The following is a 72,089-nucleotide window of genomic DNA, read 5'->3' on the forward strand; positions in this document are numbered from 1 at the left end:
TGACAGTCTGACAGGCTCTGGATGTATAATGCATTGCTCTGTAGCAAGGGCTAGCAATCTCAATCCTGGAGGGCTGCAGTGTGCAGGGTTTTGATTCAGCACAGCACTAACATGTAAGTTAGAGCTTGGCTGGAACAAAAACCTTCACACAAGGCGGCCTTCAAGGCACAGGGTTTGCCCGCCGCCACTCATCTCTAGGCTGATCTCACTGATCTCCCTAACACTCTTGTGCAGGAGAAGGAAGGGAGAGAGAGGAGAGGCCAGAGGCCAGAGTCCTGTATGTGCATATGGAACCTACCATATGAATGCCCTTGGTAACAAGTTCCAGTGCAAGCTACTGGTTCATTATTAATACCAACACTGTATTACTGCTAGATTATTACACTACAGTACTGTTCTCCAATACTGTATTACTGCTAGATTATTACACTACAGTACTGTTCTCCAATACTGTGCTACTGATAGATCATTACTCTACAGCACTGTTCTCCAATACTCTGCGACTGCTAGATTATTACACTACAGCACTGTTCTCAATACTGTGTTACTGATAGATTATTACACTACAGCACTGTTCTCCAATACTGTGTTACTGTTAGATTATTACACTACAGCACTGTTCTCCAATACTGTGTTACTGTTAGATTATTACACTACAGCACTGTTCTCCAATACTGTGCTACTGATAGATCATTACTCTACAGCACTGTTCTCCAATACTCTGCGACTGCTAGATTATTACACTACAGCACTGTTCTCAATACTGTGTTACTGATAGATTATTACACTACAGCACTGTTCTCCAATACTGTGTTACTGTTAGATTATTACACTACAGCACTGTTCTCCAATACTGTATTACTGTTAGATTATTACACTACAGCACTGTTCTCCAATACTGTATTACTGTTAGATTATTACACTACAGCACTGTTCTCCAATACTGTATTACTGTTAGATTATTACACTACAGCACTGTTCTTTTGATGTGTGTTCTGTACTGCAATCCACCTTAACTTTTCTGGTGATTCACCAAATGTACAAAGTACAGAATCAATTTTGTTCAAATCTTGACCATGTATTTACCCATAAGGCACGAGCCCATGATGGGTCCTGACCCTCCGTTTCAGAGACATGCTGTACTGCAGTTTCTCTGATGTTAGGCCACTGTGAGGTACAGTAACTGAGGTCATACGTGGTCATTAATTTAATGGGACTCTACCATAAAACCGACTAATTCATTCAAAAGAGTCTCTCCCTTTGTTGACGCCGCTGGGCTGTTGCAACGCTTTTGAATGAACCAGACAGTTTATAAAGTCTGATGATGATGGAGATGCTGATGATGCATTTTTTGCTGGGTAGGTGTGTGAATGCCTCAGTACAGCTGTGTGGAGGTGCGTGTGTGCGTGTGTGTGCGTCTGGTTCCTATAGAGTTGGTGGAATCGTCCTTTAAATTCATGGCCACTTGCTCAGCTGGGCCAGGGGCGCTTTAATTAGGTCAGGTGGAAATGTCCGACAGATCTCATCTCATTAGAAGGAGGAAATCACCACCATCAGACCTCACTGCTTTCTTTTCCTCAACTCCGTCTAATCCAGACATTCTGTGTCCATGAATCAACGTAAATCCACCGAATCTGTTACCTTTCATCTGAACTATCTGTTGCGATCGGGAGAGCGGGCAATCAGTTATTGTTTATAGTTAACACCGCGGAGCGCGGCTTGGAGCGCACGCTTCACACCTATTGTGTAATGTAAATAGACAATGATCATAGCCCTACAGATCATCACAAGCCAATTATGCCATTGATATATGGTTAATATGTAATGAAATGTACATATGAAGACAAACCTGAAAGGATGAGATATGAAAAGTAATTATTGTTTGCTGAACTGATAAATTCTGATATCAAACTGATGGAGACTATAGATTGAATATCTGATCGATATATATGTATTATCCTTCTCATGATTATGATGAATGGTTATGATACTAAATGACTCCATTCTGCTTCATATTGAATTCCTATGGAACCTTGTTGCTGAATTACCTCATCCTACCTGTCCAGTTACCCACACAGATTCCAATAAACTTTCAATGACAGAGTTGAATTTTAAAGCTATTTATGTTACCACTCACAAACTCAAACAACAGAACATTTAAAAGATTTAGCAACAGTACATACACTGTTACCAGAAGGGGCTGGTGGGAGGAGCTATAGGAGGACGGCTCATTTTAATGGCTAGAATAGAATGGTACCAAACACATCACATACATGGTAAAAAAGTGTTTGACTCCGTCCCATTTATTCCATTCCAGCCATTACAATGAGCCTGTTCTACTATAGCTCCTCCCACCAGCCTCCTCTGACTGTTACTTCATCTTGTTCCACATTAAATATGTGAATAGAAGGATCAGGCTCTATGGATAGAACTCACAGGATAGACTGTTGTCTGTTACCTTGTATTAAAGTCCACTAACACCCACGTGGTTGAGGTTAGAATGGCCAAGGTTTAGCTGAGTCTCTTCTATGCAGTGCCTGCAGAATTTGTCTGGGTTGCCATGGTGATAGTATGTCGGTAATAATACCTGTCATTACAGACTGTGGCCACTTGTGGGCACACTTATTCTGATAATGCACTGTGAAGTACCCACATTATACATTACTCTGCTAAGGCCAGCGAGGGCTTCAGGACAGGATTCCTTTACATCTGCAGACTGTGTGTATATGTGTGTGTGTGTGTGTGTATATGTGTGTGTGTGTGTGTGTGTGTGTGTGTGTGTGTGTGTGTGTGTGTGTGTGTGTGTGTGTGTGTGTGTGTGTGTGTGTGTGTGTGTGTGTGTGTGTGTGTGTGTGTGTGTGAGAGAGAGAGAGAGAGAGAGGGAAATGAGAAAGAGATGTGAAGGCCTTTCTGTATGCAGAAGCATGACAAGTTTACCACAGTGCACAATTAGGTCTGCAATGTGTGTGTGCACATGCATGTATTTGTGTATGTGTCTGATTGTGTGTGTGTCTGTGTGTTGTCAGAGTGTGTCAGAGTGTGTCAGTGTGTGTCTGTGTGTGTGTCTGTGTGTTGTCTGTGTGTCTCTGTGTGTGTGTGTCTGTGTGGTGTATGTGTGGTGTCTGTGTGGTGTCAGTGTGTGTGTCTTTGTGTGTCAGTGTGTGTGAGAGAAGCCGTTCACGTCACCAGTAACAGAGAAAGGTTACGTCCCTGCACCAAGGCTGCACCAGGCACAGTATAGGATTAACACTCAGTGAGAGAGAGAGAGAGAGAGAGAGAGAGAGAGAGAGAGAGAGAGAGAGAGAGAGAGAGAGAGAGAGAGAGCGAGAGAGGGAGCGAGAGAAAGGAGGAGGGTAACAGGTGCTAATCAGAAAGAGAGTCCCGGACAGGGGGAGGGGGCAACCAGAGGAAACAACGATTACATCATCTTTCTTCCAATGCCATCAGTGTGTGTTTCACTCGCTGTAGTAGCTGACGTGTATCGTGTTGAATCATCCGCATACATAGACACACTGGCTTTACTCAGAGCCAGTGGCAGGTCATTAATAAAGATTGAAAAAAGTAAGGGACCTAGATGGCTGCCCTGGGGAATGCCTGACTCTACCTGGATTATGTTGGAGAGTCTTCCATTAAAGAACACCCTGTGTTCTGTTAGACAGGTAACTCTAATCCAAAGTATAGCAGGGGGTGTAAAGCCATAACACAGATGTTTTTCCAGCAGAACATTATGATCAATAATGTTAAAAGTGCACTGAAGACTAACAAAACAGCTCCCACAGTCTTTTTAGTATCAATTTCTCTCAGCCAATCATCAGTCATTTGTGTAAGTGCATGTTGAATGCCCTTCCCTATAAGCATGCTGAAAACCTGTTGTTTATTTGTTTACTGTGAAATAGCATTGTATCTAGTCCAAAGGTTTACTAAGGGTTTGTAACAGGCTGATTTGTCAGCTGTTTGAGCCTTTAAAAGGTGCTTTACTATTCCTGGGTTGCAGAATGACTTTTTTTCCCCTCCAGGCCCGAGGGCACACACTTTCGAGTAGGCTTAGATCGAAGAGATGGCAAATAGGAGTGGCAATATCATCTGCTATCATCCTCAGTAATTTTCTATCCAAGTTGTCAGACCCAGGTGGCTTGTCATTGTTGATAGACAACAATACAAATTTTACCTCTTCAACACTCATTTTACGGAATTCAAAATGACAATGCTTGTCTTTAATCATTTGGTCAGTTATGCGTGTATGTGTAGGTTCAGAATTTGTTGCTGGCACATCATTCCTAAGTTTGCTAATCTTGCCAATGAAAAAATAATTAAAGGGACTGAGGCATATAGCTTATGGACTCCTCTCACATTAGACCACTGTAGAACGTCTGCCAAGTTTGGATTTAGGAGTAAACCTCATCATTGTGGAAATCTACTGTCATCTAAATCTATACAACCACAATTCACCCGTACAGTGGCTCTGACTGTGGTTGTGACTGGTGGTTATCTGGGTGGTGTCTGTACCAATGTCTTGTCTGCTGCAGTCAGTCTCTCCTAGCTGTGCTCAGTGTAGTCAGGCTGTGGATCAATATGTGCTTCTCTCCAGATAACATAATTCATTAGCTGTAACTTCCTCTCCTGTCTTCCCTTCCTTTCCTCTCTTCCCTTCCTCTCCTCTCTTCCATTCCTCTCTTCCTGTAGTCCTTACTCCTTACCTCTCTCTCTACCTCTTTCTCCCATTACTTCCCTGTCTCCCCACCACTCCATCGTTCTATTTCGCTCCCTCTCACTATCTCCCCCCCCTCACTGACCTGCTGAACCAGCACACACCAACCTGTCTGTCAAACTAACAGAACAGGTGCTCCTGCAAAGACCACCCTTCCCGTCCCCCATGTCCCCCTCTCCCCCTGCTAAGTCTACTGACACACACACACACACACACACACACACACACACACACACACGCACACACGCACACACGCACACACGCACACACGCACACACACACACACACACACACACACACACACACACACACACACACACACACACACACACACACTGTTTTCAGTTGATAAAATACATTGGATACAGTCAGGTACAGTATCACCTCATAGTCAGATATATACACTGACGTAAACTGACGCACACGCAAACGCACACGGACACACACAGAATGCATCATGTGTAAGAGGATGACGTAGGTATTTAGACAGGGACGCTGACTTACTAAAGTTGCATTCCTTGATTTACATAGAACATTATCAAATGGAAGTCTACACATCAAATCATACTGTAGTACTTACTGCAAAGTCTTACAGTAATACCTACCTACCACACCATATCACACCTCAGCAATATACAATATCCCTAATCATTATTTGCTTTTAAATACATAAGGGAGGAAAAAGTATAGGCCTCAGACTAGTGTAGTGTATCTGTCCAAAGTTTGTAACAATGCCAAGTGCATGTTTACATGAGTCATCCATTTTGTGGATACTTTTGACAAAGACACAAACACACAACCACTTATTGTCACTCGATCTCTCCATCAATCAGCCAATCAGTCAACAGATGTATGTTGCTGGGACGGGTGAAGGAGGGGGAGAGGGGTGTGGGAGGGGAAGAGAGAGAGACAGGGGAGAGGGGGAGTGACAACTTTGACAGTCCTCCACAGTTGGCACCAAGGATCCAGGACGCTTTAGGGTGGACAGGAGAGGTCCAGAGAGAAAGAGTGAGAGAAGGATAAGGTTAGTTCTATGATAAGGAAGGAAGGAACATCAGATTCTTTCCTCCCCAAGTTCACCTTTAGAACCCTTTTCCAGGGGATTAACGAGTCTGGAGAGAGAGAGAGAAACAATATGACAAGAAAAGGAACATGAAAGAAATCGTCATTAAACGCACTTGAAGTTATCTCTTCCTTCTTGCACCTCTCTCTAATTTAATCTTAAACCCACTCCAAGTTCCCCCAAGGGACTTCTCTCTCTGTTTCAGTAAGTATTGTCTTTCATTCTAACTCATTTACTCTCCCTCCCTCTCTCTCTCTGTCTTCCTCTCTATTTCCCTTCCTCGCTCTCTTTCTCTCTCTCTTTTTGCATCTCAGTGCCCTACTGTGTGATATGAGGACTCATCAGTATCCTACTGTATGGGTAGCGCTCTAATCTAGTTTGTATATAACTGTGTGTGTATGATTGTGTGTTAATGAACACCAGCTCAGTGATTTTGTGTAAATAATCTCAGTCACCCGGTGGGTGTCCACTTTCATGCTGTTCAGGCTTTCCCAATTTGTCTTATGGGTGGCCAGCGGCATAGTCAATATAGTCAATAAATGGTGTGTGAATTAGTGGTAATAACCTCTGTCTCTCTCCCATGGTTCTCTGTGTGTAGATAAAAGCATCTATTTCTCTGTGGCAGTTTTCGCTTTATTTCACTTTTAAATCTGTGCATCCAGCCATCAGAGCACGGTCCTCTGCATAGCTGTGTCCTCTGTGATAGGTGTTGTGGCTTTTTATGTGTCCATTATAATAAGTGTCCCCTGTGCACTCACTGTTTAGCATCTGGGTATCTGTCACTGCCTCTGTCTCTGTCACTCATATGGCCTAACTCACCCTGTCTCTCTCTTCTCCTCGCCTCTCCCCCTTTTCCTCTGTCGTTCTAAATGCTTCCTACTGTCTCTTCCTCTTTCTTTCTCGTTATATCCACAGTGTGTGTGTCCCTCCTCTCTTTCTGTGATTGTGGCAGTCTGCCGTGAGAGGCTTGGTCTAGTCAATGTCGATGTTGTCTCTCTACTACTGTCCACTCTATCCTGTGGGTGTCAGATAGTGTCTCTCTACTACTGTCCACTCTATCCTGTGTGTGTCAGATAGTGTCTCTCTACTACTGTCCACTCTATCCTGTGTGTGTCAGATAGTGTCTCTCTACTACTGTCCACTCTATCCTGTGTGTGTCAGATAGTGTCTCTCTACTACTGTCCACTCTATCCTGTGGGTGTCAGATAGTGTCTCTACTACTGTCCACTCTATCCTGTGTGTGTCAGATAGTGTCTCTCTACTACTGTCCACTCTATCCTGTGTGTGTCAGATAGTGTCTCTCTACTACTGTCCACTCTATTCTGTGTGTGTCAGATAGTGTCTCTACTACTGTCCACTCTATCCTGTGTGTCAGATAGTGTCTCTACTACTGTCCACTCTATCCTGTGTGTCAGATAGTGTCTCTACTACTGTCCACTCTATCCTGTGTGTCAGATAGTGTCTCTCTACTACTGTCCACTCTATCCTGTGTGTCAGATAGTGTCTCTCTACTACTGTCCACTCTATCCTGTGTGTCAGATAGTGTCTCTCTACTACTGTCCACTCTATCCTGTGTGTCAGATAGTGTCTCTACTACTGTCCACTCTATCCTGTGTGTGTCAGTGTGTCTCTCTACTACTGTCCACTCTATCCTGTGTGTGTCAGATAGTGTCTCTCTACTACTGTCCACTCTATCCTGTGTGTGTCAGTGTCTCTCTACTACTGTCCACTCTATCCTGTGTGTGTCAGTGTGTCTCTCTACTACTGTCCACTCTATCCTGTGTGTCAGATAGTGTCTCTACTACTGTCCACTCTATCCTGTGTGTGTCAGATAGTGTCTCTCTACTACTGTCCACTCTATCCTGTGTGTGTCAGATAGTGTCTCTCTACTACTGTCCACTCTATCCTGTGTGTCAGATAGTGTCTCTACTACTGTCCACTCTATCCTGTGTGTGTCAGATAGTGTCTCTACTACTGTCCACTCTATCCTGTGTGTGTCAGATAGTGTCTCTCTACTACTGTCCACTCTATCCTGTGTGTGTCAGTGTCTCTCTACTACTGTCCACTCTATCCTGTGGGTGTCAGATAGTGTCTCTACTACTGTCCACTCTATCCTGTGTGTGTCAGATAGTTTGTGTCTCTCTACTACTGTCCACTCTATCCTGTGGGTGTCAGATAGTGTCTCTACTACTGTCCACTCTATCCTGTGTGTGTCAGATAGTTTGTGTCTCTCTACTACTGTCCACTCTATAACTCTCTCTTCTGTCTACTGCTCTGGTCTGTGTGTCTTGTACTCAGTGTCAGTATATTTTTCTCAAGGGATAAACCAAAGCATTGACCTCCCCTGTTCCATCTCTCCCCTATCTGTTGTTCTCTGCTTTCCACACAGAGAGAGACAGAATCAGAAGAGTCCATTCCTCCTGATTCCCACCCAAGTGGGAATAAAAACAGGATTCCACTCTTTCTTTCTGTTCCTCCTCTCATCCCTCGTTCCCCTCCTCCTCTCCGTCATGACGTTGCTGGCCTCTGAGAGGTCGCTTCTCATCCGGAACAAATTCCGCTCAGGTGAGGATCTGGCTGGGCCGGTTGGGGTGGGGCTGCATCAGGCCGGTTGGGGTGGGGCTGCATCAGGCCGGTTGGGGTGGGGCTGGATCAGGCCGGTTGGGGTGGGGCTGGATCAGGCCAGGCCGGTTGGGGTGGGGCTGGATCAGGCCGGTTGGTGTGGGGCTGGATCAGGCCAGGCCGGTTGGGGTGGGGCTGGATCAGGCCAGGCCGGTTGGTGTGGGGCTGGATCAGGCCAGGCCGGTTGGGGTGGGGCTGGATCAGGCCAGGCCGGTTGGGGTGGGGCTGGATCAGGCCAGGCCGGTTGGGGTGGGGCTGGATCAGGCCAGGCCGGTTGGGGTGGGGCTGGATCAGGCCAGGCCGGTTGGTGTGGGGCTGGATCAGGCCAGGCCGGTTGGTGTGGGGCTGGATCAGGCCAGGCCGGTTGGGGTGGGGCTGGATCAGGCCAGGCCGGTTGGGGTGGGGCTGGATCAGGCCAGGCCGGTTGGGGTGGGGCTGGATCAGGCCAGGCCGGTTGGTGTGGGGCTGGATCAGGCCAGGCCGGTTGGGGTGGGGCTGCATCAGGCCGGTTGGTGTGGGACTGGATCAGGCCAGGCCGGTTGGGGTGGGGCTGGCAGGGAGGAATTAGGTCTGGGGTGTGGGACTAAGTTGCCCTTAGGCTGATCTTGGGTCATAGTGCTGTCTGTATTATGTCATAAAGTGTCACTCAGCCTCTTCTCTCGCTGTCAGCCAAGCCCATGGCTATGGTAACTAGTAATGATTGATTGCTATATCATTAGCATAGAAGTTGTTCCGGTATGATTGTGGAGGATATTGGCAGATAAGTCTAGTCTTGGTTATATTAATCATGAGGGTGATTAATCAGGTAAACATATTGATCGTTGTACATCTATTTATTGATTGAAACCACAGAGCTCTCCTGAATAGCAGTGTTGACCACAAATCTTTTCAGCTAGCTATTTTTTAATCTGTCATGAGAGACAAGAGGCATATAGCTACTGCCACATTGTTCCTGTCTCCATTTCAAACTATAACGATGTGAAGTTCTGTTTGTTTACACCGAGGGCTCAGTACACAGTGAACTAAAAACTCTTAGGCAAATTCAAACACATAACTAATTAAATAAGACAGCATTAGAGTTACAGTTATAAGATTGGAAAATGTTTGGATGACATTATACAGATGCCGTATCTTAATTTGATTATCCTGTAGTTGCAGGTTTAAAAAGTCTTCTAAAGTTTGCAATTTCCACATAAAAATGTCTGACATGATTTGCCTCACAAAAAATGTATCAACCTCTACAAATTATAATCCACAACAACAGTTCAATTTTCTGTTGCTGCAGGATTATTTTCCTGCTGTTGCAAACTGGTACAAATTAAGATCCTACATCTGTAGCAAGAAATGTGTACAGCTACTGAATCCTTTTGCAAGTTGGATTTCTTTGTTTTGTGTTAGGTCCATCAGCCATAGGTTACTGTCCTTTAACTAGCAGCAGTTGTGTTCTAGAAATGGAATGTGCCCCTTAAAAATGGCCGCCGCTGTTGTTATCAGTCTACTGCTGTCATAAAGAGGCTTGGTAGGGACAGGAAATTAGGTCATAGAGACATTCCTGCTGTTGTTTTTTCCACCAGCTGTTCATTACCAGGCCTGTCTTGGGCAGCTGGAGGTTCAGATTAGATTTGATGAGGTTATTTATTTATTTAAATACCAGGAAGTGTCTTGAGGTTTCCAGATTGGATTCATTAGAAGAGACATTTAAATGAGTTAGACTGGCTAACTAAGTATCAGCTGTCCTGCTGCTTTGAACCCACTATCTCTTCAGCTATGGAGAAAATGGTTGTTGGCTACCAATCAATACTTTTGTCAATATGTAAATGTTGTCTGATTGGTTGATGTTGAATGAATTGCCTATGGATGGAAGAATGGCAATATGGGTTGTGTAACTTGTGTTGAGGAAGATATACTACTATACCTTGAGTATGTTACCATGACTGTGGTCAAAACAGAAAAGCGGTAGGGTGTGCTGTGCCTGTGGACAGTGGTGGTGATATCCAACAATTTTATTTGATCAGTTTCTCATGGCAGGAAAATAATCCTGCAGTAACAGGAAATGTATGTTATTGTGTGGATGGTAAAAATGTGACATTTTTGTAGGGGTTGATACATTTTAAAGGCAAATTACAAACTTTAGAAGCCTTTTTAAACCTTTAATAAACTACAAATGTGCATTTCCTGTTGTGCAGAACATTTCCTGCAACAACAGGTCGATCAAATTAAGATCTTACATCTGTACTTACATCAGCGGTGAAATCATGGTAATGATAATACTGCATTTGGTAGCTGCTAAATGATCAATGATCATTGATAACCAAAAGGTTCACTCTGAGATTACTTCACATTATAGACGGTTGAGGAGACAATTATAACCTCAATCCAATCTCTGTTATCTCTCTCTGTCCATGAACGCTTGCCCAAAGCAGGAAGATAATCTCACTGAGCTAAATCCATGCACAACTTCAGTCATTTACACTGTCACCTTCCTGCTCTTATCTGTCATCAAGATTCTGGCTTCATTTGTTTCTACTCAGTTACAGATTGTTAATTGTTAACGGTAAACTAAATTGACCTACCATCTGTCCAGGGCTTATAAATGGTTTATAAGTAGTCAATCAACTCTTCTGGGTACCTTTTAAATGATGATTTCATGTGTTAGTTCCCTGGAGCGGGCCAGGGTCTATGTCTGTAACTTTAGTTGGGTCCTGTATACAAATCTGGTCAAATTTCACCTCTGAGTCCAATCAATTAGTCCACCTCACAACCGATTACACATACAGTACCATGACCGAGTCAGCATGGAGGCCTATGTGAGTCAATCAGAGTACCCAGTCCAATACAGTACCATGACCGAGTCAGCATGGAGGCCTATGTGAGTCAATCAGAGTACCCAGTCCAATACAGTACCATGACCGAGTCAGCATGGAGGCCTATGTGAGTCAATCAGAGTACCCAGTCCAATACAGTACCATGACCGAGTCAGCAAGGAGGCCTATGTGAGTCAATCAGAGTACCCAGTCCAATACAGTACCATGACCGAGTCAGCATGGAGGCCTATGTGAGTCAATCAGAGTACCCAGTCCAATACAGTACCATGACCGAGTCAGCATGGAGGCCTATGTGAGTCAATCAGAGTACCCAGTCCAATACGGTACCAAGAGGTAGCTGTTACCAGGCTAAGAGGTAGGTGTTACCAGGCTAAGAGGTAGCAGTTACCAGGCTACGAGGTAGGTGTTACCAGGCTAAGAGGTAGCAGTTACCAGGCTAAGAGGTAGCAGTTACCAGGCTACGAGGTAGGTGTTACCAGGCTAAGAGGTAGGTGTTACCAGGCTAAGAGGTAGCAGTTACCAGGCTACGAGGTAGATAGTACCAGGCTAAGAGGTAGCAGTTACCAGGCTACGAGGTAGGGGTTACCAGGCTACGAGGTAGGTAGTACCAGGCTAAGAGGTAGCAGTTACCAGGCTACGAGGTAGGTAGTACCAGGCTAAGAGGTAGCAGTTACCAGGCTACGAGGTAGAAGTTACCCGGCTACGAGGTAGGTAGTACCAGGCTAAGAGGTAGCAATACCAGGCTAAGAGGTAGGTGGTACCAGGCTAAGAGGTAGCAGTTACCAGGCTACGAGGTAGAAGTTACCAGGCTACGAGGTAGGTAGTATCAGGCTAAGAGGTAGAAGTTACCAGGCTACGAGGTAGGTAGTACCAGGCTAAGAGGTATCAGTTACCAGGCTACGAGGTAGAATTTACCAGGCTACGAGTTAGTTAGTACCAGGCTAAGAGGTAGAAGTTACCAGGCTACGAGGTAGAAGTTACCAGGCTACGAGGTAGGTAGTACCAGGCTACGAGGTAGGTAGTACCAGGCTAAGAGGTAGCAGTTACCAGGCTAAGAGGTAGCAGTTACCAGGCTACGAGGTAGGTGTTTCCAGGCTAAGAGGTAGGTATTGCTGTAGAACCAGGCTAAGTGGTGTTTTTACTGAAGTAATGTAATGGGGTCTCTTTTCGAGTGGCGGTCGGGTGACAGAAAATAGGGGAGGAAGAATTTACTTAGCGTGCATGACAGTGATGAAGGGAGGGAGGCAGAGAGTTCTGGAGAGAGAGGGACAGCTGAAGGGGGGATGGGGTGACAGAAATAGACATACTGACGGATAAATAGTTACAGCCCCCCCAAACCCTTCTCATCCTGCTGTCCCCTCCCTCCATCCCTCCCTCCATTTCTCTCAGATCTCAAAACTCAGCACTGGAATGCATTGTGGGAAACATCCCCAAACCTATCAGCCCCTCCCCCAATGAACCTCTTAGTGTGAAGATGTGTGTTCAGTGTATGTGTGTGTGTGGATGGAGTGGGTGTCTGTGTGCAGAGATTGCTCAGTCACATGTTACTATACTATTACAGAGGGATATTGTACTACAGAACATAGGACAGTACCTTTTACCCATAGTTACCTTGCAGGTTATTCCAGGTATTCTCATACATCTAATTCACCACCTCTCTACTGCTTGTCTTTCAGTCTTGCAGTTGAGGATTCAGAACCGAAGGCAAAATGAAATCGACTCTGGTGAGTGGAGTCACTGTTAATGTTTACTGACAGGGTTGGGTGTTCTCTCTACTTTATACTACCTTCTAATGACTTCTCTCTCTCTCTCTCTCTCTCTCTCTCTCTCTCTCTCTCTCTCTCTCTCTCTCTCTAGGGTTGAAAACTACCTGTTCCTCTCGCAAAGGAGAGAAAGACCAGAGTAAAGCTCTGGTGAGTAGCTCACTGTTTCTCTCAACCTAAAGAAGAGACTTGATGTCTCACTGTAAAGAAGAGACTGGTTGTCATTTAAATGAATTGAATCGAAATGGAACTGACCCCAAAACGGGTTTGCTGGTTTGACCTGCTATCTCCCAATGCAGCGTCTAACTGACGATGGCGCCACTCAGAAGTCGCCCCTTTGTGGTCTGAACATTAAAACTGCACAAGGTGATGATGCCCCGTCTGTCTGTCCACTGTATTCCTGCTGTCTGTTGTCTGACTCATTTAGTATGCTCCCAACGAAGCATAACACTCCTCATCACCTACCTCTGTTTCTGTCATCTGTCTTTCTCTTCCCCTCTAACTACCTCTCTCTCTCTCTCTCTCTCTCTCTCTCTCTCTCTCTCTCTCTCTCACTACCTCTCTCTCTCAGTGTTTCTCTCTCTCTGTCTCAATCCATTTTCTCTTATCTACTCTAATTCCTCCACTCCTCTTTACCTGTAAAGTGATGAGGAAATGAAGGTTCAGAGCCCTATGATGGAATTGGTATTCCATTAGCTGTCAATCACACCTAGATGTGAACCATGTTGCTCTCCATTACAGGCAGGTTTCATTGGATTAAACCTGTCAGCCAAGCAATGATGGACAGAACACAAAACCCCACCCATCCAGGGGTGGAGAACTGTCGTTTTCTCAACCACTCACATCTCTCTCACCCTCCTCTCCTCCTCTGTACCCTCTCATCTCTCTTCTACTATCCTCCTCTCTCTTTTCTTGTCCTCCTCTCTCTTCTTCTCTCTATCCTGTCCTCCTCTCTCTTCTACTCTCTATCCTCTCCTCCTCTCTTCTCATCTTTATCCTCTCCTCCTCTCTCTTCTCTTTTCTATCCTCTCATCCCCTCTTCTCTTCTCTTCTCTTCTATTCTCTTCTCTTCTCTTCTCTCCTCTTCTCTTCTCCTCTTCTCCTCTCTTTTCTTATCTCTATCTTCTCCTCCTCTCTCTTCTCCTCTCTATCCTCTCTCTTATTCTATCCTGTCCTCCTCTCTCCTCTACTCTCTATCCTGTCCTCCTCTCTCTTCTCCTCTCTACCTTCTTCTCCTCTCTATCCTCTCCTCCTCTCTCTTATTCTATCCTGTCCTCCTCTCTCCTCTACTCTCTATCCTGTCCTCCTCTCTCTTCTACTCTCTATCCTCTCCTCCTCTCTCTTCTACTCTCTATCTTATCCTCACCTCACTTTTCCTCTGTACACTCTCCCTCTCTTTTCTCCTGTCAGCTTCTCCCTTCTCCTCTATATCCTGTCCTCTTCTCTCTTCTACTCTCTATCCTCTCTCCCTCTTCTTCTCTGTAACCTTTCCTCTTGTATTTATCTCATTGTCCATTGTGATTAAAATACCACTATTATTGTTGCATTTCTGGTTGTGTTGTTGTTGTTATTTATGTGTCTCCAGGGGTATGTGGTTCCTTTAAGGCAGACGTTTTGTGTACCCTTGCTGTGTTGAACTGGGATTGAGTGCCCACAGCAACACAGTTATGCATACACAAACACAAATCTGCTCTCAACTCCTGTTACTTCTCTCTCTAACAGACAGGAGTGTGTTGCTTCTCTCTCTAATAGACAGGAGTGTGTTACTTCTCTCTCTAACAGACAGGAGTGTGTTGCTTCTCTCTCTAACAGACAGGAGTGTGTTGCTTCTCTCTCTAATAGACAGGAGTGTGTTACTTCTCTCTCTAACAGACAGGAGTGTGTTGCTTCTCTCTCTAACAGGCAGGAGTGTGTTGCTTCTCTCTCTAATAGACAGGAGTGTGTTGCTTCTCTCTCTAATAGACAGGAGTGTGTTGCTTCTCTCTCTAATAGACAGGAGTGTGTTACTTCTCTCTCTAACAGACAGGAGTGTGTTGCTTCTCTCTCTAACAGGCAGGAGTGTGTTGCTTCTCTCTCTAATAGACAGGAGTGTGTTGCTTCTCTCTCTAATAGACAGGAGTGTGTTACTTCTCTCTCTAACAGACAGGAGTGTGTTGCTTCTCTCTCTAACAGGCAGGAGTGTGTTGCTTCTCTCTCTAATAGACAGGAGTGTGTTGCTTCTCTCTCTAATAGACAGGAGTGTGTTGCTTCTCTCTCTAACAGACAGGAGTGTGTTGCTTCTCTCTCTAATAGACAGGAGTGTGTTGCTTCTCTCTCTAATAGACAGGAGTGTGTTGCTTCTCTCTCTAACAGACAGGAGTGTGTTGCTTCTCTCTCTAATAGACAGGAGTGTGTTGCTTCTCTCTCTAATAGACAGGAGTGTGTTGCTTCTCTCTTTAATAGACAGGAGTGTGTGTGGGGCCGGAAGGCAGAAGAAGGCTCGGCTGGCTAACAACCTTGGAGAGAAGGTCCAGCATCGGCCCGGACCTCTGGACCTCCTGCACAAACACATACTGCCTCCGGAGAACCGTGAGTTAACGCACACGCACACGCACACGCACACATGCACGAAAGAAATATAGACATTTTCAAACAGTCCAGATGTCATTACTAATTAACCTATTCTTCCTCCCCCTCTTCCCTTAGGCCCTGTCTCCTTCCCTCCCTCCTCAGATGTCTTCCAAGATGACATCTCTTCCTGCTCTTCCTCCTTGTCCCCCGAGCAACTCGGGGTCCTTCAATCACCAGCCCTCTCCTCGTCGCCGGGGTTCTCAGACGACCAATCACTGAGTGACCTGTCGCCTGGGGTCTTGCCCCTTACCCACAGTCCCGCCCATGTTCAGGTGAGATTACCTTCCCCTAAATCCTAACCTCAACCATTAAATGAGATTACCTTCCCCTAAATTCTAACCTCAACCATCAGGTGAGATTACCTTCCCCTAAATCCTAACCTCAACCATCAGGTGAGATTACCTTCCCCTAAATCCTAACCTCAACCATTAAATGAGATTACCTTCCCCTAAATCCTAACCTCAACCATCAGGTGAGATTACCTTCCCCTAAATCCTAACCTCAACCATCAAATGAGATTACCTTCCCCTAAATCCTAACCTCAACCATCAGGTGAGATTACCTTCCCCTAAATCCTAACCTCAACCATCAGGTGAGATTACCTTCCCCTAAATCCTAACCTCAACCATCAGGTGAGATTACCTTCCCCTAAATCCTAACCTCAACCATCAAGTGAGATTACCTTTCCCTAAATCCTAACCTCAACCATCAGGTGAGATTACCTTTCCCTAAATCCTAACCTCAACCATCAACACGGGAAACACAAAACTGACTTTAGAACTGCAAGTAATGTTTGGACTACAGCATTTGCTATTACCTGTTTATATTTCTGTCCTGCTTTCCTGCAGTCTATCTTGGCGTTGCTCCCAGCAACCGAGGGCATCAGCCAGCCAATGAGCATGACCGTGGGCGACTCCAACTCCATGGCAACGACCGGGAGACCAAAGGGGATGTATCTGACCTCCCATGCCACGCCCCTGCTGCCAAAGGTACTGGAACAGGGCTACTCAGAAATAGACCAAACACACATCCAGAACAATGTGTAAATGCATCTGTAAAAATCATGAAAGAAATTAAGAATGAATTGATTGAAGCATTAACAATGGATTGATTGATTTATTGATTGATTGGTGGTGAAGTCAATCAAAAATAATCCCATGCATATACAGTATTACAGTATTACAGTATTACGGTATTACAGTATTACAGTATTACAGATGTTAATGCATTGTCTGCATAGAGAGACAGACATGTTTTGACTGTGAGGGTCAGATACAGTATATCAGTAGGCACTCTTCTTCTCCCGGTGTCTACTGATAGGTATTCAACCACATAGCATAATGTACACACACTCTGGTGTTACGCATTCATTAGTGTCGACAGTCACTCCCAACAGAACTATGCCCTATGGATTAAGACACCCTTCCCATGCACACACACACAAACACACACCTGCTAGATGTCACAGCTGACTGGACACACTGTCAGTTGTCACGGTTTCACACATGCGTTTAATGCCAGGATTCAGCTAGGATACTGACTGTTCAACCATTACAACCTGAAAGGATCACATATGTCACATGACATATTGTATACATCCTGCTGTTAACTCTGCCTTAAGAACTCATAACGTGGTAGTACTTTCAGAACTGATCTGACCTCTCTCAGGTTACACTGTTTATGGATTTTGACAATGCTTGAATAATATATTTCTAATAAAAATATGGGACATGAGAAATATTACTTTGATTCATTCTCTGTCTCCCCCTCCCCATCCCCTCCCTCCTCTCCCTCTTCCTTTCTCAGACAGCCCAGCCTCTCACACCTCCCTCCCTGACTTCCTCTCGCCCCCCCCGCCCGCGGAAACCCCGGGATTCACAGCCCAAGATGAGGAAACTGAAATACCACCAGTACATTCCCCCCGACCAGAGATGCACGGCCGGGACTGCCGGTAATAGTCTTTATACTTTCAAAAACAGGATTATCTTTTATGTATATTTTACCTTTCATACAATACTTGCAGCCCAATGTACTTTACATGACAAATGTTGTCAAAATGAGTCCACTAAATAGCAGGGAAGTTGATCATTATTAACATTGTGCTCAGGGGGAGGGGCCAGTCAGAGGAACCCCACCCCGGCCCAGCTCTTAGACCCCGCCTACTCCAGCCTCCTGCAGCAACAGCAGGTGTTCCTCCAGCTGCAGATCCTCCAGAACCAACAACAACAGCAGAACCAGCAGCAACAGGACCAGCAGCAACAGCAGCAGCTCACCGTCACACCCAGGTAGGTACCACTACATACACCACACCAAACCTCCCTCCCCCTGGGCCTTCTCACAAGAACTGTGGTTTCATTCAGATGTTATACGGTTCATCAGACCATTTAACGTTGGTTAGTCATTACATGTGCGCTGGCAACTAGCATGAATGTTTTGTTTTTATCAAAGCGGAGACACCAACCAAATGGTGAGGTTCTCTGGAGCCATGCACCAGGACCCTCAGCCTGTATCCAAGGCAACAAACCACACCTCTGTGGACACAAGTCCCTCCAACAAGTCTGAGCTCCTCTCATCTAACCTGGTCGACCTCACGGTAATATGGGCAGGACAATAACTTGAACATTTGAATGTTTATAGCACTTCTCACTTCCTATTTATCTGTACCTCCTCTTCATTCTTTTGTCCTTGCTTGCTTCTCTTCATTCTCTGACCTCTTTCTCTCATCCCTCTCTATTTGCTGTCCCTGACCCTCTCCTCTGTCACACTCCGTCCTCCTTCTCTCCCAGGTGTCTGAGTTGCGACAGCAGCTGCGTAAGCGAGGTCTTCCTGTCTCCGGCACCAAGCCCGCCCTCCTCCAGAGGCTCCGCCCTTTCCAGCTGCCCCAACTGTGCTTGACCCCTGTGCCCCTCTGCCAGCTGGGTACCAGCCTGGAACCCCTTACCCCCACCTCCTTGCTCACCCCCAGCCACTACCCCAGCTCCAGCACAAGCTCTGGAACTGATTCCCCCACCAACAGCCCTAACCATCAGGTCTACATCCAGTCCACTGGAATTCTGAGCGGGGTTCCAAACGGAATTGTTAATGACATTCCAAATGGTCATACCAATGGAATTCCCAATGGAATAGGGGTCAGTGTGGTGGGGGAGCAGTGTGGCTTCCTGGCCCCTCTGTTAACCCCATCGTCGACGCCCCACCCCGGTCTCCCCCCATGCTCCTCTTCGCCACTGTCGACTGGCGCCTCCTGGCGGTCGGAAGAGGAGCAGCAGGAGCTGAGCCTGGAGCTGGAGATGAGGGAGAGGATGAGGAGCAGGCCCAGGGAGAGGCTATCTCCTCCTCTGTCTCTATCCTGTGGGGGTTCCCTCCATCCCTTCCTGCAACAGGATCCAGGATGGCCCAGAGGGACACCAGAGAGGGAAGGACAGACAGAGATCCTGTTCACACAGGTAAACTAACACGCCTGACTCAGACAGATACACCATAGTCTCTCCTATACCTGACTCAGACAGACAGACAGACAGACCAGTCTCTCCTATACCTGACTCAGACAGACAGATACACCATAGTCTCTCCTATACCTGACTCAGACAGACAGATACACCATAGTCTCTCCTATACCTGACTCAGACAGACAGATACACCATAGTCTCTCCTATACCTGACTCAGACAGACAGACAGACCAGTCTCTCCTATACCTGACTCAGACAGACAGATACATCATAGTCTCTCCTATACCTGACTCAGACAGACAGATACACTATAGTCTCTCCTATACCTGACTCAGACAGACAGATACACCATAGTCTCTCCTATACCTGACTCAGACAGACAGATACACCATAGTCTCTCCTATACCTGACTCAGACAGACAGATACACCATAGTCTCTCCTATACCTGACTCAGACAGACAGATACACCATAGTCTCTCCTATACCTGACTCAGACAGACAGATACACCATAGTCGCTCCTATACCTGACTCAGACAGACAGATACACCATAGTCTCTCCTATACCTGACTCAGACAGACAGATACACCATAGTCTCTCCTATACCTGACTCAGACAGACAGATACACCATAGTCTCTCCTATACCTGACTCAGACAGACAGATACACCATAGTCTCTCCTATACCTGACTCAGACAGACAGATACATCATAGTCTCTCCTATACCTGACTCAGACAGACAGATACACCATAGTCTCTCCTATACTTGACTCAGACAGACAGATACATCATAGTCTCTCCTATACCTGACTCAGACAGACAGATACACCATAGTCTCTCCTATACCTGACTCAGACAGACAGATACATCATAGTCTCTCCTATACCTGACTCAGACAGACAGATACATCATAGTCTCTCCTATACTTGACTCATCTCTCCCCAACAAACTTCACACAGGTACACAACTATATCATCCACAAGATTTAGCTGAGACAGTGCAACACATCACTGTGATTTTATCTTACCATTTACAATATTCACAATTAAATACTGTATAGCTTCGTACAGTATGTACAATTTAACTTCCACTGTCCAATCAGGTGTTCTGCTGCCAGCCGTGGGACGTGATTGGCCAGGACTTTGAGCTGCCTATGCAGATCACAGCCAGTCCCATTCAAGCCCCACCCAGCGTCTGCAGTCTGGAGGAGGAGCTGCAGGAGGCCATTAACAGAGTACTGGTCAGTGTGTGTGTGTGTGTGTGTGTGTGTGTGTGTGTGTGTGTGTGTGTGTGTGTGTGTGTGTGTGTGTGTGTGTGTGTGTGTGTGTATGTGTGTGTGTGTGTGTGTGTGTGTGTGTGTGTGTGTGTGTGTGTGTGTGTGTGTGTGTGTGTGTGTGTGTGTATGTGTGTGTGTGTTTAAATCAAAGTCACTGCTGACATTCATTGTATTTTGTAAAAGGTGACCCTGTCAAGTAAACCCTTGGGTGATTTCCCTGTCTCTGTCCTGCCCTCCTTAGATGGACCCCAGTCAGTCAATAGAGGACATTCTGGAGGAACCTACCATCTGTGTGGGTGAGTGGATAGCTCTCTGGCCTCTTAACAATGGCACTTTATAGTTCCGTAGTCACCAAGACTGGTCATGGATAATTACAGGCTTTTGTTTGTTTGTATTGCCTTCCCCCTCTCTTCTAGACTCCCACTCCTCCTCTGTCTCAGACCTCCAATCCCCTGTCACTATCCTCCCTGGCCCCTCCCCTCCTCCCCAAACAGACCAATCCCAGCCGTTCCGTTGTCATTCAAAGGATGACAACTGTCTGTCCTCTCCTCTTTGCTCCTCCCTCCTGCTGGAGCTCCCGCCGTCGCCTTCGACGATGGTTCCCCGCCAAGCCGCCCCACCCCCTCTCCCTCCCTCCATCTGTACTTCTCCCCTGCCTCCCACTGTGACCTCACGGAAGAGGCGGGCTCAGGCAACCTTTGACCCTGCTGATTGGTTGGAGTCGCTAGCCTCTGGACTCCGCCCTCTCAGTCCTCCATCTGCCCCATTCGTTGAGACTGACTTTGGCCTCAATTCGGATCTGAACGTCAACCGAGCGTTGGATCTCATGGTGGAGCAGTGGTGAAGGTCTTAGGTGGACCGAGTGTCTGGGTGTGTGTGTGTCTGTGTGTGTGTGTGTGTGTGTGTGTGTGTGTGTGTGTGTGTGTGTGTGTGTGTGTGTGTGTGTGTGTGTGTGTGTGTGTGTGTGTGTGTGTGTGTGTGTGTGTGTGTGTGTTTGTTAGTCGGACTTCAACATACACCTCCCAACAATGGGAACAGATTTGTGAATGTCCATCCATCCATCCATCTGTCTATCCATCCATCCCCTCTGTCCACTTTGTGAGTGAGTAGTCTGTTTGAGAGAGGTGACTGCAGGTCTGTACCCCACGCAATGTCGAGAGACAGATGCTACTGCATTGGAAGAGATGAAAAAAGACTGAGTTGCATTGGTGGAACAAAAACTGGTAGAGGGAATCACACACACACACACACACACACACACACACACACACACACACACCACACACACACACACACACACACACACACACACACACACACACACACACACACACACACACACACACACACACACACACACCCCTTGGGTCCTGTTAAATAAAAAATTGTCAAATACAACAAATGAACAATGCATATTTGGAGTCACACACAATCCAACACATTGTTTACAGTGGGAAGCAAAGAAACCCAGTTGAACAGGGCCCCTACTGTTCCCCCAGCCACAGTCACTGAGTCCTAGTCATTCATAAAGGCCATTAAAGCCGGACTGGGCAGACAGACAGGGCACACAGCTTGTCCATGTCTCCAGACCTTTCCCCTAGTGCCAGACACACAGTCGGCATGTGGAGAGAGAGAGCTGGCAGACACCACACTCTGTGTGTGTGTGTGTGTGTGTGTGTGTGTGTGTGTGTGTGTGTGTGTGTGTGTGTGTGTGTGTTTGTGCACGCCTGGCTGCTTCTGTTTGTGTAGGTGTGTGTTAATACACACACACACACACACACACACACACACACACACACACACACACACACACACACACACACACACACACACACACACACACACACACACACACACACACACACATTGTATATTTATCTGAATTGTTGCAAATATACTTGTAGCTCCTTCTTTGTGTAGACTAAGTGTGCAATGTCTCTGAGTATTGATTTTGTACGGTTGATCTGTAAGAGAGAGAGAGAGAGAGGGAGAGAGAGAAGAGAGACTCCTTCACATTTTGTGCCTATTTTAATTGTGGTCTCAACACTAGTCTGTTTCTGGAATATATAACACTGTGAGGGGGTCACTAAAACCTAATGAACCATGTTCAATTCGTTGTTTGTCTTTTTTTTCTCTAAGAGAAAAAAACTGGTAAACATCCTATTAAGCCAAGAGATAAATAGCAATCACTCTGAGAGGCTTCAGCGTGTGCTACACGACCATATTACCAGAGTGTATGTTCTCATCAGTGTATGAGAACATGTGGTCACTGGTTTATGAGGACCTCCCACAGTGTTTGGAGGAAACAGCTTGGTGCTCTACACACTGTAAGGGCCACAGTCACTGTTTACACCTGTTGTTATGGAGATATAAAGGTCAAATAAAGGTTATGCGCAGGATAACAATGTCAATTAATTTCATGAAACAATTTCATGATTTTAGCTTAGATTTTTTCGGTGCTTTATCCCATACTGTAAAAACAGGTAGAATCAGGAAATAAATCTATCCCAAAGAGAGGCTGTTCTGATTGCAGGAAGTGACACAGGTGTTCCCTGAGACCACAATCTCTCTCTTGGCCAGTTGCATATCGACCCCTAGCCCCTACCCCCTAGGCACTTGAGGAGGATAGTTCTGGACAGATATAATCAATATGGTAATAGCTCCACCATTCCCCTGATAGGCTATGTGGAACTTTCCCCATATCGCTCACAGCTATCCAGCCTACTAGAAGTTGTGCCCTGGGGCGAGCGGCTAGAGGCTAGGGGTTCGTATGGGATTGGCCATATTCATTTTAAATGACCACCAGGGGTGTCCCATCAGTAAAGAGCTGAGGAGGTGAATACTGTACTTCTCCCTAACATGGATCATGATGAAGTTGTCTGTGTTTCCGGGCTATCAGTGATTGACAAGGCAGGGTCAGAACGTTCAGTATTTACACATGATGTTCTACCAGATCCAATGGTTCTGAGGTCATGACAGACTTAATTCAGCTGTTGTGATTCCGATTAGTTGTATGGCCTGTCAATTAGTGAAGTATGCGAGCACTGATTATGGCCTGGTCTGATATCAACCCACAGCCTCTGTTAGCAGTATGGCAATGGCTCCACCTAGTCTTCCAATAGGCTTAGGGGAACTTCTGCCATATTTCTTCTGCCTATCTGGTTCATGTAGATTAGGAAACCAAAGGGGTGTAGGGGCTAGGGGTTGTTTTTGGACCAGGCCGGTGTTATGTTCATTGGGAGAATACAACACAGAGTGTGCTTTCCTAACCTCCTAGCTGACTCGACACCCTTCTTAAAGACCATTGTGTGAACAACAAACTGTGATCCTACTAATGTTCCCCAGAGACATATTTATTTCTATCCATATGGCTCTGATGTTCCCCACCCAGTCTCTGAATAATAACCATTGCACTAAGTGCAATATGGTGTATGTGAAGGGCACAGCCATTGGGAAATACCAGGCCCCCATATCTCTGTCTTGTCGTTACTCTAATCAAAATGGGTCCTCACTTAAAAAGATGTTGCATAAAGCTTAGTTCATTATACGGTTTTCACTGCATCAGGGATAGCATACACAGATGTTTCGGCTTCACAGTCTTCTTCAGTGTGTAGGTACACATGTATTTGAATTCAAAACAGCATTTGTAGGGAACAACAGCTTAGCAGCAGGTGCTTCTAAGCAGAGTTACCAATCAATGTGCCAAGCTTTCATGTTGAAGCATATCACGAGCAGCTTTCATCGTAGAACTGTAGAAAACCATGTTGAATGGTGACAATGGGACAGACTGACGACCGTGATAATCACTGTGGTCAAAGACGTTCTCTGTCTGCTGCACTTAGGATGACGAGAGAGAGAAACGCGGGAGAGTAACATGCTACCTCTTGTGGATGGAGATGCTTTAGGCCTACTGTACTCTGTCTGGTCCTGGACAACCACTGTGTATGCTGGTTTTCATCTGAACCAGTCTCTTCCCCTAATCTGTGCTGATATCACCTGATTTATGTTAGGAGTGTATCACTTTCAGAGTCAGTGGAGAGGTTGGTGGGGAGAACTGTCTATGCTAGGTTATTCCAGGGAAAGCAACAGGAGACTAGGTGAGGCTATGCTGCAAATGCCTGATCCTTCTGTCTGTCTGTCTGTCTGTCTGTCTGTCTGTCTGTCTGTCTGTCTGTCTGTCTGTCTGTCTGTCTGTCTGTCTGTCTGTCTGTCTGTCTGTCTGTCTGTCTGTCTGTCTGTCTGTCTGTCTGTCTGTCTGTCTGTCTGTCTGTCTGTCTGTGTTGTGAAGGTATTTCTTTCCCCCTTTAGGCTTTCTGTAGCCAGAATGAGACAAAGAGGGATTAGACTGAGACGTTGTCATAATCGAGATCAGGAAGTACCAGAGCCAACTGTTGCCATTGTTTCAGTCAGCTCCATTCATTGGGAGTTCAATGTGTCTTCCAATGCCGATATACTTCCTGGATAATCTTCAGATTGATAACATCACTGTCTAATCTTTCTTCATCTCATTCTAGTACTGTACCAGAAAGTGTGGGGATGACCCAATATCAAACATACAATCAGTATTTAATTTAATTTATTTATTATGTAACTTATTCAGGCAAAATGTTATCAATACGTGTTCAAATTGTATTGTTAAAAAACATTACGAAATTAAAAGTCTTAATAGATTTCCCATCCACTGTCTCGTTGTCTTGTGTCTGATCAGGATGTCCCAGTAAATGTCCTTACTGGAGGTGATTTTGATGGCAAATTATTGATAAGGGAAAGAGAACATGAATTGCAACCAATGAAAGCTACATTGCTCAGAAGAAAGGAATATTAACTTAATCATTTGCTCATTCTCCATTAGTCGCAATGTTACTGCTAATACAAAAAGTTAATAACAATTCTGGACCTTTTAATGTAGCTTCCACATACACATACATTACTCCTACTAAAACTCACCCAGGTAAGTAGATCATATAAGTTTAGAGTTGATCATGAGGTTGAAGCCAAACAGAGGATTTATTTTTGTTTTTATTTTGTTAGGCCTACTAATAAATTATATTTAAAAAGCCATGAAAAATGTATGACTTCCACACAGCTTGATTGAGATCCAGAATGTTCAGTCATCAGTTAGTCATGTGAACGTAAAGTTGAAGTCGGAAGTTTACATACACTTAGGTTGGAGTCATTAAAACTCGTTTTTCCAACACTCCACAAATTTCTTGTTAACAAACTATAGTTTTGGCAAGTCGGTTAGGACATCTACTTTGTGCATGACACAAGTCATTTTTCCAACAATTGTTAACAGACAGATTATGTCACTTATAATTCACTGTATCACAATTCCAGTGGGTCAGAAGTTTACACACACTAAGTTGACTGTGCCTTTAAACAGCTTGGAAAATTCCAGAAAATGATGTCATGGCTTTAGAAGCTTCTGATAGGCTAATTGACATCATTTGAGTCAATTGGAGGTGTACCTGCGGATGGATTTCAAGGCCTACCTTCAAACTCAGTGCCTCTTTGCTTGACATCATGGGAAAATCAAAAGATATCAGCCAAGACCTCAGAAAAAACATTGTAGACCTCCACAAGTCTGGTTCATCCTTGGGAGAAATTTCCAAACTCCTGAAGGTACCATGTTCATCTGTACAAACTATTGTACCCAAGTATAAACACCATGGGACCACGCAGCCATCATACCACTCAGGAAGGAGACGTGTTCTGTCTCCTAGAGATGAACGTACTTTGGTGCGAAAAGTGCAAATCAATCCCAGAACAACAGCAAAGGACCTTGTGAAAATGCTGGAGGAAACAGGCACAAAAGTATCTATATCCACAGTAAAACGAGTCCTATATCGACATAACCTGAAAGGCTGCTCAGCAAGGAAGAAGCCACTGCTCCAAAACCGCCATAAAAAATCCAGAATACAGTTTTCAACTGCACATGGGGACAAGATCGTACTTTTTGGAGAAAAGTCCTCTGGTCTGATGAAACAAAAATAGAACTGTTTGGCCATAATGACCATCGTTATGTCTGGAGGAAAAAGGGGGAGGCTTGCAAGCCGAAGAACACCATCCCAACCGTGAAGCACTGGGGTGGCAGCATCATGTTGTGGGGGTGCTTTGCTGCAGGAGGGACTGGTGCACTTCACAAAATAGATGGCATCATGAGGATGGAAAATTATGTGGATATATTCAAGCAACATCTCAAGACCTCAGTCAGGAAGTTAAAGCTTGGTTGCAAATGGGTCTTCCAAATGGACAATGACCCCAAGCAGACTTCCAAAGTTGTGATGGCTTAAGGACAACAAAGTCAAGGTGTTGGAGTGGCCATCACAAAGCCCTGACCTCAATCCTATAGCAAATGTGTGGGCAGAACTGAAAAAGCGTGTGTGAGCAAGGAGGCCTACAAACCTGACTCAATTACACCAGCTCTGTCAGGAGGAATGGGCCAAAATTCACCCAACTTATTGTTGGAAGCTTGTGGAAGGCTACCCGAAGCGTTTGACCCAAGTTAAATAATTTAAAGGCAATGCTACCAATTGATTGTATGTAAACTTCTGACCCACTGTGAATGTGATGAAAGAAATAAAAGCTGAAATAAATCATTCTCTCTACCATTATTCTGACATTTCACATTCTTAAAATAAAGTGGTGATCCTAACTGACCTAAGACAGGGAATTCTTACTAGGATTAAATTTCAGGAATATTGAAAAACTGAGTTTAAATGTTTTTGGCTAAGGTGTATGTAAACTTCAACTGTATGTGTAAGGTAATGAACTCAACAAGGCAGCTTGCAGCTTGCAGCCTACTGCAATTAATGTCTAAGACGTGAATTACTGAAAGTAGCCTATCATCACCCTCCATGACCCCACTATGACTCCCACGAACACGTACATGTCGGTTGTTTTGCTCTAGGACGTCCACGGGCCTCACAAGACTCATCTGAAGGTCCCCCAGTACCAGCTGAAAACATTTATGGAAGTATATGGACACTGTTTAGTGCCAAAAATAAGGGGTTAAATACATGTAAAATAAACAACAAATGTTTCCTGATCTTTCTTATATCTCTCAGATATAGGACAGATGCTTCAGAACAAACTTCCTTTAGATTTTTGGGGGGGACTATCTGTTGTTCCATGTAGTGAATATGTTATTCAATGTGTTTATATGGGCTAATACCAGTAAGGCCAAATACACACTTTGATCAAATCATTTTTCTATATATATTTTTGATACGTCAAGGGGTCTAAAAATTCTACATCAAATAGCTAAATGAGCCTTAGTATGAACTTCTTAAAACATTTCTATATAGTTTAGTAGATATTCAATAATTGTATTGAAATGAAAAACCAAGCGAAAACAACAGGCAAATTAAAACTTATTTAAATTATGTTGTCTCACTAGCAGAGAATAAACTGAATTTTATACTGAAACGGTGAGTATGAAAAGTTACATAATCAGGGGTAAATCGACACCCAGAGAATATCTCATGATGATTGCTTAAAGGGAGGACGGCACCATAGCCGTGGGCAGTAGTATTATAATAATAAAAGTGATACTTTATTAATTCTCTTTAAAAAACTAATATTAGTGAACTAGGCCGTTATTATGACAGCATCCCTTAACCCAAAACATCTTCCCACGGCCGGACGACACATCATCAAACACTTGTGGTTTGAGCTGTTGTGACATTTTTGTTCAGTGTTGACAAGATGACTGCTAATCTGCTGAAGAAGTTTGTGTTCCTGGTTGATGCTTTGCCAACAAGGATCTGTTCTTGACTAGTATCAATAAAGGTTAGTTAAATAAGGTAATGAGGGGGTTTCTTAAGGAAGTAAAGATACCACATAAATATCAAGTGCATTTGTCCAGGTGACCATCTGTAACATCCTACCTGTTACTACTACAACTGAACCAGCTACTACCACACATGTACCCAGCATCATGCTCCTTGTAAGACCGGCTGTGTTCACCTGTGAGTATACTGACTGACTTGTAACAAAATACGCTTTTGACAGAGTTTAAAAATACATTCCAGTATTTTCCGGAAGTTTCGAAATATATCAGTTTGTATGGAAAGTAATATATCAGTTTGTATGGAAAGTCCAATATAAACAGAATGACACAGGTCTAGTATACAGCATCCTGTATCAGATCAAATCAAATCACATTTTATTTGTCACATGTGCCAAATACAACAGGTGTAGACCTTACAATGAAATGCTTACTTACAAGCCCTTAACCAACAATGCTTTAAGAAGTTTTAAGAATAAGTGTTAAGTAAAAAATAGAAAATAGAAAATAAAAGTAACAAATAATTAAACAGCAGCAGTAAAATAACAAGCGAGGCTATTTACAGGGGGTACCGGTACAGCGTCAATGTACGGGGGCACCGGTTAGTCGAGGTAATTGAGGTAATATGTACATGTAGGTAGAGTTAAAGTGACTATGCATAGATTATAAACAGAGAGTAGCAGCACCGTAAAAGGGGAGTCTGGGTAGCCCTATCTGAGGACGAATATTACAATTGAGAGTGTGTTGAAATGTACAAATTCACAGCGCCAACTGGTCCAAGTAAGAGAGGAAAGGCTGCCAGATTTGATCAAATCGGCGATGTAATTTACAAAATAGCCTCCAATACCCTACTCAATAAACTGGATGTTGTCTATCACAGTGCCATCCGTTTTGTCACCAAAGCCCCATATACTACCCACCACTGTGACCTGTATGCTCTCGTTGGCTGGCCCTCGCTTCATACTCGTCGCCAAACCCACTGGCTCCAGGTCATCTACAAGACCCTGCTAGGTAAAGTCCCCCCATATCTCAGCCCACCTGTAGCACGCGCTCCAGCAGGTATATCTCTCTGGTCACCCCCAAAGCCAATTCCTCCTTTGGCCATCTCTCCTTCCAGTTCTCTGCTGCCAATGACTGGAACGAACTACAAAAATCTCTGAAACTGGAAACACTTATCTCCCTCACTAGCTTTAAGCACCAGTTGTCAGAGCAGCTCACTAATCACTGCTCCTGTACATAGCTCATCTATAATTTAGCCTAAACAACTACCTCTTCCCCTACTGTATTTATTTATTTATTTATTTTGATACTTTGCACCCCATTATTTATATTTCAACGTTGCACTTTCTTCCACTACAAATCTACCATTCCAGTGTTTTACTTGCTATATTGTATTTACTTTGCCACCATGGCCTTTTTTGCCTTTACCTCCCTTATCTCACCTCATTTGCTCACATTATATATGGACTTATTTTTCTACTATATTATTGACTGTATGTTTGTTTATTCCATGTGTAACTCTGTGTTGTTGTATGTGTCGAACTGCTTTGCTTTATCTTGGCCAGGTCGCAATTGTAAATGAGAACTTGTTCGTAACTTGCATACCTGGTTAAATAAAGGTGAAATAAAATAAATACATAAATAAATGTTGATAATTTATTTTTCAGAATATATCTAATTCTTTCTAAGTGTACAGTGTTTGTCAATTCGCTGAACCATAATTTGGTAGAGGGAGGTTCCCTCCTTTTCCAAAACAAGATTAATTATTTTGCCGAATTGAGACTGTAAGAGATGAGGTGTTTTGGGGGGTTGGTTAATCCGTTTAGGGAATCAGACACTCCCAGGATTATCAGAAGTGGGTCTGGGTCTATTGAAGTCTCCAGAACTTCAGAGAGGATCCTAGAAATTCCACACCAATAACCATACAGGTTAGAGCATAGGGCAAAGCAGTGGAGTAGTGTACCCTGCTCAGCCTGACATTTATCACACATAGGGGATGTATCAGGAAATATCCTACACAGTTTGGTTTTGGAATAGTGTAATCTGTGTAATACCTTGAATTGTATGAGACAATGTCTGATTCGGACTGTGCTATGTATAATAGGATTGTTACGATAAAGTGATATCTCCAGATTGACAGGCGACAAAATCACAGCTCCAATAGAGAAAGGGTGACACTCCTCACGCTCCATACTAAGCCAGCTGGATGACGGAAGCGCGTCATCCAGCAAAAACGTAACAGCGCGGAGGTTAGCGGCCCAATAGTAAAATATAAAATTTGGGAGAGACAATCCTCCTTCTATCTTGGATTTACAGAGGTGTTTTTTACCTATCCTGTGTGTTTTATAATCCCAGATGAAAGGAATGATAATTGAGTCCAGTTGTTTATGAAAGGACTTAGGTATGAATACTGGGATGTTCTGGTATAGGTAGAGCAGTTGTGGGAGGAAGACCGTTTTAATGGCATTAATTCTTCCGAGCAGAGAAATTGGGAGAGTTCTCCAAAATTGTATGTTTGCCTTGAGTTTTTGCATTAGAGAGGGGAAATTCTCTTTAAATAGTGAGGAGTATTGTTTGGTAACTACAATTCCTAGGTAGGTACATTTTTCTGAAGATAACTTAACTGGAAGATGTTCTAGCCAGGAGGTGTTTTGCAACTGTATGGGCATTAATTCGCTCTTGTTCCAATTTATTCTGTATCCCGAGAAGGTACCAAAGAAATTAATCACATCAAGAATAGCTGGGATACAAGCTTGGGGTTCTGTTACATAGAGGAGAATGTCATCTGCGTATAGGGAAATCTTATTTAGAGTATCTTTAGTATTATAGCCGTGTATTGCTGCATGAGATCTGATCGCCTGAGCGAGAGGTTCAATAATTAGAACAAAGAGCATATGCGACAGCACACAACCCTGCCTTGTCCCTCTATAAAGGTTAAATCGGGGCGACAATGATTGGTTAGTGAGAATTCTCGCACAGGGGTTCCTATATAAAAGCTGGATCCAATTTATGAACCCATCTCCAATATTACATTTCTGTAGGACTGTCACGACATCCGCCGAAGTCGGTTCCTCTCCTTGTTCGGGAGGCGTTCGGCGGTCGGCGTCACCGGTCTTCTAGCCATCGCCGATCCACCTTTCATTTTCCATTTGTTTTGTCTTGTTTTCCTGCACAGCTGGTTTACATCTCCTCTTAATTACTATGTGTATTTAGCCCTCTGTTCCCTCCATGTCTGTGTGGGGTTTTGTTTATTGTCAAGGTTGGCACGCTTCCGGCTGGTTTGCGTCGGGTTTTGTTTTATACCCGTGTGTTGTGGCAGCCGGTACTTTGTACTTGGGTTTTGTACATTTGTTTTTGTGACGCGGTTGCGTTCTGTTCATATGATTGCCTAAGTAAAGTGCTTTGTCCACTCATCTCTGCTCTCCTGTGCCTGACTTCCATTCACCAGCTACACCCACCGTTTTGACAGAATAATCGATGGAGTCAGCAGGAGCAGGTGCCCCTGTGATTGGGGTAGAAGGGGGCGTCCAGGAACACGCCGCGATGCTCCACCATCTCGGCGCTGCCATGGACCGCGTCGTCCAAACAATGGACCGCTGGGAGAGACAGGGAGTCCCTCCAGCACCTCCACCAGCACAGCGGGGCCTCCACTACTCGCCCTCCCTGCACTTGGTTCCAGTGGGATTCGCCTCACCCTCCCCGGGAAGTACGATGGGACGGCTGCCCGCTGCCAGGGTTTCCTGCTGCAGTTGGAGTTATACCTGGCGTCCGTCCACCCGGCTCCTTCTGGCCATGAGAGGGTGTCTGTCCTCATCTCATGCCTCTTGGGGAAAGCCCTGGAGTGGGCCAACACCGTGTGAGTGGAAGGAGATGCGGTGCTGGACCACTTTGAGGAGTTCACCCGTCGTTTCTGGGCAGTCTTCGACCACCCGCCTGAGGGTAGAGCGGTGGGTGAACATCTCTTCCACCTGCGGCAGGGGACGAGGAGCGCTCAACAGTTTGCTCTGGACTTTCGGACCCTGGCCGCCGAAGCGGGATGGAACGACAGGGCCATGATCGACCACTATCGCTGCAGCTTGCGCGAGGATGTCCGTCGGGAGTTGGCCTGCAGGGACACCACCCTCACCTTTGACCAGCTGGTGGACCTGTCCATCTGGCTGGATAACCTGCTGGCCACCCGCGGACGTCCAGATCGGGCTCTGTTGGTTCCATCCCCCAGCACCACTGCTCCAACACCTATGGAGCTGGGAGGTGCTGCGCTTAGGGAGGCCGGAGGAGGGGCCTTCGCGTGCACCACCTGTGGCTGCAGAGGTCACACTGCCGGTCGGTGTCGAGTTGGTTCCTCTGGGGTCAAGGCAGCAGGCAGGGCATTCTATTGTCACCCCAGGTGAGTCGGCACCATTCTCACCCAAAGCCCTCAGTTGCACACCTGTTTTTGCATGTCATGTTTCCTGAGTTTTCCCCGCATTCCCAGCATAAGGCGCTCGTCGATTCAGGCGCGGCTGGGAATTTTATAGACAGAGCATTCGCTCATAGTTTAGGGATCCCCATTGTTCCAGTGGCTGTGCCCTTCCCATTTCACGCCTTAGACAGTCGACCATTGGGGTCAGGGTTGATTAGGGAGGCCACCGCTCCCCGGGGCATGGTGATGCAGGGGGGTCACAAGGAGAGAATCAGTCTCTTTCTCCTTTTTCTCTCCTGCGTTTCCCGTGGTGCTAGGCCTACCCTGGTTAGCCTGTCATGACTCCACTGTTTCATGGCAACGGAGGGCTCTCACGGGGTGGTCGCGAGAGTGCTCGGGGAGGTGTTTAGGGGTTTCTGTTGGTGCGACTACTGTGGAAAGTCCAGACCAGGTCTCCACCGTGCACATTCCCCCCGAATATGCCAATTTGACTCTCGCCTTCTCCAAGAAGAAGGCGACTCAATTACCACCCCATCGACGGGGGGGATTGTGCGATAAATCTCCTGGTAGACGCCGCACTTCCCAGGAGTCACGTGTATCCCCTGTCACAGGCGGAGACGGCGGCTATGAAAACATATGTCTCTGAATCCCTGCATCAGCAGGACTGAATCCCTGCATTCAGTCCTCCACTACACCCACCTCCTCGAATTTCTTTTTTGTGAAGAAGGAGGGAGGTCTGTGCCCGTGTATTGACTATTGAGGCACAGTTACCCACTACCTCTCATAGCCACAGCAATTGAGTCAATGCACAGGACGCGCATCTTCACCAAACTAGATCTCAGGAGCACTTACAACCTGGTGCATATCCGGGAGGGAGACAGCATTCAGTACTAACTCAGGGCATTATGAGTACCTCGTCATGCCGTATGGGTTGATGAATGCTCCATCAGTCTTCAAGGCATTTGTAGACAAAATTTTCAGGGACCTGCACAGGCAGGATGTAGTCGTGTATATTGATGACATTCTGATATACTTCGCTACATACCCCTGGTGCACAGGATGCTTTTATTTTACCTTTATTTAACTAGGCAAGTCAGTTAAGAACAAATTCTAATTTTCAGTGATGGCCTAGGAACAGTGGGTTAACTGCCTTGTTCAGGGGCAGAATGACAGATTTGTATGTTGTCGGCTCAGCGATTTGAACTTGAAACCTTTCAGTTACTAGCCCAACGCTCTAACCACTAGGCTACCCTGCCACCCAATATGGAGAGGCTCTGATGTTCTATTAGAATGTGGTGAGGATCTGATGTTCTATTAGAATGTAGTGAGGCTCTGATGCTCTTCTAGAATGTGGTAAGGCTCTGAAGCTCTCCTAGAATGTGGTAAGGCTCTGATGTTCTATTAGAATGTGGTGAGGCTCTGATGCTCTTCTAGAATGTGGTAAGGCTCTGATGCTCTTCTAGAATTTGTTAAGGCTCTGATGCTCTTCTAGAATGTGGTAAGGCTCTGATGCTCCTCTAGAATTTGTTAAGGCTCTGATGCTCTACTAGAATGTGGTAAGGCTCTGATGTTCTACTAGAATGTAGTGAGGCTTTTACGTTATATTAGAATGTGGTGAGGCTCTGATGCTCTTCTAGAATGTGGTAAGGCTCTGATGTTCTACTAGAATGTGGTAAGGCTCTGATGTTCTATTAGAATGTGGTGAGGCTCTGATGCTCTCCTGGAATGTTGTGAGTCTCTGATGCTGTACTAGAATGTGGTAAGGCTCTGATGTTTTATTAGAATGTGGTGAGGCTCTGATGTTCTATTAGAATGTGGAAGAGGCTCAGACGTTCTATTAGAATGTGGTGAGGCTCTGATGCTCTCCTGGAATGTTGTGAGTCTCTGATGCTGTACTAGAATGTGGTAAGGCTCTGATGTTCTATTAGAATGTGGTGAGGCGCTGATGCTCCTCTAGAATGTGGTAAGGCTCTGATGTTCTACAAGAACGTGGTAAGGCTCTGATGTTCTACTAGAATGTGTTAAGGCTCTGATGTTCTATTAGAGTGTGGTGAGGCTCTTAAATTCTATTAGAATGTGTTGAGGCTCTGATGCACTTCTAGAATGTGGTAAGGCTGTGATGTTCTACCTGAATGTGTTGAGGCTCTAATGTTCTATTAGAATGTGGTGAGGCTCTGATGCTCTACTAGAATGTGGTAAGGCTGTGATGTTCTACCTGAATGTGTTGAGGCTCTAATGTTCTATTAGAATGTGGTGAGTCTCTGATGCTCTTCTAGAATGTGGAAAGGCTCTGCTGTTCTACTAGAATGTGGTAAGGCTCTGATGTTCTACAAGAATGTGGAAAGGCTCTGATGTTCTACTAGAATGTGTTAAGGCTCTGATGCTCTTCTAGAATGTGGAAAGGCTCTGATGTTCTATTAGAGTGTGGTGAGGCTCTTATATTCTATTAGAATGTGTTGAGGCTCTGATGCTTTTCTAGAATGTGGTAAGGCTCTGATGCTCTACTAGAATGTGGTAAGGCTGTGATGTTCGACTAGAATGTGATGAGGCTCTTATGTTCTAATAGAATACGGTGAGGCTCTGATGCTCTTTTAGAATGTAATACGGCTCTGATGTTCTACCTGAATGTGGTAAGGCTCTAATGTTCTATTGGAATGTGGTGAGGCTCTGATGCTCTTCTAGAATGTGGAAAGGCTCTGATGTTCTACTAGAATGTGGTAAGGCTCTGATGTTCTACAAGAATGTGGAAAGGCTCTGATGTTCTACTAGAATGTGTTAAGGCTCTGATGTTCTACAAGAATGTGGAAAGGCTCTGATGTTCTACTAGAATGTGTTAAGGCTCTGATGCTCTACTAGAATGTGGTAAGGCTGTGATGTTCTACTAGAATGTGCTGAGACTCTGATGTTCTATTTGAGTGTGGTGAGGCTCTTATATTCTATTAGAATGTGTTGAGGCTCTGATGCTCATCTAGAATGTGGTTAGGCTCTGATGCTCTACTAGAATGTGTTAAGGCTCTGATGCTCTACTAGAATGTGGTGAGGCTCTTATGTTCTAATAGAATGTGGTGAGGCTCTGATGCTCTTTTAGAATGTGGTAAGGCTCTGATGTTCTATTTGAATGTGGTGAGGCTCTGATGCTTTTCCAGAATGTGGTAAGACTCTGATGCTCCTCTAGAATGTCGTGAGGATCTTATGTTCTAATAGAATGTGGTAAGGCTCTGATGCTATACTAGAATGTGGTAAGGCTGTGATGTTCTACTAGAATGTGGTGAGGCTCTTATGTTGTAATAGAATGTGGTGAGGCTCTGATGCTCTTTTAGAATGTGGTAAGGCTCTGATGTTCTACCTGAATGTGGTAAGGCTCTAATGTTCCATTAGAATGTGGTGAGGCTCTGATGCTCTTCTAGAATGTGGTAAGGCTCTGATGTTCTACTAGAATGTGGTAAGGTTCTGATGTTATACAAGAATGTGGAAAGGCTCTGATGTTCTACTAGAATGTGTTAAGGCTCTGATGTTCTACTAGAATGTGGTGAGGCTCTGATGTTCTATTTGAGTGAGGTGAGGCTCTTATATTCTATTAGAATGTGTTGAGGCTCTGATGCTTATCTAGAATGTGGTTAGGCTCTGATGCTCCACTAGAATGTGTTAAGGCTCTGATGTTTTACTAGAATGTGGTGAGGCTCTAATGTTCTAATAAAATGTGGTGAGGCTCTGATGCTTTTCTAGAATGTGGTAAGGCTCTGATGTTTTATTAGAATGTGGTGAGGCTCTGATGCTCTTCTAGAATGTGTTAAGGCTCTCTTGATCTACTTGAATGTGGTGAGGCTCTGATGCTCTCCTAGAATGTGGTAAGGCTCTGATGTTCTCAAAGAATGTGGTGAGGCTCTTATGTTGTATTACAATGTGGAGAGGCTCTGATGCTCTTCTAGAATGTGGTAAGGCTCTGATGATCAATTTGAATGTGTTGAGGCTCTGATGCTTTTCCAGAATGTGGTAAGACTCTGATGCTCCTCTAGAATGTGGTGAGGCTCTGATGTTCTACAAGAATGTGGTGAGGCTGTAATGCTCTTCCAGGATGTGGTGAGACTATTATGTTCTACTAGAATGTTAAAAGGCTTTGATGCTCTCCTGGAATGTGGTAACGCTCTGAAGCTGTACTTGAATGTGGTAAGGCTCTGATGCTCTCCTAGAATGTGGTAAAGCTCTGATGTTCGATTACAATGTGGTTAGGCAATGATGTTCAATTAGAATGAGGTGAGGCTCTGATGCTCTTTTAGATTGTGGTAAGGCTCTGATGCTCTACTAGATGCTGTACTAGAATGTGGTAAGGCTCTGATGCTCTCCTAGAATGTGGTAAAGCTCTGATGTTCGATTACAATGCGGTGATGCTCTTCTATAATGTGGTAAGGCTCTGATGTTCCATTAGAATGTGGTGAGGCTTTTATATTCTATTAGAATGTGGTGAGGCTCTGATGCTCTTCTGGAATGTGGTAAGGCTCTGATGTTCTATTAGAATGTGGTGAGGCTCTGATGCTCTTCTAGAATGTTGTAAGGCTCTGATGCTCCTCTGGAATGTGGTAAGGCTCTGATGTTCTATGAGAATGTGGTGAGGCTATGATGCTCTTCTAGAATGTGGTGAGACTATTATGTTCTACTAGAATGTAGAAAGGCTCTGATGCTCTCCTGGAATGTGGTAACGCTTTGATGCTGTACTAAAATGTGGTAAGGCTCTGATGCTCTCCTAGAATGTGGTAAAGCTCTGATGTTCGATTACAATGCGGTGAGGCTCTGATGTTCTTCTAGAATGTGTTGAGGCAATGATGTTCAATTAGATTGTGGTGAGGCTCTGATGCTCTTTTAGATTGTGGTAAGGCACTGATGTTCTACTAGAATGTGGTAAGGCTCTGAAGTTCTATTAGAATGTGGTGAGGCTCTGATGCTCTTCTAGAATGTGGTAAGGCTCTGATGTAGTATTACAATGTGGTGAGGCTCTGATGTTCTATAAGAATGTGGTGATGCTCTGATGCTCTTCTAGAATGTGGTAAGGCTCTGAGTTTCCATTAGAATGGGGTAAGGCTCTGATGTTCTATTAGAATGTGGTGAGGCTCTGATGCACCTCTGGAATGTGGTAAGGCTCTGATGTTCTACAAGAATGTGGTAAGGCTCTGACGTTCTACTAGAATGTGGTAAGGCTCTTATATTCTATTAGAATGTTTTGAGGCTCTGATGCTCTTCTAGAATGTGGTAAGGCTCTGATGTTCGATTTGAATGAGGTGAGGCTCTGATGCTCCTCTAGAATGTGGTAAGGAAGGCTCTGATGTTCTACAAGAATGTGGTAAGGCTCTGATGTTCTACAAGAATGTGGTGAGGCAATGATGCTCTTCTAGAATGTGTTAAGGCTCTGATGTTCTACTAAAATGTGGTAAAGCTCTGATGTTCGATTACAATGTGGTGAGGTTCTGATGTCCTTCCAGATTGTGTTGAGACAATGATGTTCAATTAGAATGTGGTGATGCTCTGATACTCTTTTAGAATGTGGTAAGGCTCTGATGTTCTACTAGAATGTGGTAAGGCTCTGAGCTCATTGAGAGAGCTCTGTACTGACGGAACCACCTGCAGAGAAGGACGACCTGCCAACCAGCTGACCAACAGTGTTCACAGACAGGCACCCTGGAGGTCCTCTCACAGAGGTACTCAGTCAGTGTTTATTTGATAAAGACAGGCTAGGATTCAGTCAGAGGCGAATTGTTGAAAAGCACATCGCAGTATTGTCAATGTGCCTTTTTTAAAGCCAATTTTCCTGACGTTCCCGGTAAACACTGCAGATGTCTGCTTTAAATGTCAAGCGCTGCATGCTTGTTGACAACGCCTTTGATTAAATCCCAGCCATAGCTCATCTTACCTCCTGATATCCTCCAGGTGCAATGGGAAACAGGTATGTGAAGTGAACACTGAAGTCTTCCGTACTTCTGACCCCTGTGTTTGAATCTACAAATACCTGGAAACCACCTACACCTGCATCCTAGCAAGTCAGTCTGTTTCTATGTATAATAACACTGCACCAGGCTAATGTCTGCTATGCAAAGGTATGTCTTTGTCTGCCCAGCAGTGGCCAGTGTGGTGTGTAACTTGTTTGTCCACTCCTTGCAGCACGCAGCATCACGTGTGACGGCTCTGATGCCCTACTAGACTTTGGAGAGGCTCTGATGCCCTACTAGAATGTAGGGCTCTATTTTTAGTTTTTATATATCCCTCACTTTACCAGGTAAGTTGACTGAACACATTCTCATTTACAGCAATGACCTGGGGAATAGTTACAGGGGAGAGAGGATGAATGAGCCAATTGTAAGCTGGGGATGATTAGGTGACCATGATGATATGAGAGCAAGATTTGGGAAATTTGCCAGGACACCGGGGTTAACAACCCACTCTTACGATAAGTGCCATGGGCTCTTTAGTGACAGTCAGGACACCGTTTAACGTCCCATCTGAAAGACGGCACCCTACACAGGGCTATGGGATATTTCTTTAGACCAGAGCAAAGGGTGCCACCTACTGGCCCTTCAATACCACTTCCAGCAGCATCTGGTTACCCATCCAGGGACTCAACAGGACCAGCCCTGCTTAGTTTCAGAAGCAGCCAGCAGTGGGATGCAGGGTGGTATGCTGCTCTATTAGAATTTGGTAAGCTGGTCAACACTGCTGTACAGTATAGTCACATCTCATATGATATAGTAGAGCAGTATTATACACTGTTTATTACCATCACTTGTACACCAAAGACATCCAGGCTTACCTCATCCCCCTTCCTCCTCTCCCTCAGATGAAGGTACGGTCCAGATCCACAGTGCCAACTATGGCCGCCGTGATAGTGTGTTCCTTTATTTGGCCCGCTAACCAACACCAACTGTCTCGGCCAATCCACAACTGCCAGTAAGGTGGCAAAGAGGTACTGAAACGTGCAGTGTGTACTGTAGTGTTAACTTCTACCTGTAGAAATGCATGACTGTGGTGTTAACCTGTACCTGTTGTTGACACAGGTATAATGGGAAGAGCCAGTGTGAGGTCCCAGCATCCAGTTCTCTGTATGGAGATCCCTGTGTAGGAACCTACAAGTACCTGGTAGTGGCTTACACCTGTGGCTAAACGTGAGGCACACACACTAACGCACTCACACGACTGGCAAGTAGAATGCTGGGGTTGACCGTTTTTGTTTTGCAGGAGATCTTCTGAGGAACAAAGACCAGAGAGACTTCTTGGATATCTTCCTCTTCATTGGGTGGATTATGAAACAGCCGAGGAGAGGTACTCGGAGTGGATGTCTAGTCCGACTCAGGAGGCGAGCTCACCACCCACCGCTTCCGAGTATATTACTCGCTAATGTTCAGTTTCTGGATAATAAAGTTGACGAGCTCAGGGCGAGGATTTCCTTCCAGAGAGACATCAGGGATTGTAACATACTCCGTTTCACAGAAACATGGCTCTCTCGGGATATACTGTCTGAGTCTGCATGGTCAGTTGGGTTCTCAGTTCATCTCACAGACAGGAATAAATATCACTCTGGGAAGAAGGGCAGGGTGTATGTTTCATGATTAACTACTCATGGTGTGATTGTGATAACATACAGGAACTCAAGTCCTTTTGTTAACCCAACCAAGAATACATCACAATCACGTGCCGACCGTATTACCTCCCAAGAGAATTCTCTCGTGGTATCGGCTTGGAATTCTCAAGCCGATACCACGACGGCCCTCAAAGAACTTCACTGGACTTTATGCAAACTGGAAACCACATATCCTGAGGCCATATTTATTGTAGCTGGGGATTTTAACAAAGCAAATTTGAGGAAAACGCTACCGAAGTCCCATCAACATATTGACTGCAGTACTCACGCTCCTAAAACACTTCCACTGCTACTCCAACTTCCGGGATGCCTACAAGGCCCTCCCCCGCCCTCCCTTCGGGAAATCTGATCACGACTCAATTTTGCTCCTCCCTTCCTATAGGCAGAAACTCAAACAGGAAGTACACATGCTAGGGACTATTCAATCCTGGTCTGACCAATCGGAATCCACACTTCAAGATTGTTTTGATCAAGCAGACTGGGATATGTTCCGGGTAGCATACGAGAACAACATAAACGAATACCCTGATATGGTGACTGAGTTCATCAGGAAGTGTATAGAAGATGTTGTACCCACTGTGACTATTAAAACCTACCCTAACCAGAAACCGTGGATAGATGGCAGCATTCGTGCAAAACTGAAAGCGCAAACCATCGCATTTAACCATGGCAAGGTGACTGGGAATATGGCCGAATACAAAACAGTGTGGCAATCAAACATGCAAAACGTCAGTATAGAGACAAAGTGGAGTCGCAATTCAACGGCTCAGACACAAGATGTACAATATGTTGCAGGGTTTACAGACATTCATGGACTACAAAGGGAAAATCAGCTAAAAGACACCGATGTCTTGCTTCCAGACAAGCTAAACACCTTCGCCCGCTTTGAGGATAACACAGTGCCACCGATGCGGCCCACTACCAAGGACTGTGGGCTCTCCTTCTCTGTGACCGACGTAAGTAAGACATTTAACCCTCGCAAGGCTGCCGGCCCAGACGGCATCCCTAGCCACCAATGATGAGACAGCCTACAGGGAGGAGGTGAGGGCCCTGGGAGTGTGGTGCCAGGAAAATAACCTCTCACCCAACGTCAACAAAACAAAGGAGCTGATCGTGGACTTCAGGAAACAGCAGAGGGAGCACCCCTGATCCACATCGATGGGACCACAGTGGAGAAGGTGAAAAGCTTAAAGTTCCTTAGCGTACACATCCCTGACAAACTGAAATGGTCCACCCACACAGACAGTGTAGGGAAGAAGGCGCAACAGCGCATCTTCAACCTCAGGAGGCTGAAGACCCTCACAAACCTTTACAGATGCACAATTGAGAGCATCCTGTCGGGCTGTATCACCACCTGGTATGGCAACTGCACCACCCGCAACTGCAGCGCTCACCACAGGCTGGTGCAGTCTGCCCAACGCATCACCGGGGGCAAACTACCTGCCCTCCAGGACACCTACAGCACCTGATGTCACAGGAAGGCCAAAAAGATCATCAAGGACAACAACCACCCAAACCACTACCTGGTCATCACGCTATCATCCAGAAGGCGAGGTCAGTACAGGTGCATGAAAGCTGGAACCGAGAGACTGAAAAACAGCTTCCATCTCGAGGTCATCAGACTGTTAAATAGCCATCACTAGCACATTAGAGGCTGCTGCCCTATATACATAGACTTGAAATCATCACTGGCCACTTTTATAATGGAACACAATTCCTTTTGTTTACATATATTGCAATACTCATCTCAAACAGTTGAAGTCGGAAGTTTACATACACCATAGCCAAATATATTTAAACTCAGTTTTTCACAATTCCTGACATTTAATCCTAGTAAAAATTCCCTGTCTTAGGTCAGTTAGGATCACCACTTTATTTTAAGAATGTGAAATGTCAGAATAATAGTACAAAGAATGATATATTTCAGCTTTTATTTATTTCATCACATTCCCAGTGGGTCAGAAGTTTACATACACTCAATTAGTATTTGGTAGCATTCCCTTTAAATTGTTTAATTTGGGTCAAACTTTTCGGGTTGCCTTCCACAAGCTTCCCACAATAAGTTGGGTGAATCTTGGCCCATTCCTCCTGACAGAGCTGGTGTAACTGAGTCAGGTTTGTAGGCCTCCTTGCTCACACACGTTTTTTCAGTTCTGCCCACACATTTGCTATAGGATTGAGGTCAGGGCTTTGTGATGGCCACTTCAATACCTTGACTTTGTTGTCCTTAAGCCATTTTGCCACAACTTTGGAAGTATGCTTTGGGTCATTGTCCATTTGGAAGACCCATTTGCGACCAAGCTTTAACTTCCTGACTGATGTCTTGAGATGTTGCTTGAATATATCCACATAATTTTCCATCCTCATGATGCCATCTATTTTGTGAAGTGCACCAGTCCCTCCTGCAGAAAAGCACCCCCCACAACATGATGCTGCCACCCCTGTGCTTCACGGTTGGGATAGTGTTCTTCGGCTTGCAAGCCTCCCCTTTTTGCCTCCAAAAATAACAATGGTCATTATGGCCTAACAGTTCTATTTTTGTTTCATCAGACCAGAGGACATTTCTCCAAAAAGTATGATCTTGTCCCCATGTGCGGTTGCAAACCGTAGTCTGGATCTTTTATGGTGGTTTTGGAGCAGTGGCTTCTTCCTTGTTTAGCGGCCTTTCAGGTTATGTCGATATAGGACTCATTTTACTGTGGATATAGATACTTTTGTACCTGTTTCCTCCAGCATCTTCAGAAGGTCCTTTGCTGTCCTGGGATTGATTTGCACTTTTCGCACCAAAGTATGTTAATCTCTAGGAGACAGACCGCATCTCCTTCCTGAGCAGTATGACGGCTGCGTGGTCCCATGGTGTTTATACTTGGGTACTATTGTTTGTACAGATGAACATGGTACCTTCAGGAGTTTGGAAATTGCTCCCAAGGATGAACCAGACTTGTGGAGGTCTATAACAAAAAATTCTGAGGTCTTGGCTGAATTCTTTTGATTTCCCCATGATGTCAAGCAAAGAGGCACTGAGTTTGAAGGGAGGCCTTGAAATACATCCACAGGTACACCTCCAATTAACTCAAATGATGTCAATTAGCCTATCAGAAGCTTCTAAAGCCATGACATTTTCTGGAATTTTCCAAGCTGTTTAAAGGCACAGTCAACTTATTGTAAATAAACTTCTGACCCACTGGAATTGTGATACAGTGAAATAATCTGTAAACAATTGTTGGAAAAATTGCTTGTGTCATGCACAAAGTAGATGTCCTAACCGACTTGCCAAAACTATAGTTTGTTATTAAGAAATTTGTGGAGTAGTTGAAAAACCGAGTTTTAATGACTCCAACCTAAGTGTATGTAAACTTCCGTCTTCAACTGTTTATACTGTATTATATCCTATTTGACTGTATCTTAGTTTATGCCACTCTGACATTGCTCGCTCAAATATTTATATATTCTTAATTCCATTCCTTTAGATTTGCGTGTATTGCTGTGAAATTGTTAGATATTACTGCACTAGAAACACAAGCATTTTGCTACACCCGCAATAACATCTGGTAAACACGTGTATATGACAAATAAAATTTGATTTGATGAATGAACATTTTGTAACAGAGGACAACTTCTGTGAAAGCTGGTTTTCATCTTAATCTGTGAAAGCTCTTACCCTAAATCTGTTCTGATATCACATGACTTATGTTAGGAGTGTATAGCATTCAGAATCAGTGGAAGTTGGTTGGAAGAACTGTCTACGCTAGGTTATTCCAGGGAAAGCAACAGGAGACTAGAAAAAGCTACGCTGTTATGCTGTAAATACCTGATCCCTCCCCCTTCCTGTGTGTCTGTCTGTCTTGGAATGCATTTCTGTCCCTCTGTAGGCTTTCTGAAGCCAGAATGAGAGAAAGAGGGATTAGACTGAGATGTTATTAATGAGACCCGGAAGTATCAGAGCCAAATGTTGTCATTGTTTCAGTCAGCTCCATCCATTGGGAGTTCAATTTAGCTTCCAATGCCAATATACTTCCTGGATAATCTTCAGATTGATGACATCACTGTCGTCGTAAGGAGAAGCAGACCAAAGTGCAGCGTGTGTGTCGTTACACATTTTATTTACACTGTGAAACTATGCAATACATAAACTAAAGATCAAAACAACAAACCATGACGCAGCAGTGAAACATACACTACTCAAAAACAATCTCCCACAAACCCAGGGGAAAAAAAACTACTTAAGTATGATCTCCAATTAGAGACAACGAGGACCAGCTGCCTCTAATTGGAGATCATCCCAAACAAAACCCAACATAGAAATACCAAACTAGAACATGACAACATGGAAAAACTAAACTAGAAAAAATAAAATATCACGCCCTGACCTACTCTACTATAGAAAATAACACCTTTCTATGGTCAGGATGTGACAATCAGTGTCTATGCCTTTTTCATCTCAATCTAGCTCTGTAACCAGAAAGTTGAAGGACAATCCAAAGGCAAAAATACAATCTGTTTTTCATTTGATTCATTCATTTATATATTATGTAACTTATTCAGGCAAAATGTTATAGATCCATGTTGAAATTTTATTGAAGAAATTAAGTTTTAATAGATTTCCCATCCACTGCCTTGTTGTCTTGTGTCTGATCAAGGTTTTCCAGTAAAGGTCCTTACTGTAGGTGATTTTGACAGCAAATTAAAATCATTGATAAGGAAAAAGGGATCATAAATTACAATCAATGAAAGCTACATTGCTCAGGAGAAGGGAACATTAATAATTTGCTCATTCTCCATTTGTCGCAATGTGACTGGTAATACAAAAAGCTAATAACATTTCTGGACATTTCAATGTAGCTTCTACACAAACATACATTACTCCGACTAAAACTCACCCAGGTAAGTAGATCATCTAAGTTTAGAGTTGATCATGAGGTTGAAGCCAAACAGAGGATTTATTTTGGTGAGTTCAAGAGCAGGACTATTTACAAGTCACTAAATCTAAACCCAAATTCAATATAGCGCATCATTAACTATTTATAGTAATGGATTAATCAAATATCCATTGATACTAATAAATGCTGTTTAAATAACCATGAAACATTTTAGGACTTCCACATGTCTTGATTGAGAGTTTCCAGAATATTATCAGTCATCGTGTACTCATATAAACGTATGCATAAGGTAATGAACTCAACAAGGTGGCTCGTAGCATACTGTATATATTGCTAAAATGGGATTGACTGAAAGTAGCCTATATCATCTAAGGCAGGGGTTTTCAAACTTTGCTTGCCCAGGGACCCCCACCCAGGAAAACCGGATCCCCATCATATATTACCAAAATAAAAAGTAATGTATTGTCTTATCAGGTGAATGATAATGGCAAGTAGAAGTAATAAACATTTACATTTTATAGGCTAGAAAGTTAAAGGTACAGTATCATAGCAGCGGAGAGAAAATGTTGCTGTTGTGAAACGCATTTTCTGCAATTCTACACGTTTTCTCATTGAGCTGAGAGAACATGTTTACGTTTTGAAGTTCATTTCCAGCAATTCTACACAGTTTGGCATGGAGCTGAGAGACAATTTTTCAATTTTAAATCTAATTTCCTACAATTTGATGCATTTTGCCATGGGTAATGTGATGTTCCTCTGCTCAAATATTATAACAACATCAAGGGGCATGTTCCCTGAAACCTGCAGTGTGTCTGTAGTGTTAACCTCTACCTGTAGAAATGCATGACTGTAGCGTTAACCTCTTTTTTTTCTTCCTGACTGTGTAGCTTTTATTGGAATGTTGGTTCTCAAAGAAGATATTATAAAAAATATATAGGTGTTCAATATTTTTTCTGCATGATTTCTATCTGCTTTTGGTCGTTTATGTTGGCACTGAAACAGTTTTTTGATCCCGAAAATGTCCACTTACATGACCCGCCCAAAAATGTTACAGAAATAAATCAAATAAACAGAAACCCCTGTAAATTAGCTCCAATTATGGTATTTTTTTTCCATATTAAAAGGACAGTTTGAGATTTTGTGATAATTTATGGAAATATTACCATACCAATAAAGTGTTTGATTGATTGATTGATTGATTGATTGATTGATTAGGGGCCCAGTGACGTAAGCATTGCATGTACACTTCGTCGTCGGCCAAATTTGGGGCACCCAGCTCAGGCCCAGGAGGCGGCCCGTTTCCTAAACAAATACAATTAACACTAACCCGGTTCACCTGGGGCATTAATAGAATCCCCTCAAGCAAAAAATCGGCCCACGGCTGAATGTAATTGGGGAACCATGACATAGGATGCGCATTTATACCAGAGCACGCTCCTCTTAGAGAAACACGCCAGCTCAAGGTGAGATGATCAAACAATACAAACAACTTGAAATAATCTAAGTTTAAGCCTCCAATTGGTCCAATAAAGAAGCAACAAAGGACACAGTCAAAGTGTAAATGATGTTGAAATCTATGATAATAGGTGATTGTAGTAGTGAAATAAAAATACCAAGGGAATGCGGTCTTGCGATTCACTCACATATGGTGTGAGGAAAGACAGGCGCATGAAAACTTTTAAAATCCGTGCTTAATTTGTAAATTGGGATTTGCCAGAACAAAAAGTGAGCGTGAGAGGAACTCTGAGGTACCAGAACGCATGAGAAAAAAAATCACCTTTAATTTAGGCGTTGCATGCATATCATCGCATTTGCGTCGAGTATAGGCGCTTACAGAAGTTGCACACATGGGGAATTTATTTGTCGCCTAGAGTCTGGGAAAATGTTGGCCTTTTATAAACTTCCGTCATGCAATTCTGCATTATTCTACATGACTGGAGACGTTGGCAAAATTGAATACAGCATAAATGATCGAAATGACAGGATATTTTGACAATGACCAACTGAATCGGAGATCAATATAATTGTCTTGTCTTGACTCCATCAATGGCAGACCTGGATGTGTGGAGACACGAACATCGTAGGCTAAAATTAGGAAATCTGTCCTAAATACTTTTGTTTCACTGGCTCACCCATTGACAGGCAGTTCACTGCCGATGTGTTCGTGTTTAAAGCCTATCGCTCTTTTTCGGCCCACGGCTGAATGTAATTGGGGACCCATACCTGGAAGTTATTCAAATATTTTTGTAGCATACAACAGACAGTGTTCCCTTTTCATCAAGAGGCATTGGCTTTCAACCTGTCTTTTCCCGCGATTGTATTTGAAATATTGGGAAATTGCTGTCTGCATGTTGTTAACGCGTTCCCGAATTTAGGCTATGCCTTGTTATTGGGCTTCACATAATCCACAACTAGGATATGTATATATGCTATTGATCCTCTGGCAAAATTCTAGGCCTCGTGGTGTAGCAGGCTATTCTGAATAGTTTTTCTGAACAGCCAGCAGTAACTCTGGCGTGCTGCGTCTCCTCCAGAACCCGCGCGGCTAGGATTCTATGAGGAAATGACTAAGTGCAACGCCAGAGAGATTAGTTACAGACTCATAACGGGCAACTCCAATTAACTTTGAGGTTTTTTTTACACTTAAGTATTGCTGAGAGATTAGTTACGTAGTTTCGGTTGGATTATTAAGCAATGTCGGTTAAAGTTATTTTGGTTGAGTACTGTAATATAAATAAAACGATTAACAGTCCGATGGTAGTGCCTGCTTATAACTGAACTAACCATTTACTCACTTTACTTTTTCACTTTTATATTACATTTGTTTTTCACTTTATTTCATTACAAGTCATCTCATCTCTATAGAGCTGCTGCATATGCTGTCTGACAAAATCACTATTTTGTAATTCTTCAAAGTACATAGGGCATACTTTTGACTGCTGAATAGCAACTATCAATCACTTAGATCATGTATTTTCATTTTGAGATGCATAGCTATGCAACAGCTGCTCTCTATCACCTCACGATACTTCTGCCTCTTCTGTACCAGGTATAAAAGAAAAACATACAGTAGATGCGCAATGGATTATGGTTAGTGTAGCGCATAACATAGTAAATAACTACAATGTAGAATATTTGCCTGTTGACAACTACATCTCCCTACTACATTACACAGTTCAGGCTGGATCTGATTTATCTCCAGAGAAACTGTGCAATGTGCGCATTGAGCTCACAGAAAAACCTTAAAATGTAATTCAAATATAACTGACATCGGTCTATTTGTTGGGAAAATAACCCATTTCGGTTAAACGCTCAGTACTCATTTGTACATTGCAAAAAGTACATAATTGTTCTTGCAACAAAAGGTAGTGGATCCGGCCAAATAGGTTCCTGAATGAAACAGTCCAAAACTGAAAGATGCCATACGGCTCAGTTGCCAAGATGACTGCTAATCTGTTGTGCTTTGTGTTCCTGGTTGTTGCTTTGCAATCAAGGATCTGTCCTTGGCAAGTATCACATGTTAATCAAAGCTTTATTTGGCCAGGTGACCATCCGTAGCATCTTACCTGTTACTAACACACCTGTACCCAGCATCATGCTCATTTTAAAACTGACTGCATTCACCTGTGAGCATACTGAATTGTAACAAAATATGTATTTGCATTCCAGTATTTTCCAGATGGTTCTAAATGTATCAGTTTGTATTGAAAGTAATTGAAGTCCAATATAAACAGTATGACCCAGGTCTAGTTCACAGCATCCTGTATTGAAGATTAGGTGATGTTCCATGTCTGTCTATACTCTGTACCATACTATATACTGTACGCTATTTATATACTTACTGTATATAATGTACACTACTCTTCTCCTGTAAAGAATTATGAAGACACTGACCAAGTTTAGAGAAGCTGAACTAGCTGTGTGATGTGTTTCAGTGCTGGCTGCAGCTTGCTGTACACTACCAGCTGCAAGTACCTGATTGTGTATGTTTGTGCGCATCTACGTTGAATAAAAAATTTCCACGCAACAATTTCAAAGATTTTACTAAATAACATTTCATATAAAGAAATCGGTCAATTGAAATAAATTCATTAGGCCCTATCCAGTGGATTTCACATGACTGGGCAAGGGCGATTTCATGACCCATCGTGGGCGCCAGGCCCAGCCAATTAGAATGAGTTTTTCCTCACAAAAGGGCTTTATTACAGGCAGAAATACTCCTCAGCACCCCCTCCCCTCTCTGACAATCCTGCAGGTGAAGAAGCCAGATGTGGAGGTCCTAGGTTGGCGTGGTTACACGTGGTCTGCGGTTGTGAGGCCGGTTAGACGTATTGTCCAATTCTCTAAAATGGAGGTGGCTTGTGGTAGAGAAATTCTATTCTCTGGCAACAGCTCTGGTGGACTCTACTGCAGTCAGCATGCCAATTGCACATACCCTCAACTTGAGACATCTGTTGCATTGTTGTGACTGCACATTTTAGTGGCCTTTTATTGTCCGCAGCACAAGGTGCACCTGTGTAATGATCATGCTGTTTAATCAGCTTCTTGATTTGCCACTGTCAGGTGGATGGCTTATCTTGGCAAAGGAGAAATGCTCACCAAAAGGGATGTAAACCAATTTGTGCATATGGAAAATTACTGGGATTTGTTTTATTTTTGCTCATGAAACATGGGACCAACACATTATTTGTTGCGTTTTATTTTTTGTTCAGTTAATGTGATGGTAATTGTTTCTCACTACGACTAGAGTGGTCACCTGTGACAATGGAGAAAACGTCCAGTTCCTGATCTGTGGTAAGAACACACACATTCTATCCTGATGGTCTCTCCATAGTGCTATATCTCTTCACCTGTACTTTTTCTTTCCCTGCCAGAGTCTGGAGTGATCTTCATTGAGAGATCTCTGTACGGAAGGACTAACGGAACCACCTGCAGAGAAGGACAACCTGCCAACCAGCTGACCAACAGTGTTCACAGACGGGCACCCTGGAGGTCCTCTGAGGTACTCAGTCAGTGTTTATTTGATAAAGACAGGCTGGGATTCAGTCAGAGGCGTGTTGTTGAAAAGCACATCGCAGTATCGTCAATGTGCCTTTAATTTTATTTTTATTTTTTAAAATAAAAAAAAAATCCTGACGTTCCCGGTAAACACTGCAGATGTCTGCCTTAAATGTCAAGCGCTGCATGCTTGTTGACAACGCCTTTGATTAAATCCCAGCCATAGCTCATCTTACCGCCTGATATCCCCCAGGTGCAATGGGAAACAGGTGTGTGAAGTGAACACTGAAGTCTTCCGTACTTCTGACCCGTGTTGGAATCTACAAATACCTGGAAACCACCTACACCTGTATCCTAGCAAGTCAGTCTGTTTCTATGTATAATAATACAAAATACTACACCTGGCTAATGTCTGCTATGAAAAGGTATGTCTTTATTTATGTCTGCTCTGCAGTGGCCACTGTGGTGTGTAATTCCTGTTTCTTTGTCCTGGCAGCACGCAGCATTACTTGTGAAGGTTCTGATGCTGTAGGCTGTGGTAAAGCGCTGATGTTCTAGTATGTGTGTCTCGGCTGTACAGTATTCTTCTGTCATATATATAGTATAGCAGTTTCATATATGGTTTATATTACCATCACTAGCACACACCAGACATCCAGCCTTAACTCTCTTCCTCCCTCAGATGAAGGTACAATCCAGATCCACAGTGCCAGCTATGGCCGCCGTGGCCAGCTAGTGTCTTCCTTTAAACGGCCTGCGAGCCAATCCACAACTGTCTCAGCCAATCCACAACTGTCTCAGCCAATCCACAACTGTCTCAGCCAATCCACAACTGTCTCAGCCAATCCACAACTGTCTCAGCCAATCCACAACTGTCTCAGCCAATCCACAACTGTCTCAGCCAATCCACAACTGTCTCAGCCAATCCACAACTGTCTCAGCCAATCCACAACTGTCTCAGCCAATCCACAACTGTCTCAGCCAATCCACAACTGTCTCAGCCAATCCACAACTGCCAGTAAGATGGCAGAGAGTTATTGAAACCTGCAGTGTACTATTTGAAACGCATTACTGTTAACCTGTACTGTAGAAACATGACAGTAGCGTTAACCTGTACTGTAGAAACGTGACTGTAGCGTTAACCTGTACTGTAGAAACGTGACTGTAGCGTTAACCTGTACTGTAGAAACGTGACTGTAGCGTTAACCTGTACCTATCGTTGACACAGTTGTGATGGGAAGAGCCAGTGTGACGTCCCGGTGTTCAACTCTCTGTATGGAGATAGGAAGGAACCTACAAGTACCTGGATGTGGCTTACACCTGTGGCTAAACGTGAGGCACACACATGACTGGGAAGTAGAATGCTGGGGTTGACTGTTTTTGTCTTGCAGGAGATATTCTGAGGAATGAAGGCCAGATACTTCTGGGATATCTTCATCGGGTGGATCTGTCTTTCCTCTCCTCTTCCTCATGAATCTCAAATTGAGTAAAATGTATGTAATTTCCATGTCAAGGTGTGTCAGTCACATTGATTATTTTGGTATTGGCATAATTTATGGTCAACACTGTGTAGGAACGCTTTCTAAAAGCAAGGTGCGGTCAGAAGGACACATGGAGAAATAAAACATGAACCCCAAAATAAACTCTTCAAATAACATTGTGATGATAATACTTTTTTTACTGAAGCATTTCTTCAAAATAATGTTTTTCTGAACTGAGGTGGTTGATCTGAATTAAATAGCATGAACATAACTCTTGTTCAATATTACTATCACACAAACATTAAATACTTTTTTGAACAATAAATTGCATTACATCAAGAAGGATTCAAAGGTCTTGGATACATGGACTCTAATCATACAACATGCACATTCTTATCCATACAGCTAGGCTGCCCATCACAGCTGAAACGGAGCAGTACCTCACTAGTTACTTTGCTATAGTCTTAGGCAGGCCTGCAATCTGGAAGCCAGGTACTGTCAGTCTGTGGCCCAGACTACCAAATATCAGTGCCACTAACTTATGTCCAAGTGTGATATGAGGAGCTGGTAGTTTAGAAGCTTGTCAGTGAAGGCCTGCTCCATATGTAACAGTCAATTAAGCACCACTCCTCCGAAATGAGACCCACCCCTACCCGTTTTACTTTGCTGTCTATCGGGTCATGTTTAGCAATGTACAGGTCCTTGCAGGAACAGCAACCATTTACATTTGACTCTGTAAGATACAGAATGGATCATGTTTTACAGGGTACCAGAATGCTAGTGTGTTTTGTTGGTAGAGCCTGCAGCCTTAACAGTAAAGGTGAGAATCTCTTCGCCAATAGCATCATTCTGGTACATGAAATGGGTCCGGAGCATCAAGTTACTGTAGCATCTGTCACCACCTCACTGTCCAACCCAGCGGCATGAAGAGGAAGAAAATATTCAGTTCTTTGCGCTATTAAGAATTTACAGGGACCTGGCGTCCAAAGGAGATGGTAGTCCACACGTGGACGCAGGACTTCAAGGGCGAAGGTGCAGTTGCAAAAGCAATGGGGTGCTCATATTTACACTTGACAAAAGTAAAATATACATTCATATACTTGACACTGATTTAGACAAAATCAGGCCAAAATTAAATGTTCAAATTGACTGCCACACAAGGAGGATAGCGCAAACAGTCACTGTTCCATTCCCAGATCTACATGAGACAGACCAGTCTGCTTGAATAGAAAGGTTTCCCTCCTCAAACCTGGGCTAAACCAACAAAGGCGAAACACAGGGATGTTGGATGATAAATTAATATTCAATGTATACAGGCAAACTGTTCCCAAGTATTCTCAATAAATAGAGGCATACGTGATTGTATCCCAATGTAATCAAGGTTTGAAATGATTCGGTTTTGGATTATTGCTGTCAATTCGCAGTGTACTCATTATTTAAAACTGTGTTCCGGTGTCACGATTCCTACCGACGGTGGCGCCCCCTCCTGCTCGGGTGGCGATCGGCGGTCGTCGTCACCGGCCTATTAGCTACCACCGATTCCCTTTTTGTTTTCCCCTTTTTTTTAATGTTTTCTCACCTGCACTGAGTTAGTCAATTAAGAGGGCTATTTAGTTCAGCTGGCCCGCTCTCTATTGTGCGGGATTGTCCTTCTGTGTGTCGACTGAGGGTTGGTCGACTGTGCTTGTCGACTGTGCTTGTCGATTGTGTTTTTCCCCTGTTGTTGGGAAACCTTTTATTTTGTACATGTGGTTTATTAAAATTACCACACAGTGTTCGCTGCTTCCTGCGCTTCTTTCTGCCACACCACAGACAAGCCGTTACATCCGGCCCCAAGAACATCCGCTCAAGGAGGGAGTTCTATTAACCTGAGTCGCGGTGCACAGGTCTATGGCCCTCGACGTGACGGGCAAAAACTGAACAGTAGCCTAATCTGCGCAGCTCGGTCATGTCAACATGGCAGCATGGTGCATCGTTTCAGAAACATACATCTCTTTGCCATAATATATATTTGCATTTTCTAACTAGTTTTCTTTGGGAAGGCATACAAGTGTTTTAGTCAAAAGCAATCACTTTTGCGTGTGAAAACAGAATCCTACTCAACCTATGTGACTTTTGTTTGGATCCAACTTCTAATGAGAGGATTTGATTATCTGGCATGGGTTACCCTGGTGGAAGCAGTTTCCACCATTAGCATGTAAATCTTGGTGGGGCAAAAAAACAAAAGTGGGATGCATGCCAGCCAAGCCACTACACAACACTAAACAATACATGAATTGCACTATAACGGTGACAAACGGTGCCCACAAACTGTTAGGGCCTACATAAAGCTGTCCCACCAGTAGAGTCCCAACAGCAGTCCCAACACCTTACCACTGCTACACCTGGCTATCAGCGGAGCCTTGTCTGGCAGAAAAACAGTTCATTCAGCCTCATTTACTAGCTTTTAAAAAAACATAGCTGATATGGCTGACTTGCTTAAACAAATGTGGTTTCTACTGACAATTGAGATGTACAAACTATGGATAAGATAAACAAGTGGATAAGAGGCAATCCGTAATTTCAATTAAGACAATGATCGAGCTAGGACGGACATAACATTAGTCAATATAACTATTTGTTTAGCACTTTTGAAATGTACAGCATCAGAATTCAGAACATGGGCCGTTCTTACAGCGTTCTCCCTGTACACCAAGTCAGAACCATAGGATAAATAAAGGGGGCATATAAGCAGACAATGAAAGCTCTTTTAATATTCAATGGTTACATTTCTCTAAAACAGGTTATAGGCTACAGTAGAACAGTCAGAACAGTAGGTGAAATTAAGGGGGGTAAATAGACCAAATTATTATGGTGAGGGACATGAGCTACTAACATAACGGGGCAGCAGGTAGCCTAGTGGTTAGAGCGTTGGCCTAGTAACTGAAAGGTTGCAAGATTGAATCCTCAAGTTGACAAGGTAACAAGGCAGTTAACCTACTGTTTCTAGGCCATTATTGAAAATAAGAATTTGTTCTTAACCCCATATTTGGGACCACACATCCACTGTCACTGATTCCTTCCAAACCACTTGTTGAATTTGCGATTTCCAACTTGTTGTGTAATGTTTATTTCCAATGGCCGATGAGCACCAATACCTTTTATCTAATTATTTCTCTTCATATGACAAGGATTAAAAAGGATTTGCCAGTAGATTGTCGAATTGATTCATGATGATGACTGCTAGCTAAGATTGTGAAAGTATGAGGTTGACATCAGTCCAATCAAAGCTACTGTACATATAATGTGATTTGACGTCATTTTAGCTGTGGCCAATGACCTTGAGCCTTCTTGGATGGGCACTTATAATGTAACACCCGAAAGGCTAGAATTTTCAAGTTCTCCTCTTACACTTGGCAGTGACGTAAAGTCCCCATGAGTGACAGAACACTGAGCCAATCACAGCGCAACGCTCCGTATTTTCTGCTGGCTTGCCCCACCACCACCACAGAAAGCACTGAGCTAGGCTGAAACACCTGCATTTTGGAGCTGACTTACTGAAGAAAACAAAAAAGAGACCATGTTTGTATGTGGCTTTATTAACTCAATGATATATATTTTTAACATTGTTTGCAAACTGATATGTGACACCTATTAAAATGCCAAATAACATTTTTTTTGGCAAAAAATGTGGGGCTCAAAACAGGTGGGGGTCACCACTGTCCCTCAGTGATGGGACGTTCGGCTCTTTTTATTGACTCTGATCTTTTCAACTTGTTCAGTCAAAAGAACAAATCTTTCGACTAATTTCATTAATTTGAGTCAGTAATGCCGTGAGCAAGCAGGACCCCCTACCGATGAAAGAGTCATGATTCAACAAGCCTCTCTCGTTCACATGTCATTCACATTGTTTAAAGCCCACCTTTACGAGTCTCAGTCACAAATGACAGCTCCAGTATGCTCCTATGGTGAGAACATTTGTTGATTGCTAGGCATACAAATAAGATTGTTTTGGTTCTATAAAGCTGTCTCCATCATAACATTCAATAATCAATGAATTGCATTTATTCTTGCACCATGCGATTAATGATCAGTTGTAAAAAATGATATTCTGCCTGCTGCCAGCAGCATAATCTATTTCCCTGCGCGAATATATGACAGACAGTTGTTGGTGCGAGCACGTCTCTGGAGCCGCTGAGCCCGAGGAGTGTGTATCAATTCTGCTGTAGGTCTCATTGCGGCCAGCAAGTCAAATAAATGACTAAAATGAACAAGTCACTTAGAAAAACTAATCATGACTTGCGAGTCAGTAAAAATAACAAATAGTTTGCAAACTGCACATCTCTAGTGCAGATCCAACACTATTCCAGTTTGAACCATCAAAGCCAGTCTTGTATGGATACAACCACAATCTCTGTCTACAGATTCATTCACAAGCCTGCAGATCACAGGCTAACGCCATCCTATGTTGTATCACACACACCGCTTCTAAAGCATTAACATGTCAAAGCCTTTTGCTTAAGTCCAACTTAACAGTGGAGGCTCCTCAGAGGAGGAAGGGGAGGACCATCTCCCTCAGTGAATTTCATAAAAAATTGTAAAACATTTAAAAAGTTATCCTTTTTAGATAAAACATTACTAAATATAACCACGTCACCAAATAATTGATTAAAACAGGCTATTTTGCAATGAAGGTCTACAGTAGCCTCAACAGCACTCTGTAGGGTAGCACCTTGGTGTAGTGGGAGGACAGCTAGCTTCCATCCTCTGGGTACATTGACTTCAATACAAAACCTAGGAGGCTCATGTTTCTCACCCCCTTCCATAGACTTACACAGCAATTATGATAACTTCCTGGAGGACTTCCTCCAACCTATCAGAGCTCTTACAGCATGAACTGACATGTTGTCCACCCAATAAAAGGATCAGAGTATTAATCTAATACTGAAAGCACAAGCTACAGTTAGCTAGTTGAGTAGTTGACTCAAAGAGAGAGAAAGACAATAGTTGAACAAATGTATTTCTTCCAAAATGAAGGAGAAGCAAGAGAGAGATAGAGAGAGATTTCATATTTTTTTTTCACTTTGAGTTTCACTTACTTAGCTAGAAAATGCAGCTAGCTAGTTTAGTTTACTGAAACACCCTGCTCAAACAGAGAGATGCTATGTTAGCTAACTGGCTATGACTTTCCAACCCAACACTAGAACTCTTCCTAGTCAAGGTAAGATTTTGGTTTTACAAATGTATTGCCACTGGGCCCGCTGGTGTAAGTGCTAAACTCCTTACTGAATATACACTAACTTTACTGCATGACTGAAGTGGGTTTACCAACGCATTAGTTATATTAGCTATGTTGACGATGACGTTACTTTGGCTAATATGGTGACAACGATGTAGGCTGTGTGCAGCGGTTATGATATGGTTTGGCTTGGAAAGGTTTCTTCGCCTAGTTACATACAGCTGATGTGTTGTGCATTGAAGTCCACAAGCGAAGGGAAAAGCTGAGAGGAGGAGAGCGCATAGATGCGAGAAGGAATACAACGTGGCTGCTATGAAAGTGAACTATTGTTTCAGGAGTGTATTTATTCTGCCCATTCTGTTGAAAAACGATTCTTAAACGGAAGCAAATGGAACAAAACGGGGATAAACATACCTGAATTTGTTCAATAGAAACTCTCGTTTCCAACTGTTGGACTAATGATTACACCCTATATCAGTTAGATACAAGGCGGTATTGAATGTGTCACTGTCTGTCCATGTGTTACTCTCTGTCACCTCAAATGTTATCGACCTGTGTGCACCTACGTTGTAAACTTTAATTTATAGGCTGGGTTGTAGCAACCTCATGATGGGTACAGGGAAAATTTGAGTACCATGTAGTGGCCTAAACCTATCGCTGTTACTTTGAACTGTGGGAATGGAATATGAATGACATACATACAATATGCTGTAATAGAAAAAAATTGAAAAATATGCTGTAATAGAAAAAATAGTCTTCCCTCATCTTAAACGGCACTGACTGCCACTGCAACTCAACCATACCCTAGAAGCATCTAGAAAAAAAGACCTATGGATAAATAAATTAAATTGGACAACGCCCAGGGGTAAAAGTGTGTGTGTGTGTGTGTGTGTGTGTGTGTGTGTGTGTGTGTGTGTGTGTGTGTGTGTGTGTGTGTGTGTGTGCGTGCGTGTGTGTGTACGTGCGCACACAAGCGTGTGAGCGTGTGTGTGTATTCACATGGGTAAGACCAAAGCTGTGATCAGGGTGTAATGAAGGATATTGAAGGATGTTGGGTAATGGCCTCTCTCGTCTTTGCTCTCCCTCTGGGCATCCTGCGATAACCGTTTCCTGTCATGGGAATTAAAAAGAGAAAGGTGCTTCATATGTAAAGCAGCCAGCGCTGCCGTGATGGTAGATGGACTACGTGGATCCCTCCCTTTCTCTGTTTCTGTCTTCTCTTCTCTCTTCGTTATCTCTTTCCTTCTCTTTGGGGACTGGTAAGATGTGGGCTCAGGCTTTGATCATTGGCAGAAGGCCGCTGCGGTTCGATTTCTGTGGTGCTCCAGCGAGAGGGTTGCTGTGCAATTATAACCCCTGGGAGGAGAAGCAGGAGGTAAGCTAATTGCTCAAAGCCACAGTTGTACTAGCCTGTATCTTATAGCCAGCCAACATCAATACTCTTTACTCTATAGGGTACAGAATGGCAGATCAGTAGCTGAGTGCTTCTACACCTGCATTGCTTGCTGTTTGGGGTTTTAGGCTGGGTTTCTGTACAGAACTTTGAGATATCAGCTGATGTAAGAAGGGCTATATAAATGAATTTGATTTGATTTGATTTGGATTTGATTTGAGTAGCCTTTATCATATGGCCTTATGGAATAGAAACAGTCCACATCAATACTCTTTAACACACAGAATGGTGGTTCACTACTACAGTAGCATGTGTCTTTTGATCTAATGGACCAGATCCTCTCGTGTTGCTATGCTATGGCCTCTAGTCCATATGGAACCATTCAAGACTAATATTGATTACTCTTCAGGGCTCCGAAGGACGTTCCTGACCCCTAGTTCCCTAGTTTGTACATGGTACAGCCTTAGCCATATTGAAAACACATACTGTATCATGGGGGGGGGGGGGCATAAAACAGCTGTTCTGAGGGGAGAGTATAGTTGTTCTGAGGGGAGAGTTGTCTTTGGAATGTCCGTCTGTCTGACCCCTGACCTGCTTGCCCTGACCAGCTGTGGGAGAGGAGGAAAATGCTGAGCTGACTGAAAGAACAGAGACAGAGGTAGCTCATCCTGCCCTGGCTGTGGCTCCGACTGGGTTATCGCACTGCAGTGCTGTCCGCACTAACCAGGCTACTTTTAGCACTGCATATAAAGAATATCCTGAAGGCCTTTTCTACATGTTGGATCCTGGAGTGTTTTTATCCTGACCTTGGGGAGGAAAGACCTTTAAACATTCATCTGTTCTGATCTTGGGGAGGAAAGACCTTTAAACATTCATCTGTTCTGATCTTGGGGAGGAAAAACCTTTAAACATTCATCTGTTCTGATCTTGGGGAGGAAAGACCTTTAAACATTCTTCTGTTCTGACCTTGGGGAGGAAAGACCTTTAAACATTATTCTGTTCTGACCTTGGGGAGGAAAGACCTTTAAACATTCTTCTATTCTGACCTTGGGGAGGAAAGACCTTTAAACATTCTTCTGTTCTGACCTTGGGGAGGAAAGACCTTTAAACATTCTTCTGTTCTGACCTTGGGGAGGAAAGACCTTTAAACATTCATCTGTTCTGATCTTGGGGAGGAAAGACCTTTAAACATTCTTCTATTCTGACCTTGGGGAGGAAAAACCTTTAAACATTCTTCTGTTCTGACCTTGGGGAGGAAAGACCTTTAAACATTCTTCTGTTCTGACCTTGGGGAGGAAAGACCTTTAAACATTATTCTGTTCTGACCTTGGGGAGGAAAGACCTTTAAACATTATTCTGTTCTGACCTTGGGGAGGAAAGACCTTTAAACATTCTTCTGTTCTGATCTTGGGGAGGAAAGACCTTTAAACATTCTTCTGTTCTGACCTTGGGGAGGAAAAACCTTTAAACATTCTTCTGTTCTGATCTTGGGGAGGAAAGACCTTTAAACATTCTTCTGTTCTAATCTTGGGGAGGAAAGACCTTTAAACATTCTTCTGTTCTGATCTTGGGGAGGAAAGACCTTTAAACATTCTTCTGTTCTGATCTTGGGGAGGAAAGACCTTTAAACATTCGTCTGTTCTGACCTTGGGGAGGAAAGACCTTTAAACATTCTTCTGTTCTGATCTTGGGGAGGAAAGACCACACCTCTACACCTTCGTTGGTGCTGTTTGCATGTTGTAAAGCGCACCCTGAAACTGTAAGGGCAGAACCCGTCATTTTAAGAAACGATCCAGTGTACCAATTTCACATACTGTAGATAGGCCAATGTAAAAAGAAGGCTCTAGCCTGTCTGTAAAACAGTCTGTGTATGGGTCTGTGACCAGAGGGCTCCAGGTCTCCAGCTCTGCCCTTGAGTATCTCACTAGCCTCAGGTTATCTATACTTAAACATGAGTTATGTATGAGATACAAGTAGGGTACACTGTGGGATGCTCTTTGTGTAAATGTGGCAAAGATGCAAAGGCTAATTAGGCTAATTAGGCTAATTAGCGATGTTCCCTCTAAGCTGCGCGTGTGCGCGACCACGCACTTCCTCCAGGACTGCGGCACAGAAGAAATGCCAAGATGCAAGACATTGAACTTCACTGAGTTCGTCCCATTAGTTTGCACTATATAGATCAATGTTTTTTCTGTGATCGAATCAACATTACATCAGGCCCTTTTCAACGCAACAAAGAAAAACAAACCTAACTTTTTAAGATTGAGTCTGGGATTTTGTTGTAAGCAGAACCAGAGCGCAGCAGAGTATAATTCTATTGGTGGGGGTAGCCTACCAGCAGTCTTTCAATCACCCACGAGTGAATGCGCTTTTCAGATCAGTGCACAGATCCTCGTGTCTGCACATTTGTTGATATTCTTGGCTAGTTAGCGAGTTATTAACCTAGTTATAGATAAGTAATAAGTATTGTTATGGGATTTGCTCCATTGGTTTGGTTGGTAGGCCAACATTATGCTCAAATAGCCACACTAGCCTATTGGCTACTGTCTAAAACTGTAAGGGTACAGCCTCAGTGTTCACCGTAAAATTCTCACAATGTTCAGGTTTCCACTCACAAGACCTAAAATTTGCTCAGTGCCCCAAAAGGGATCATTGCTAATGAAATATAGATGACTTATTGAGCCATGATACTGTGTGAGATACTGTGTTTTCAGCCACTCTTAGAGGACAATGGAGGTTACATAGAAAATGCCTCTTTGTTATTATAAACCAACGTGTGTCCTTATTGCAGTATATTAGGGTATTTTCTGCTCTGTCATTCAATCTTTATTGAATGAATTCCCATGAACACTGAATAAATAAACTGTTCTGTTGTGTGATTCCGTCAGAGGGAAGACTGTTTGGGTTTGTTCACACACAATCAGCAGGCTAAGTGAAATGGATATCTATGCCTGTATAAACCGCACACACACACACACACACACACACACACACACACACACACACACACACACACACACAGGAGAGGACACTGCAGTCACAGATAGTATAGAGTGTGCTATGAATCTCAATCAGCTGAAGTTGGTACCTATAGAGACAGTAAGGGGTTAAATTGATCAGAATCGCATTAGGGGAAAGATGGATCTTCAAGCAATTGAATATGATAAAACTGCCAATTTAAATTGGCATTTGAATCTCAAGTGTATTCGAAGGCCGCTTCAGCAACCTGCATCCCAATTCAACCTAGGTTGCATACATTTTCTTCTAATGAGAAACTGTTAGATTATGTTCATCCCAGTGGACTAGTTTAACAGGAAATAATTATTTGAAAAATGGTTATAAAGCACAAGTTAGGCCTACTCAAAAAAAGGTGTCATAATATACAATTTTAAAGTATGCCATAACAAACGTTTGGCAATTTGGATATAGACGTTGGGGAAAATGTAAAGTTTCAGCTTTCTGTAGTTCTAACAGCCGGCCAATCACAAAAATCAGAAGTTTGTCAGTCCCAGAACTCCAAATACCACTGTCTGTGCTATAGCTCCTCTTTCTTTTGTCATGTCCCTGAGTGAAACAGAGCCACAGGCTGCTTACTATCCATTTAACAGCCAGAATAAACAAGGAGGAAGGGTGATGAGACATTCTTCATTTCCCCCGAAGGCAAACTTGGCCGGGGACAGCTGCATGGCGAGCGCATGACGGAGCTTCGGGATGTCCGAATGCTTCAATGCGGCTAGCTACAGGTGATTCTATTCCCCTCGGTTCTCTCCATCTGTCTACCTCTCTGTTAGTTCACAACAGGTGGGTACAGTCTTGGCAGCTCCACTCACACTTACACTCATGTTTAACTCACTTTTAGTCACTGTTGTAACAAGAGCCCACGAGTGAAATCACACACCCTACAGACCAACATTTACAGGTTTTTATTGACAAAGGCCCCTCAGTTGTAGGTGTTGGACAACAGGTATTCCCTGTGCCTGCATTAAATGGGGTGAAAGGGGGGCAGTCCTTCCTTTTACGGAGTAGTTTACGCCCTATCACAAGGTAAAAACTACACTCCTCTCCCTTCCTGTTTTACCACTCTGTGTCAAAAGACTGACACTCTCAGCCAATCAGCCGACCATCATTTCTGACTCACGTGTTACGGGGGATTATCAGCAAGTCTTCCAGACGCCAGAGTTTATCGGCTATTCAGAATGAGAATATAGTCAAATTGACAGGATTATATTGTTGATATAGTAATTAATGGTATAACGTTTAATGATTACTACTGATAGAGTTAATTCAAGAGTTCATTTCTCTACATCCAACCCTTAATGGTGCCCCTCTAATATTAATTTGGATAGGATAACCAAATTAATCAAATAAATCAATGATAAGGGAATTATATGCTTAAAGGTAATGACTAAACAAATTCCACCCTGAAACGTAATTATGACATGATGTAACAGATATAATGAATAATTAGACAAAGGTAACTATTAGTAATCATTCGATTATGTCGCATGTATAATGAATAATTAAAGTACTAAACGTAAGTCCAATAAAGTTCAGTAAAGACGTGTGTGTGTGTGTGTGTGTGTGTGTCTAAGAAAATACAGAGAACAATTCAACTGTGTGTGACCCGACCTGGCTAGAACTCTGAGAAACTTATGATAGGACAGGGAGTATTTTCAAGGTTCCTCTAATCTCGGGGGAATGGAACTGCCGACTTGGTGGTAATAAACAGTGGATACAACTCACCCACTGTTCGTGTGTATGTATGTGCGTAGGATATCTACTGTTCGTGTGTATGTATGTGCGTAGGATATCTACTGTTCGTGTGTATGTATGTGCGTAGGATATCTACTGTTCGTGAGTATGTATGTGCATAAATAGGGAGTGAGTGATAAAATGGATGTCTTTGTATTATGGACTTCAGAACGTTCTCTGAATAAACTTTATGGACCTTTTGCAGAATCTGAGTCTTTGCCTAACTATTATTAAACCCAGAGTCTTACAAACCTCGGGGATTGGTCAAAGCTTAAAATAATTGTTAGTTATCATCATTGGGATTGAAAATTCTCGTGACAAATCAGATCAATTAATCATTCCAGTAATTAATCAATACATTATCTTGAGTATTAATTAGCCAAAAGTCACAACATAACTGTGTATTATGGTGTTTGTGTTGAATATAGGCCTACTGGATGTTGTTACTGAATGAGCATCTGTCAGCGGTGGTTTTCGTAAGGTTGTCTAAGTTAAACCATAGTGCTACAGAGCAAAATGTTACTAAGCTTTACGGCAGAAGAGACTGGTGGAGGGAGCTATAGGAGGTAGGGCTCCTTGTAATGGCTGAAATGGTGCAGTATTAATGGAATGGTATCAAACACGTCAAACATATGGAAACAACACTTTTGACTTCGTTCCTGTAACGTAACGACTGTCGTAGAGAGGGGACCAAAGCGCAGCGTATTGAGTGCTCATGATGAAATGTATTTTAACTCAAAATACAAAAGACAAAATAACAAACAGAAAACGATCAGCTCACAGTTCTGTCAGGTACATAGACTAAACAGAATACAACTACCCACAAACACAGGTGAAAAAAAACCCTACTTAAGTATGATCTCCAATTAGAGACAACGAGGACCAGCTGCCTCTAATTGGAGATCATCCCAAAAAACAACAACATAGAAATAGGAAATTAGAACTAAACATAGATATAGAAAACATAGCAAAACACAAAACACCCCCTGTCACGCCCTGACCAACTCTACCATAGAAAATAACATCTTACTATGGTCAGGACGTGACAGTTCCATTCATTCCATTCCAGCCATTCCAGTGCTCCCGTCCTCCTTTAGCTGCTCCCAGCAGCCTCCTCTGTATTATGGTAAACAGAAAATAGAAACATTGCAGAGCGTTGTGATCTTGAATGTAGCCCAGGCCTGTGTGTGTGTCATGGTGCAGCTGCTCCCCACAGAGGGACAGAGTTACATCTGAAGGACACAGCTGAGCTCTTACAAATCTACCTCCTTCCTCTCTCTCTCATCCCCCCTCTCACCCCAACTCTCTCTCTCTCTCTCTCTCTCTCTCTCTCTCTCTCTCTCTCTCTCTCTCTCTCTCTCTCTCTCTCTCTCTCTCTCTCTCTCTCTCTCTCTCTCTCTCTCTCTCTCTCTCTCTCTCTCTCTCTCTCTCTCTCTCTCTCTCTCTCTCTCTCTCTCTCTCTCTCTCTCTCTCTCTCTCTCTCCTCTCTCTCTCTCTCTCTCTCTCTCTCTCTCTCTCTCTCTCTCTCTCTCTCTCTCTCTTGGAAACTCAAAATCCCCTTCCCTCACTTACTCAACACCATTCATCAGATGTGTAGAATTAAAAAAATTAGCAGATCTTTTCCTAAACGAAATTCAACACTGACAGTAAATGACACAGAAACAATTGGAGCTCAGAGTACCCCATGTCTAGGCATCATTTTGCATCATTACATAGGGAAGACCAGGAATCCACTGAAGATGTTGTGTTTTTTTTGTCATCATGTAATCTGTAAGTAGAGTAGAGGTGCGGTAGACCAAATCCACCTCCTCCAGCTCTAGAGTTACAGCACTGGATACATCCTGATCCCATCCATGGTTATACTGATGTGCCTGCATTATTATCTGGTCATTCCTGTACAAGGCTGCACCCACGTAAGATGATGAGCGGTCACCATGGCTTGTGAATCTGAAGAAGTAGAGTCCTCTCACTGGTGCTATGAAGAAACCTGCATCAGAGGAAACAGAGCGAGATCAACACTCAGTCTTTCATAGACACTGGAGCAGCCTGTTATTGATGTTGGACTCAGTGTCTGTATCTGGTCCCTATGGACATGTTTGTTCATACATGTAGATTGATGTGTTTGCACTACCTGTAACTAGAATGTAGGCCTGGCTGATGTTAGTGATGACATTGGTGGAGATCAGGGTGATGTCAGTAGGCCTGGCCGATGTTGGTGTTGACATTGGTGGAGATCAGAGTGGTTTCAGAATTGAAGGGTCCCACTGCCACCTTTGGTGTCTCTTTGAACACAGGAAAGTGTTAATGATTTTCACCATCATACACAAAAATATGTATTACATAAAAATGACAACATCGTTAATAAAATGCTGAAGAAAATAACAGAAAATAGTAACACCTCTTGTTCTGCAAGACTGTTCGTCTTACCTGAATTTACTGTTTTCAGTTCCTCCACCTCTCTCTGTGGCTGTCACTCTGCCCCCCAAAACTGCAACAATATAAAAAATAGACTTTCTGACCCATATTGAATGAAACACAAAAACATGTTAGAAATAGTTCACATAAACAGCCTTCAAATCCCTTTATAAGTATATGAATATCCATGTCTTACATGCATTCTCTCTCTTCAGCTCCTCCACTGACTGTCACTCTGGTCCCAAGTCCTAGGATATCATGTAACAATACTAATAAACTGTTGATGACTTCAACAAACCATGTTTTTGTTGATCAAAGTAATCAAATGACATGTAGCTGTCTTACTTTCCCTCTGTTCTCTGTCTTCAGCTCCTCCACCTGGCTCTCACTGGCTGTCAATCTGGCATCTAGTGCTAAAATGTCATGTAAAGAAAATGCAAATGAAGTGTTGATGAATTTAAACACCCAGCTTCTTTCTACATCAAAGTAATAAGGCTAGAGGTAACTTCTGGGCTTTACCTGTCTTCTCTCTCTCCAGTTCCTCCACCTTGTTTTTGTGGAACTGCAGTTCAGTCTTTGTGACACTCATCTCCACTCTCTGGTTCACCCCATCTTTCTGCAGCTCCTTCACCTGGCTCTCACTGGCGCTCCTTCACCTGGCTCTCACTGGCGCTCAGTCTAGCCCCCATGGCTGACAGTTCAGCTGCGTGGACTGGAATTACAGGAAATACTCTTTCATGTTCAGATGCCAACACTTATATGGACCAGGTGAGAAATAAAATACCTTTACGCAGTCATTTAGTACAGCAACCTCACCTGCATACGCTCTCTTCAGCCCCTCCACCTCTCCTTTCAATTCGTCCACCTGGCTCTCACTAGCTGTCACTCTGGCTCCCATGTTCCTCAGCTCCACTCTCTGTTCCACCACCATGTTCCTCAGTCCAGATGTCAGGCTAGGTGGTCAACTGTTCAGCATCAGTCTTTCATCCTTCACTGTGAGCCTGTTCAGTGATATTCTTCTCTCTGTCCCCTCCACTCTCCCCCTGACCCCATGCCTCAGACAGACAGTACAGCAACACCAGCCGAGCTACCACACCCCTCATTCTGAAACAATGTCTCTTCAGATCTAATGTAGTCTACTGGGCTCAGTCCTTCTTAATACACACTGGTGTTGTTGAACCAATACATGGAAATGTAACTGGTGTCCTCGTAGAATATTTTGAGAACATAGCCAAGGAATGTGTGATGTAACAGAACAAAGGTAAAAGAATACTCCATGCTAAGTCATTCAAATGAGGCCTGGGATTGTTTAAGGCCATGGGAGAATCTAACCTGTTACTCAGTTCAATAGTGGGATGGTGGATCCAGCAGCATAGTTCTTTGGGTTTTGGGCACACAGTTAGACAGTAGATGGTTTGATTTACAGTATTACACTGTATGCCCACAGTGCAACAGTGATGATATTTACAAATGTACAGTCCAGTAATTCACGGGTAAAGAATAGTTGTACTTCAAAGAGGTTTCTATTGAAAAAACAGCATCACCCAAACACCCCCAAATGGGAAATGCTCAAGTTGGCATCCTCATAAAGTTTCCTCATAGAAATCTGTCTGTATTGGCTATACTGGATGTAGACTTTTAGTAAGCAGATTGGTTGGTTTACTGTAAGTAATAATGTGTAGGTTATATTTCTCAGTCAGGACAAGAGCCAGCCGACAGCCCATAGTCAGTGTCTGAGGCCTAGTCAGGTAGCCCACCTCACCACCACCACCCTCACACTAGTAATGAAGTAACCTTGCCTCCAGCTGAATGCCGTGTGTGTGTGTGTGTGTGTGTGTGTGTGTGTGTGTGTGTGTGTGTGTGTGCCCCTGGCCCTGCTTCAGCCCTTCATTACAGTTGAAGTCGGAAGTTTACATACATCTTAGCCAAATATATTTAAACTCAGTTTTTCACAATTCCTGACATTTAATCCTAGTAAAAAATCTCTGTTTTAGGTCAGTTAGGATCATCACTTTATTTTAAGAATGTGAAAATGTCAGAATAATAGTGGAGATAATGAATTATTTCAGCTTTTATTTCTTTCATCACATTCCCAGTGGGTCAGAAGTTTACATACACTCAATTAGTATTTGGTAGCATTGCCTTTAAATTGTTTAACTTGGGCCAAACGTTTCGGGTAGCCTTCCACAAGCTTCCCACAATAGGTTGGGTGAATTTTGGCCCATTCCTCCTGACAGAGCTGGTGTAACGGAGTCAGGTTTGTAGGCCTCCTTGCTTGCACAAGCATTTTCAGTTCTGCCCACACATTTTCTATAGGATTGAGGTTAGGGCTTTGTGATGACCACTCCAATACCTTGACTTCGTTGTCCTTAAGCCATTTTGCCACAACTTTGGATGTATGCTTGGGGTTATTGCCCATTTGGAAGACCCATTTGCGACCAAGCTTTAACTTCCTGACTGATGTCTTGAGATGTTGCTTGAATATATCCACATAATTTTCCATCCTCATGATGCCATCAATTTTGTGAAGTGCACCATTCCCTCCTGCAGCAAAGCACCCCCACATCATGATGCTGCCACCCCCGTGCTCCACGTTTGGGATGGTGTTCTTCGGCTTGCAAGCCTCCCCCTTTTCCCTCCAAATATATCGATGGTCATTATGGCCAAACAGTTCTATTTTTGTTTCATCAGACCAGAGGATATTTCTCCAAAAAGTTTGATCTTGTCCCCGTGTGCAGTTGCAAACCGTAGTCTGTTTTTTTCATGGCGGTTTTGGAGCAGTGGCTTCTTCCTTGCTGAGCGGTCTTTCAGGTTATGTCGACATAGGACTTATTTTACTGTGGATATAGATACTTTTGTACCCTTTTCCTCCAGCATCTTCACAAGGTCCTTTGCTGTTGTTCTGGGATTGATTTGCACTTTTCGCACCAAAGTCTGTTCATCTCTAGGAGACAGAACGCGTCTCCTTCCTGAGCAGTATGATGGCTGCGGGGTCCCATGGTGGTTATACTTGGGTACTATAGTTTATACAGATGAACGTGGTACCTTCAGGCGATTGGAAATTGCTCCCAAGGATGAACCAGACTTGTGGAGCTCTACAATCTGTTTCCTGAGGTCTTGACTGATTTCTTTTGTTTTTCCCATGATGTCATGCAAAGAGGCACTGAATGTGAAGGGAGGCCTTGAAATCCATCCACAGGTGCACCTCCAATTGACTCAAATGATGCCAATTAGCCTATCAGAATCTTCTAAAGCCATGATATAATTTTCTGGAATTTTCCAAGCTGTTTAAAGGCACAGTCAACTTGCTGTATGTAAACTTCTGACCCACTGGAATTGTGATACAGTGAATTATAAGTGAAATAATCTGTCTGTAAACAATTGTTGGAAAAAATACTTGTGTCATGCACAAAGTAGATGTCCTAACCGACTTGCCAAAACTATAGTTTGTTCACAAGAAATTTGTGGAGTGGTTGAAAAACGAGTTTTAATGACTCCAACCTAATTGTATGTAAACTTCCGACTTCAACTGTACATGTTAACGAGTGTACAAAGCCTATCCTGTCTCTACAAGGTCACTACTCTGTCCTATGGGGATTAACTAACTACCCCCTGCATCCTTATCCCGTATGCTCTCTCTATACGACCACGGACAGAGAGAGATGAGATTGACCTCAGCAGGTGGACTTGTGTGTGCAGCGGGAGAAAGCAGAAGAGAAAATTAAGTATGTTTGAGCGTGTGTTTGTGCGTGCGTGCGTGATACTGTACTGACAGTCACACCCCTTTACCTCACCATGTACATGAGGTGAAAGTGTTATGTCTGTCGCATGCTTCCTAGTTGAAACAGTTCCAACATATATTATCATAACATTTTGTTCCGCTTTGTTTGTTTTGTTGTCCTGCAGTCTTTTATTTTATTTTTTTTGGGGGGGGGGGCTGTTCTTGCACACACATTTTATTTCTTGAGGCAAGTTGAAGTTCAGGTGCCGAAGTCTACGCCCCTTCATTGGTGATTGGTCAACAGTACTACTCCTAGTAGGAGTGGGAACTATGGATGGGATTCTCCAGTAAAGGGTTTGTTGTCATTCAAAGAGAAAGTACTAGTTTCCATGCACATTTTGTTCACTTGAGAAATATCGCACCAAACATCTTAGTTAGACCTCCTCAGCGAAAATGTCAAAAACAATTACAGATCTCTTGATTTATCGTAGATTAATTCAGACTATTTTGAAGATATATACTGGCTATGTTGTTGCTACGGCATTTAAAATATATATATTTTTTAACCTTTATTCAGTTAAGAACAAATTCTTATTTTCAATGACGGTCTAGGAGCAGGGGCAGAACGACAGACTTTCACCTTGTCAGCTCGGGGATTCGATCTTGCAACCTTTCGGTTACTAGTCCAACGCTCTAACCACTAGGCTACCTGCCGCCCCATCTCAAGAGGGACAAACAGCAATATTCCTGCTTTTTAAGGGAGTATTGCAAGGAACAGACATTCGCTTCCCGTAGCCGAGATCTGCTAGGTGCAAACCGGACCTTAAGGCATTAAGTCTCCTAGGGTTGTAAATCCATCAATATAGATACAGGACATTTCATTTACATCCTTATTTTATGATTTATGATCACTGTTCCTATACATCAGTAGAACATACTGCGCAGTACAGACATCAGTATAGACACAGCGATAGAGAGGGGAATTATCTCGCCGCCATGTTTCTTTCATGCCTGCAGCATGTATATTTAGAGAGCTAGCGTGTTGGCCTCCTAGGAAGCACACAGCCTTCACAGCAGACTGAGCTGAGAGGTTCAGATGTTAGGATCAAGCAGATTAGATAGAGGCTCTGAGGAATCTGTCTACACATTACTGTACTGGAGAGACTGCAGGGAAATACATCCTACATCGATCCTACACGGAAGAGAGAGATGGAGATGTTGAACAGAGTCTTTGTAGTAATAATGCATCATGACATGGTCCCGACGGTCTCTTTCCCCGTGTTGCTCGATGTGTACCGAGTTCATTTGGAATAGTTTGTATTTGCTTAATTTAACTCTTTCCGGCAAATAAAGATATTTGTGATGTTGACTTCTAGCAGGGTTCTACCCACCCGTTCCACTGTTCTGTTCCTCAGTCATTCTAAGTTCTGTTCTGGAATAGTTCCGTGGAGAGTAGTCATGCTAAGGCAACCTTATCAAAGAACCAAGCCATGCAAGACAGACCAAAGAAGACTCTTTCGTTCCCATTCAGTCCCTGAGATACTCCATAATCCTTAGTGCTATGTTGAGACAAGACGTGGGTCGGGATTCAACTTTTTAATTGTTTTTCTCAGCCTTTGTGGTTTGGGGGGGCAGATGTTGTGGAATTCTCCCCTGCCTGTCAATTGGTATGATTCTCTGCTCACCCCTCCACTGATGTGGTGAACTGCTTTCTGCTGCAGAATGGTGTCAGTGACCTAGCTGGATGCTACACATTGGTAGTGGATGAGGTCCAGTCCAGTACTGTAGGTCTCAGGGTAGGCTACTGTATGAGACTATAGCTGCAACCAGCTTACCTCTGATTTCACTGCTTCGGATGCTGCTGGTTGTCCAATCACATCTTGCATGCTCTGATTTGAAGTGAAGGTAAATTAGAGAAGAGATGGATCACCTATCATATGTCTGGGGAAGGCATTAGGGAACAAGGGAAGTCCTGGGGAGCTGCAGGGTCTGCTGGTTTTCTCAGCTCCTTCTGGCTCTTAATTGGTCTGTTAATGTCACTAATTGCTCAGAGGGAGCTCCCACCTGGTGTCCCTGGCCTGGTGGTGAGAACTAAAACCAGCAGACACTACTGCTCCGGAGGATAGGAGTTAGCTATAGCTTTTCCTGCATGGAGCCTTGAGGGCCCCAAACATCTCCTTCCTCTGCTGGCTTCCACCCAAATCACACCACATCTCCCAATTCATATTCATTAATGTTACATAGTAGGGGAGGGGGAAGATGATGGGGGCGGAGTGGGCTGCCTGTTGCCAAGGGGGCATTGTTTATTTGCATATCTAGATCTGGATAAATCTACGAGGTAAAGACTATGTTCTCATTAGTACTAATAGTATGCTGCCCCTGCCCACTGATACTACAGCATTCATCTTTCAGAGACTCCCTCCCTCCCTCCCTCCCTCCACCCGTCCCGCGCAGCTAAAGGCATGCTTCACTTTCTCCCTCCTCCCTCTACCCTTCACCGGTATAAAATACCTCACCCCCGCAGACAGAGACAGATGGAGAGAGCAGCACCAGTCTTCCACTCATCTCCAATGATTTACGCCATCACAGCACACACAGAAAAACACACACTTTCCACTGGATGAGATGGCACATGCTTATACATGCATGCAGGCACACACACACACACACACACACACACACACACACACACACACACACACACACACACACGCTTGATGAGATGACACACACAGCTGAGTGTGTGAAGACATCCGTCTCATCTGAATGTTATTAAATGCTGATGCTTTTTCAGAGGACGTGTGACGAGGAGCTTCGAAGCAGTGGCAACAGAGTTTGACATCAGTTGTCCCTCTTTATGACAGTTAAGGGAGAACCAGGAAGGTGTCAGACCAGACATCAGTTGTCCCTCTTTATGACAGTTAAGGGAGAACCAGGAAGGTGTCAGACCAGACATCAGTTGTCCCTCTCTATGACAGTTAAGGGAGAACCAGGAAGGTGTCAGACCAGACATCAGTTGTCCCTCTCTATGACAGTTAAGGGAGAACCAGGAAGGTGTCAGACCAGACATCAGTTGTCCCTCTCTATGACAGTTAAGGGAGA

At 43.7% G+C, this 72,089-nt stretch overlaps 1 protein-coding gene, 1 long non-coding RNA gene and 1 pseudogene across 2 annotated transcripts; all 3 read left to right on the plus strand.

Moving 5' to 3' along the window:
- Window positions 1–5,634: 5,634 nt before the first annotated feature.
- LOC106577114 (myocardin) lies at window positions 5,635–21,582 on the plus strand. The gene is made up of 15 exons (XM_045699844.2): window positions 5,635–5,975; window positions 8,161–8,336; window positions 12,895–12,942; window positions 13,076–13,131; window positions 13,281–13,347; window positions 15,424–15,549; window positions 15,667–15,863; window positions 16,440–16,580; window positions 17,398–17,542; window positions 17,699–17,876; window positions 18,040–18,184; window positions 18,378–19,034; window positions 20,141–20,278; window positions 20,556–20,610; window positions 20,731–21,582. Exons 2-15 carry the CDS (start codon window positions 8,282–8,284, stop codon window positions 21,156–21,158), a joined length of 2,436 nt encoding a protein of 811 aa, XP_045555800.2. The 5' UTR covers window positions 5,635–5,975; window positions 8,161–8,281; the 3' UTR covers window positions 21,159–21,582.
- A 10,759-nt stretch (window positions 21,583–32,341) lies between these two features.
- LOC106577098 (L-rhamnose-binding lectin CSL2-like) lies at window positions 32,342–39,651 on the plus strand (annotated as a pseudogene).
- A 10,103-nt stretch (window positions 39,652–49,754) lies between these two features.
- LOC106577112 (uncharacterized) lies at window positions 49,755–51,637 on the plus strand. Its single transcript, XR_001322068.3, has 4 exons — window positions 49,755–49,803; window positions 49,884–50,011; window positions 50,261–50,356; window positions 50,690–51,637. It is a non-coding gene; the product is annotated as an uncharacterized LOC106577112 (long non-coding RNA).
- The last annotated feature ends 20,452 nt before the right edge of the window (window positions 51,638–72,089 follow it).

The sequence above is a fragment of the Salmo salar genome, chromosome 02 (assembly GCF_965601325.2).
Source record: "Salmo salar chromosome 02, fSalSal1, whole genome shotgun sequence".
Taxonomy (NCBI): Eukaryota; Metazoa; Chordata; class Actinopteri; order Salmoniformes; family Salmonidae; genus Salmo; species Salmo salar.

What these genes read in the sequence shown, in the direction of transcription:
- LOC106577114 (XM_045699844.2), top strand. Translation starts at nt 8,282, where the DNA reads ATGACGTTGCTGGCCTCTGAGAGGTCGCTTCTCATCCGGAACAAATTC. An exon ending in GCAAAATGAAATCGACTCTG is followed by an intron (nt 12,943 to 13,075) that starts GTGAGTGGAGTC and finishes CTCTCTCTCTAG; the next exon opens with GGTTGAAAACTACCTGTTCC. An exon ending in CCACGCCCCTGCTGCCAAAG is followed by an intron (nt 16,581 to 17,397) that starts GTACTGGAACAG and finishes TTCCTTTCTCAG; the next exon opens with ACAGCCCAGCCTCTCACACC.